This window comes from Amborella trichopoda, chromosome 2 (genome assembly GCF_054954075.1).
Source record: "Amborella trichopoda isolate Santa Cruz 75 chromosome 2, AtrichopodaSantaCruz75HAP2 v2.0, whole genome shotgun sequence".
NCBI lineage: Eukaryota > Viridiplantae > Streptophyta > Magnoliopsida > Amborellales > Amborellaceae > Amborella > Amborella trichopoda.
Window position 1 is genome coordinate 57,460,273 of NC_142337.1, and position 72,089 is coordinate 57,532,361.

The 72,089-nt window shown below is 35.1% G+C and overlaps 2 protein-coding genes across 8 annotated transcripts; one reads left to right on the top strand and one right to left on the bottom strand.

Annotated features, from left to right (window-relative positions):
- Positions 1–20,662: 20,662 nt before the first annotated feature.
- On the top strand, positions 20,663–25,138 carry LOC18431313 (uncharacterized). Of its 5 annotated transcripts, none has more exons than XM_088858807.1 (3): positions 20,663–21,393; positions 22,337–22,373; positions 23,626–25,138. In XM_088858807.1, exon 3 carries the CDS (start codon positions 24,054–24,056, stop codon positions 24,996–24,998), a length of 945 nt encoding a protein of 314 aa, XP_088714933.1. In that variant the 5' UTR covers positions 20,663–21,393; positions 22,337–22,373; positions 23,626–24,053; the 3' UTR covers positions 24,999–25,138. The 5 variants fall into 5 exon arrangements, with proteins under 5 accessions (XP_088714933.1, XP_088714932.1, XP_088714934.1 ...); XM_088858806.1 differs by having other exon boundaries at positions 23,674–25,138; XM_088858808.1 differs by having other exon boundaries at positions 21,068–21,393; positions 22,334–22,373; positions 23,674–25,138.
- Positions 25,139–29,607: 4,469 nt separating this feature from the next.
- Positions 29,608–48,583, bottom strand: RSH1 (RELA/SPOT homolog 1). Of its 3 annotated transcripts, none has more exons than XM_006841436.4 (25): positions 48,136–48,583; positions 47,882–47,954; positions 47,469–47,662; positions 39,947–40,135; positions 39,065–39,130; positions 38,795–38,887; positions 38,518–38,649; positions 38,300–38,401; positions 38,030–38,107; positions 37,845–37,916; positions 36,955–37,062; positions 36,768–36,865; positions 35,296–35,356; positions 34,023–34,085; positions 33,820–33,876; positions 33,635–33,736; positions 32,538–32,696; positions 32,312–32,443; positions 31,947–32,033; positions 31,791–31,862; positions 31,406–31,492; positions 30,874–31,318; positions 30,507–30,568; positions 30,356–30,424; positions 29,608–30,073 (listed from the first exon to the last, which is right to left on the bottom strand). In XM_006841436.4, exons 2-25 carry the CDS (start codon positions 47,904–47,906, stop codon positions 29,966–29,968), a joined length of 2,661 nt encoding a protein of 886 aa, XP_006841499.2. In that variant the 5' UTR covers positions 47,907–47,954; positions 48,136–48,583; the 3' UTR covers positions 29,608–29,965. The 3 variants fall into 3 exon arrangements, with proteins under 3 accessions (XP_006841499.2, XP_020521102.1, XP_020521101.1); XM_020665443.2 differs by having other exon boundaries at positions 29,608–30,262; XM_020665442.2 differs by having other exon boundaries at positions 48,497–48,580.
- Between the last annotated feature and the right edge of the window lie 23,506 nt (positions 48,584–72,089).

The window sequence follows — 72,089 nt, forward strand, 5'->3', positions numbered from 1 at the left end:
AACTTCATCCATCCCTCGGAACACTACTAAACATCGTCGTCTAATCATCAATCGTACGACTGTATCCTCCCCCCAATTGATTCTCCAGTCCACGTGCTCCGTGTTGGACCGTAGATGCGAATGCCAACTATGTTATGAGGACCATAGTGGATGGGTGCCCTCACTTGTACACGATGGTCATTAGAATAACAAGATAGATAACGATAAGGGGTACTAACAATGTCACAACCATAGATTGCCCGTTGAGAAATAACAATATATAGGCAAACTAAAATATCGGTAAAATCGGTTTTGCTCCAAAAAATTAGGCAAAAAATCAGGTAAAGAATATGTATCCTCGTAAATTAGTTAAGTTAGAGAGTCATTAATATTTTGGATATGGCTACAAAAAAGAGTGAAAAAATTGGATATATGAATATAACACAACATACCATCATGAGTTGAGGATGGGCTTGGTTATGGTGGTAGCACTACTTGTGCTCTAGCTAAGGTCTAGACTTCCATTCTCACTTAATACATTAAAAAACAACTAACAATTTAAAAAAACATGTAGGGGCTCGTCATCCCTACGAAATTACCTAAAAAAAGTTCATGAGGGGCTCGTCATCCCCACGGAATTACCTAAAAAAAGTTCATGAGGGGCTCGTCATCCCCACGGAATTACCTCGTCATCCCCACTGAATTACCTAAAAAAAGATCATGAGGGCCTCATTATCCCCACTGAATTACCTAAAAAAAGATCATGAGGGCTCATCATCCCCAATGAATTACCCAAAAAAAGATCATGAGTTGTTGTATGGATACATTAAAGGGCATTGAATTACGCAAAAAAAGATCATGAGTTGTTGTTGTATGGATGCATTAAAGGGTGGGGTTTCTATAAGGTGTTGAAGATAGACCAAGTAAAAAGATACATTAAAGGTCATCCCCACTGAATTACCCAAAAAAGATTATGAGGGGCTCGTCATCCCCATTGAATTACCCAAAAAAAGATCATGAGTTGTAGTATGGATATATTAAAGGGTGGGGTTTGTATAAGAGGTTGAAGATAGACCAAGCAAAAATGATGCATTAAAGGGTGGGGTTTGTATAAGGTATTGAAGATAGACAAAGTAAAAGGATACATTAAAGGGTGGGGTTTGTATAAGGTATTGAAGATAGACCAAGTCAAATCACTTGTTCAAATTGGTTATTGGTGATAAGCCTTATATTATTTTCCCCTCTATCTCCAATGTTGATACGCCTCATATTATTTTTCCCTCTATCTCCAAGATTCATTGTGATTGTCCTCTATATCCTTTATCTCCAAGATTCATTGTGATTGTCTTTTCCCCTCTATCTCCAAGATTCATTGTGATTGTCCTCTATATCCTCTATCTCCAAGATTCATTTTGATTGTCCTCTATATATAGAGGTATGTATTTGTGTAATTTTTTATCCAAAAACAGTGAAGATGTAGATTTTTTATCCAAAAACAGTGAAGATGTAGCTAGTAAGGGCTTTGGATCCGTGGACATAAGGCTTTGACCTGAAATACGTAAATCTATAGAGACACGTATTTGTCTACTTTTTTATACAAAAATAGTGAAGATGTAGCCAGTTAGGGCTTTTGTGTAATTTTTTATCCAAAAATAGTAAAGATGTAACCGGTTAGTGCTTTGCATCCGTGGACATAAATCTATAGAGACACGTATTTGACTACTTTTTTATACAAAAATAGTGAAGATGTAGCCAGTTAGGGCTTTTGTGTAATTTTTTATCCAAAAATAGTGAAGATGTAACCGGTTAGTGCTTTGCATCCGTGGACATAAGGCTTCCGCCTGAACCACGTAAATCTTGTGTTATCGGTTCTCTCTTCTTCTATCTCCATGTATACTTCGACGAATTTTAACATGTATCAGAACAAAAGAAAACCTCCGGCCCCAAGTGCCATGTCGCGCAAAAGAAAACCTCCGGTCCCAAGTGCGTGCTGTGCAAAAGAAAAACCTCCAGCGCCAGTGCAGCGTAAAAGAAAACCTCCTCCCGCCTCAGTGCCATGCAAAAGAAAACCTCCACGGGCCCAATGTCGCGCAAAAGAAAAACCTCCACTGGCCCTCTTGCTGCGCAAATGAAAACATTCGCTCGAAAAAGCCGAGCAAAAAAACCTTCTAGTTCCAATTTCAGTTTCGCAAATGGCGCGCAAAAGAAAACCTCCGCGCAAGAAAACCTCTGCCCTAGTGCCGCGTAAAAGAAGAGCCGAGTAAAAATAACCTTCTAGTTCCAATTTCAGTTTCGCAAGTTGGATTCAGTTTCGTAAGTTGGACACTTAGCTCCACTCAGTGCACGGGAAAGTGTTGAAGATAGACCAAGTCAAATTGTTTAGGCGAGTTGCTTATTGGTGATAAACCTCATATTATTTTTCTCTATCGCGAAGATTCATTGCAATTGTCCTTTCTGTATAGTGGCACATAGGGTGCACCAACTTGAGGGAAAGTGTTGAAGATAGACCAAGTCAAATTGTTTAGACAAGTTGCTTATTGGTGATAAACCTCATATTATTTTTCTCTATCGCCAAGATTCATTGCAATTGTCCTCTATGTATAGAGGCACATATTTCCGTAATTTTTTATGGATCCGTGAATGTACGGCTTCGGCCTGAACCATGTAAATCTTGTGTTATTGGTTCTCTCTTCTTCTATCTGCATGTATACTCCCACGAATTTTAACATAAGGCTTAAGCCCTAAACAATCAAAGTAAAAGGGGATGTGTGGTCCGAACTAACAAAAGGCTTAAGCCCTAAATAATCAAAGTAAAAGGGGATGTGTGGTCCAAACCTAAATACACAGATATCTCTCCTCATCCCATGCCTAGTTCAACTCTTATAAACCACCAATTGGTGCTACTTGAACATTCTGATGCTGGGATTGGATATGAAGCCACCCGGTCAATGATCAAGGTCGGGCTTCTTGGTTCAGTCCCAGAAATCATTCCATCCCATTCCGAAACCAAGAGTGACTTGTTAGAGGAACCAATGAAGATGAAGAGGGAGGGAGCAGTCTCGTAGACTGGAGCTACTTCTTGGCTTGGAAGAATCAAGAGGAACTTTAAGGCGCACCTTCAAATAGTGCCAAAATACGTTGTTTTGGTATCAAAAATATTTATGATGGCCTAAAACTTTATTTTCATCTCTAATTATGAAAGTTAAAGATAAAAAATAGTATAGATCGAGCAGGTCTATGAACGTTTGAAATCTTGAAAATTGACGGTCTAGATAATTTATTACATGATACACTATTTTCAATACTTAAAATCTATTTTTTCTCATGTTCATACATCTTGTGATTAAAATGATCGAGTTGAGGGTTTTTCAATATCTAAACACAAGAACTATATAAGAAAACAACAAGAATGAAAAACCAATGTATGGGAATATTGTAAGAAAAAAAAAACAGACCTTTAGTAAAGGATTGGAATTGACTAAAATAAAAAAATTGAAAAATATATAATAGTGGTCCATCCAAATTGTTCTTTTGTATACACTAATGAAATAGAAAAAAATTGAAAAGCTGAAATTAATCAAACTTCTGCATGCAGAAAGAAAATAGCAAAATGTTTAATCAAATGCAAATATTTGAAGCTCGTCTTAAACTCTTAGCTACCTAAATTTTTAGTTGTCACTGAATCTCTCCTTTGCTCTTTATAATGACACATGACGCTCTATGTTTAGAGGAAGTGAAGACTTTTTATCAAGCTACTTTTCCTCTAACTCTAACTATTTATATATATATATATATATATATATATATATATATATATATATATATATATGGTTTTTTTGATGGATTATTTTTTGAAGAATATATTGCACTTTTTCTAAGGGAACATTTTGATGAAAATTTTTGAAATAATTTTTTTTTAAACCAAGATTCTTAATTTACTTCCAATTGTAATGTATTTATCTTTAAATCAAAATTCATAGCTATTAAATCAATGAAGAGATAAAATTGTCGGGATGAAGTTTTCTTGAAATTTTTTTTAAAAAAGATCAAATACAGATTTATATCAGTGTTTTGGGGTATTGTGTCTCAAAAAACAATTACTAAGGAAAACATCTCAGGGAATGGTAATATGATGAAAGGAAACTCCTTGCCAAAAAATGAGAAAGATTCGACTTATCAAGCCCAAATCAGCGATTGAATGATCCAAAAGGAGGCAGTCAAACTTTAGTCCAAATAGCCCAAAATTGAAAATGACTATTGATCTTTAATCCAAGATACCCCAAGGAAACCCTCCAAAACTCAATCTCAATCTAATATAAGGCTGGACAATCAAGATATAGTCCGGCGAAGCTCAACTGTCCATTTCACAACACTGATTTAAGGCTAATTTACAAAGCTTCCTCAATCTATACAAAGATAAATGACCCGAGAACTTAATGAGTAAAAGGTATTGATATAAAAAGGCTATAATCCAAATTTGAGCCTCATTCAACATCGAATGGAGCAAATGTAACCTCTCGAACATCTTAACCAGTGGTTTAAAAAACGAATCGGTGCCCCAGATCGGGCACCCCAAAAATCCATCCATAGAGGTGAATCGGCGTTTCAGATAGGGAATCGGTTAGATTCAGTATTAAAAAAAATCCAAAAAATTATTAAAAATCATTATAAATATTGTTTTTTAGTAATCCAATAAAAAATAGGGGTACTACATTAAGAACCTTCATTTTTTACATCAATATACGAATATTGAGATGTTCCTTTTCCCTATGAACTACTGTTAATCATTAAATTTACATCACACAAAAAGAGAAGCATAGAATTATCATGCATAAAATATATCATCATAAATGGACTACAATAAAACATAAAATTTATAAAGTACGACCTAATACCAAAATGAAAGACGATATTATTCTTCATCTCTTGCTAACCCTATCCATTGAGCCTTTCTCTTCTCTCTCTCTCAAAAGCTCCCCCATTGCGCTGCGAGCACCAGCGGCTTGTTTCTCTCTCTAGAAATTGCATGAATTCGAGGCATGGTCGAGTTTTTTTTCTCAATGGCTTTTTTTACGAATGAGACTAAGACCTTGATCCAATGATTGAGCTTGAGGTTAACAAGGGCATACTTAATGGAGTTTAAGGTGGGCATGAGTGATGCGAACTCTTTCTCATTTGAAATTTCTCCACTCAATATGATGCTACTGATATTGAGATGGGAGGAATCTGATTCAATAGCTTTTAATCCAGGGAATTGCTAGGGTTTTTGAGTTCTGCAGGCTGTTGATTCTTTCACTGGATACAAAAAGATCCGAGGTTATTGCAGAATTACACAACCCATATAGGATATACGATTTGGGGGCTTGAAAGAAGCACCTTGGTTTTCATGGGAAGTTTCTCATTGTTTTTCAAGAGAGAAAGAACATTCCCCTTTTAACTAATGCTCCTTGCATCATACGAGAAAGCCACTCAAGATCCTGGTTATTTCAAATTTTAAAGAAAAAATGCCAATAAATTTTAATCAAGAATTACATTGAACACTCCATTATTCAAAGTTGCCCCATTTTTTAGAAAATGATAACTCTAAATTGAGGAGACAATCAGGAGGAGATGGAAAAAATAATCACGTTCTTTCTTTATTTTCATAAAATCATCTGATTTTTGTACTTTTTCACTCTTAAAAATTTCAAGTACTTGTGTTCTATGGAAGAAGAGACGGAGGTTCTACGCAGCTGAGCAACAAAGTGTGAGACTAGTGAGGATGAAGAAGAGGAACTTAGCATCCAAATAAACCATTTGTTTTTCTCTTTGAAACAGAGTTTTGAGTTTTTGAAGTGAATTGCAAGAGACCCAATTGGTTTTTAAATGTGCTACCAAGCATATGAAATTATCAGATAAGTCTTAATATAATAGTAACCTAGCTGTTCTCAAGAACTTGTTTAACCCATTGCGTGGAAAATTTACAGGTGGAATTAGATGCAAAGCGTAAGGCTTTTTTTGAGAGAAAATTTGACTATATTAGTGTATTACTGATGAATATCGATTTCACTGATGCAAAATACTAAACAACATAATTATTAACAAATAACAGTAAGTGTCAACAAATTCCCACATTGACAAATAAATATGACTAAATTCAATAAAACTATCAATCCGATAAATGTCAGATTTGTCATTTTCTAATAGATATCATAGTTTTAAATATAAGAAATGTCCATTTTTTCCTAAAATTATTAGTGGAATGCAGGGAAACCAAATTACTGGAATCACAAAGAAACACCAGCTTAGTAATTGAATAAAGAAATTTTTAAAAAACAATTCGCTGAAAAAGGGGAAGAACATGAGCTCAAAAAAATTATGTTAAAAAACAAATTCGGAAAAATAAAATAGAAAATAATAAATAATCATACTTGATTTTGATGAAAGCTTGTTCTACCACAATCATTCAGCAAAAAAAAAGGGATTAAATTGATGAAGAACAACCACAAAAATCGAGATTTGGCAGAAAACCCTAATCTGCTCAAGAAAAACCGAAATTTCAATCAAAAAATTCACAATCCGACATTTTTTTGGCTTCAATCCAACCCAATCGATGTTTTATAGACCTAAATAGTGATTTCTCTCCATTATTCATAAAAAAAGGACCAATTTTGATGAAGTTTTTGGTGAAAATGGGAAAGAACACGAGCTCAAAAAACAAAATTCATAAAATTAAAATATAAAACAACAAATAATCATGCTTGGTTTTAATGAAAGCATGTTCTAACACTATCATTTAGCAAAAAAAAGGGGATCAAATTGATAAAGAACAGCCACAGAAATTGACTTTTGGCGGAAAACCCTAATCCGCTAAAAAATCCTCGAATTCTTCACGGAAATTTGTTTCTTTTGATCCAAGCCCAATCGTTGTTTTATAGACTTCAAAATTTATTCTCTCCATTATTGATAAAAAAAAAATTGGATTTTTACAGCTTTTTTTGGTGGAAAAAATGGCTTTTTCTGTGAAAGCCACTGTAGCAGTCGTGTCACTGTGTCAACTCGCCCGATTCACTATAGCATATCATTGAGAACCAACGCTTCATTCTCTAGACATGCCCGATTACCTGTATTACACTGGAATCAACACAGCCTGCTCGATTTCCATGTCGACTTGGGCGAGTCCGTTACGACTTACCGGTTTTTAAAACACTGGTCTTAATCATAGGTAGAGTCCACATAAATTGGCGCAACTTTACAAAAGGATCCTAAAAAATCAGTTATCAATGAACCCCAAATTTGTGGGAGAAGAAAGTGATAATGAGAAAAGCTATTGGTAAAACTTTCAACTCAATCCGATGTCGATTAATGTCCTTTCCGACATCATATTTGAAGCACCACAGGGGACCACAAAGAGAAACAAATAGATCATACTGTGAGAATAGTTCATCATATTCATGGAAATTACAGCATGCAATAAAATTTTTTGTAAAACTTTGGGGCTATATCTCTCAATTCCTGTTACCAAATAGGCCCAAAATTTAGTACGTTACTCCTTACTATGTGGGCTTTTCATCCATATAATTATCTATGGATTTCTCTGCTCAGATCGAGATCGAATCGAGTAAAAAAGTAGGGTTTCATAATACTTGAATGTATATTAGTCTGCATGACCTCCATTTACTCTCAAGCGATATCTCGTAATCAGTGCAGTGATTCGAGTTAAAATTTTGCAAGGATCTTCCCAACTCAAGGAGGAACGCATCTATATATGGCAATCCCGATCAATAGCTATTCAAGGGTTGAACTTTATAGAGAAGTTACCTAAAAGAATAAGGCTGTAGTTGCCAAAAATAGTAAAAAAGATTATATCACTTCAATTCAGCATCATCTTGAGCCAAAATTTATCATTTATTGGTCTCACGTATTTCACAAGAATCTAGATGCTGACTGTCAAATAGCGGCCAAATTTGAGCGCAATGACGATGTGTAAAAGGGGATATGTAGGTTTTATTGAAAATAGAAAACTGAAACAAAAAATAAGTGAAACTTGACAAATCATGGACGGTTCTTGTTCAAATTTGTTGCAAAGTAATCGTAGTCGATTGTTCCACGATTTCAAAGAAGAAATCTTGGTTGAAAACGGCAGAAAAATAGTACATTTAATCGGATTTGGTGGTGGATGATGAGGGAAGCTTCCTCAAGGGCTAGCCATAAAAAATTCTAGGGTTTAAGCATTCTTTTTGGTTATTTCCAGCCCTAGCATGAATTGACTTTTAATAATCGGGTCCTAATTTTATTTTCATCTACCTACGTTTAATATTCCACCCCTATTTTCTATTAAAGCAAACTTAAACCTCATTTTCAAGGATCGGAGATATTCTTGTCTCCATTCTCTAATCCCCAAATTTCTCTTCAACTTTACCTAAATATCCAAATTACCTCTAGCATCCCAAAATAACACTAATCCAAGAAGAAAATTCCCAAATTTCTCTCCAACCTAAAAATCTATCAAGTACGTAAAATCTCTCATTTTTAGGAACCCAAAACTCCCAAAACCCAAGAAAACTGAGACTACCCACTTCGGAAGCAAAATGTTCTTGACTGCTGGTTGTCGAGAACTCGAAGGGTACACCAGCCTCCCGTGAGTGGTCAGATTTTTCAGTCCTTTGAGGTTCTGCCTTATTCTGAATTGATAGCTCGACCAAATCTCTACGAGAAGGCCTCCCTAAGTACCAAACGGCGATGGTCTAAGAGGGTCCGGGTTCTTCCAGATCCAGAGATCCAGGAGCGAATGCCTCCACCCCTTTGTACTTACTTCTTATAGAGATACTATAAAAGATAGTCGTTTTAATTATGCGCCTCTTGTTACTGTTTTTTTCTCATCCTGGCTATCAAGTCATCCAACACGTACACACGAGCATCTTTTAAAGTGACATTGACAAATTGAAACAATATAGCATTGAATATATTTTCAAAATTTGCATGCCATCATGGGAGCAAGCATAACAACAACAAAGAATGTCTTATAGTTGAATGAATCACCGACGACAACATTATATAAACCAATATATATGTATAAATGTGTGTTTCCTTTTAAAAACCCTCTACTTCCATTGCTTTTACTCTTACGGTTTACCTTTCTCTCTCACTCTCTAGAAAATCATCACTAGCTCTCTCTCTTTCCTAGGTCTCTCTAAAATATTATCCTTCATCTATCAAATATCTCTCCGTTCCAATGGATATTTCATAAATTGACAGAGAAAAACTATTTGTTTTGGAAAAACCAAATGGTGAATTTGATTGAGAGTTATGAACTTTCTGGATTCATTAGTAGTGTTTGCCCTACACTAAGTCAAAAGGATTTCCTTTTCTAATAGTAAGAGTAAAAACCCAGACTACAGATTATGGTTAAAGTCCAATCAATTTCTTAAAGCTTGGATCATAGGAACATTATCAGAAGAGTATCTTAGCCTTGTTGTTGGCTTCAAGACTTCTGCAGAAGTTTGGAAATTCCCTGAAAAATGCGTATGTAGGTAATTCTCAAGCTAAGGAGTTCCAATTTACCTAGCAACTCCAACTCTACAAGAAAGAGAATTCAACTCTATCATAATTCATATTCAAATTCAAAAGTATTTGTGATGATTTAGCTCTTATTGGCAAACTTGTACGAGATGAAAGTTAAGGTATTTTGGTTTTTTAATGGACTTGATCCAAAATATGAGAGTTTTGCTACCACTATGCTTAAGCCTCTGATTCCTTCATATTATGAAATTATACCCTTCTTAAAAATCATGAGATTAGAAATCTGCCTCATTTCTTTGAAGAACACTCATATCCAAATCGGAACATAGCCTTTGTTGGGCAACAAACAAATTTTGCATCCAACAGAGGTAACCAGAAATGCAAAGGTAAAGGGAGAAACAACTTTGGTGGTTAACAGTTCTTCAATTCTCGAGGACGAGGGTTTGTTCAAAATAATCAGGTCAGTAATGTGGGTCGTGCGGTGCCCCAAAAAAATCATGAGATTGGTAGTCATGGCTTCCGACAAGATTCACAGATACAACAATCAACTCAAATACCCCAAGAAAATTGTCAAATTTGTAGGAAATTTAGACATACTGCATTAAAGTGTTGGCATCGATTCAATCATATATACCAAGAAAAGGTTATTCCATAAGCTCTTGCTGTAGTGACTATAGCAAATTCTCAAAACTTGGAATGGTTCCCAGACACTGGTCCCTCAACTCATATGACAAGAGACTCAAGTAAACTACAAAATCTTCGCCTTTATAGTAGTAGATATACAGTAATGGTTAGTAATGGTAAACAATTGACTATTTCACATGTTGGTAATGCAAATATTGATGTTGGGTCTGAAAATTTTAATATTTCTAATATTCTTTTGGTGTCAAAAATGAAAAAGAATTTACTATCTGTCAATTAATTTATAAAAGACTTACCTTGTCTTTTTTAATTCTCATCAAATGGTTTTTGGATTAACGAAATGAGCGTAGAGAGAACTCTAGTTAGCGGAAGTAGAAAGGGTGGACTGTATGCACTTAAGAGTGTGAATGAAGCTTTATTTTCTAATTGAAATAAGAAAACATCAGAAGGTGTATCGCATCAACGACTCGGACATCATCAAAATAAAGTAGTATGATACTTAAAATCGAAACAGTTGATTAATATTGATGCATGGAATAAATCTCATTCTGTTTGTGCTAGTTGTCAGATAGGAAAAGGTTGTAAAATCCCATTTAGTAGTACTGATAAGACCTCTACATAACCTCTTTTTAAGATTCTTTCAGATTTATAGGGTCCTGGTTCAGATTTATCCAATCAGAGTTATGTGGTGTTTGTGGATGATTACACTTGTTTTTCTTGGATTTATCCTTTGAAAAGAGACTTTGACTTTTTTTCTGAATTTATAAAATTTCATCATATGGTTGAAAGGAGATTTGATAAACAAATTCGAATTTTTCAATGTGATGTAAGTGGTGAATTTGCTAATAAATAATTCATTGCTCATCTTCCTGAGAATGGAATTGTGCAACAGATATGATGTATGGGAACTCTAGTAATAAATGGAATAGCATATAGGAAACATATAAATATTGTAGAATTGAGTCTTACAATGATGTTTCATGTAGAAATTCCTAATCGGTTTTGGGTTGAAGTTTTCCATACTGCAATCTTTGTAATAAAAAGGATTCCCTTGGCTAATTTACAAATGGATTCACCATATTTTTTGGTTGCCAATGTTTTCCGTATGCTACAGATAAATTATGTTATTGTTCTCTTACACATGTATTTTTGGGTTATAATGTTCAATATAAGGGTTACAGAGGTCTACATCCACCTACAGGGCGAGTCTATATCTCTAGACATGTCGTACTTGATGAAAATATATATCCTTATACTAACCCCAATTCTTTATTTGATAATTTTCAAGTTCAGGTGGAGTTGTTCACCTATGTAGAATAGTCAAAGTGTTGTGAGTCTAACACACATACTCATTCCTCTTCTGATTTATCACCTTCACATAAACCACTCATATGGTATTCCATTGATGCATTTGGTCCCTCAGGCCTTGCTTTACCCGTCACTAATGAGAGCTCTCAAACTTTTTTTATAGAAAAAGATGTCACTACTGCAACACCAATCCAAGATATCTAGGATGATGCAACACATAATCATGGTGATGAAAATGTTGCCACTCAAGAAACTGACTAATCTAATTCTTTATCTGACTCTAGGTATTCTCGTCATCACAAACTCACAAGGTCTCAAGATGGTGCTCGAAAACCTCGGATTCTCCCATCTGTGATTGCCACCTCAAGCGCTCCTACTTTTGAAGTAATCCCTTCTGAACCTAAATTCATGAAGTCTGTCTTAGGTCATCCTGGTTGGCATCGTACAATGGAAGACGAAATTGAAGCCTTACATGTTAACTCAACTTGGGAGCTAGTTCCACGTCTTTCAGGTATGAATATTGTTGGTTGTCGTTGGGTTTATAAGACTAAGTTAAAGTCTGATGGTAGTCTAGAGGAACTTAAGGCCAGACTAATTACTAAAGGATATAATCAGGTTGCTGGAATTGATTTCTCTGAAATATTTAGTCATGTTATTAAGCCTACTAATGTTTGGATTGTGCTTACCATAACTATTATGCACCACAAGCCTATCATACAACTTGATGTAAAACATACTCTCTTGCATGGCCTTCTTAAAGAACCTGTATTTATGGAACAACCTCTTCGATTTATAAGCACGAAATATCTTAATCATGCATACAACTTAAAAAGAGCTTTATATGGTCTCAAGCAAGCATCACGGGTCTAGTTTGATCGATTTAGTGTTCTATTTATTATCATTGGGGTGTTATTGCAGCATAGTTGATTCATCTCTATTGTTTCTATACTACTAAGGTATTATTATCATTCTCATTTATATTGATAATATTATTGTTACTGGTGATAATTCAAATCTTCTATAATAGCTTATTTTCCAACTTGGAAGGGAATTTATAATGAAAGATCTTGGACCTCTTCACTACTTTCTTGGCAAAGAGGTGTCTTATTTTTCAGGTGGAATTGTTTTATCGCAAAGCTAACATGCTCGGGATCTTCTCAATTGTACTCAGATGCTCGGTGCCAAACCTATTTCTACACCAATGACAATGAAAAATAATATGAGAATTCTAATTCATTTCCTTATCCATCCTTTTTTCAGAGCATTATTGGTGCAGTCCAATACATTACCATAACACCTGATCTTTCCCATAGTGTTAATACATTATGTCAACTTATACATGTGCTTACAATTACACATTTTCTGACAGTGAAACAGATTCTTCGTTATCTCAGTGGTACATAGTCATGTGGTATAAGAATCTTATATAATAATTCTTTTGAGTTATATGTTTTTTTTTATGCAAACTGGGCTGGGTGTCCAAACACTCGCCATTCAACTATTGGTTTCTGCACCTATCTTAATTCCAATTGCATATCTTGGAGTGCCAAGAAACAATCCATTATGGCTGGTTCAAGTGCCGAAGCAGAATATCGATCTATGACATCCACTGCTACAGAATTGACATGGCTTTCTTTTATTCTTCAAGATATTATGGTGCCCCTTCCTCAACCACCAATACTTTTTTTGACAATATTAGTGCTCTGTACATGACAGTTAATCATGTTTTTCATGCCCGGATGAAGCACATTGAGTTAGACTATCATTTTGTTCGTGAAAAGGTAGCTCTTGGATTACTTATCACTCGATTTGTTTCATCTCGCAATCAAGTACTTGATATCTTCACCAAGCCTTTGCCACAAGAAGTTTTTCGTGATCTTTGCTTCAAACTCGAGCTTTAAATGCCTCCTCAGCCGAATTTGAGGGGGAGTAATAGAAATAAAATTCAAACAAGATAGGAAAGTGACTTACTATTTTCTTTTAAGAGGAGAATGTACTAAGATAGGAAAATAGATGGGAACGTGACTTACTATTTCCCTTTGAGAAGAGAATGTAATAGGATACGAAAATGTATATTATAGATAGGAAAGTTACACTATTGTATTATCATTATATATACAATGAAAGAACCACCACAAAAAATGTATGCGGTATAATTATTTTCTCAAAGAATTCCTCTCACTCTAAAATTTCTTTATCGGTATATGTAATAGGACTATTTATGTAACATCTAGATATCTCATTTTAGGAGGTATGACATGTGAATTTTTACATACTAATTGTAGTTTATATCTAAATACCAACATCTTGGTATCTCATTTTGAAAAGCATATTATTTGATTTCTTACATGTTTTTAGAATTTTTTTAAATTATAATTTTTTTAACTATACTTCTGTATATGCCTCGTGATTCTAAAGGGTATGTGTCGAGCACATGCATTTCACTAATTAAAAAAAAATGCATCCAAACCCTAAAATGCTGTAAAAATTGAGCCAGATCACTCATTGGCGATTTGGTCTAAAAGAAAAGAGAAAACCCAAAGTTCAAGCTAACGGGATAGTGGAAGTCCACTTATGTTACTTTTTTGCCTTTCTTATAAGGGTGTGGTTTGTATAGAACCTAGGCTCCAAACAATCAAATTAGAGCCTACCTTCAAATAGTGTTGAAAAATGAAGTTTCAATACTGGAAATTTTATGATAGCATTAAAATATATTTTCATTTTTATTTATGAATTTTAAATATTAACAAATAGTGTAGATCGACATATGTGTGAAAACTTGAAAATCTTGAAAATTGACAGTCCAAAAATGAGTTACAAAATACATTACTTCCAAAACTTGAAATCCAATTTTTTCTCATATCCATTTATCTTGATGTCGAGATGATCAATTTGAGGATAACATCTTCTAGTCAAATTTTTGTGGTAGGCTCCAATTAAAGCCTCAGCTCTATATAAACTTTTCCCATAATGTATAGATGCTTTTTTTCCTATTTTTATTTATTTTTTAATAGTCCGATGGTCCAAATCAAACTTGAGACAGCATTAAGCTAACCACTCAAGTCCAACCCAATTTGTACATACATGCTATGCACATGGATGCATCGACCATAGAGCAGGACAAAACATTAGGAATCTTTGACTTCTGGCCATAGACTTGGCCACGCGTTTTACGTGGTCCCTCTCTCCAGGATTTAAACAGTTGGGTACATTCATATGAAGAACATGCTAATAAATTATAGTTATTGAATGCACATAATTATCATGTGGCTTCAAACCCATTCCCTCTTGCACGTTTTTCTCTTGACAAAGTTTAACTTCTTACCTTTCCATAAACAGCTTCTCAATTTTCTATGTACGCATTGTGGACCACCACATGATCTACCGAATGCACAGCTACAGTATCCCCTAATACAATTTATTTACAGAAATACAACATCAATATCTATAGGGTACGGTTTGTATAGAGCCTAGGCTCTAAACAATCAAATTAGAGCCTACATTCAAATAGTGTCGAGAACTGTGGTTTCAATATTGGAAATATTTGTGAGAGCCTTAAAATATATTATTATATTTATTTATTAAGTTTAAAGCTTCGAAAACACTGTAGATCGACTGATCTATGAAAACTTGAAAACCTTGAAAATTGATTGTTCAAAAATGCGTTACAAAATACACTATTTCCAAAACTTGAAATCCTTTTTTTTCTCATGTCTATGCATCTTGATGTCGAGATGATCAATTTGAACATATTTGGGCATCAAAACAACCTCTTCTAATGAAATGTTTTAGGTAGGCTCAAATTTGATTGTTTAGAACCTCAGCTCTATATAAACTTTTCCCATATCTGTAAGTACTTAAAAGAATTTGGATAATTTGCCACGCCAAAGTGTCTTTTTCCACGTTCTTCTCTCTGTACATATCGTCATCATTGTCAAAACTTTTTTTCAACTAATTGGAGTCGGTTACATGAATCCTGGTCTATTTCTCACTACTTTCAACCAAATATCATAATTCTTGCATGAGTCAATCACCTCTCTCCATAAAAGCATCAATCCGTGGGACACTCGCCTCATGTCTTCTCTCGTCGTAGAGCATAACAACTACTTTTTAGTCCCATTTCCTTTGCAGAAATTACCGCTTGCCTCAAAGCCTTCAATTTGGCCTTGCTGGAATTGCGCACCCTGCAAGCCCGTAAAATTGTAATAGCACTCTATAGGGTTCTTGGAACCACTAGCTTGCAGAATCGGGATTCCCAAATATCGAGATCACCCAAGATCGTGTACATGATTAACTAAATGCGAAATGGATGAATGCAACTATAAATCGAGTGGAATAAATAAAACAAACATAGAAAAACACACCATAATAACAATCTATTTACATGGTTCACCCCATAGAGTTACATCCACGCCATCGGTAAGTATAAATTTATTATCACAACGAAGATTACTATTTTTTATTACAAGATAATACTTCTCTCTAAGCTCAGTAAAAAACCATCGCCGATATTCCCTTCTAAACCTACTCTCACGGCCGAGCAACACCGTCGATCAACATCTTTCCCACCACATAACTGCTATCGGAAAAATAACCTCTAGGGCAACCAAAAGATTTTCTCTCTCTAAAAGTAGAAGCCTTACCAACTCAAAACCCATGGGAATACCGCCGCTCTTGTAGGTCATGTCTCGCTCTCTTAGTAACCCTCAAAAGGATAAATATTATGTCTTCCTTGATTCTCTTATATAGATATTACTTTAAAAAAAAGTCCATTTTTTTTTTACTATAAGTCCCTTAATTTTTGAATGAAATATAGGTGTGGTGATTTTAATCATCATCAAACCTAAAAATCTCCACCTTAATAGCAAAATCACCAAATTCACCTTGCCGACCTTCATTGAAGAGGTTTCTTGATTTCTTCTCACTTGTATTCATTGGGAATTTTCACAAACATTTTGCCTCTATATTTCTCTACCTGTATCCATCAAACTCTACCATTCATTTTTTTCTTAATTCAAAAGTTAGCCCCGTACATGCTTTGTGCTCTATTACCAATTGTAGAATTCTCGTGAACCCCTCGCTTGAGGAACCGGGAATCTCAAATACCGGGATCCTATGCAAGATTATGTAAATGATTGACTAAATGCGAAGTAGATGAATACAATTATAAATCTAATGCAAGAAATAAAATAAACATAAAACAACACACCATAACAACATCCATGGCCTTGGTAAGTATAAATCCATTATGACATTGAAGATTACAATTTTGGGTTACAAGAGATATTGCATCTCTCTAAACATTAGCAAAAAAATCTTCATTGATCTTCCTTTCTAAACCTGCTCTCCCGACCGAGCAACACTACCGATCAACATCTTTCCAACCAATGGTTTAAAAAACGGATAAGTGACCCGGATCGGGCTTCCAAAAAACCGATCCGAATCGACGAATCGGCGATCCGGATCGGGAATCGGGTGAATCGGTCAGAATAAAGTTTAAAAAAAATCCGAAAAAATTATTAAAATTCATTATAAATATTTTTTTTTAGGAATTCAATAAGAAATGAGGGTACTCCATTAAGAATTTTCATGTTTTTGAATGAATATGGGAATATTGATATGTTCTTTCTGCATGAACCGTCATTCAGCATTTAATTTACATCACACAAAAGGATAAACATATAATTATCATGGAATAAGTATATCAACATACATGGACTATAATAAAGCATAAAATTAGTAACATATGATCTAAAAATAAAATGATAGACGAGGTTATTGTTCTTCTTGGTCACGCTGGTGCCATTGATTGAATTCGTTTAATAATTCATTGATTCGATCTAAAAACGAATCATCGATATTAGCAGGCATCTGACTATTCCCAAATCCCTGAGTGTTAGTATTTTGTTGTGTTCCCAATCTAAAATCCCCGAAGATTGTCCCTCCTTCATGCTCACCTGTACTGTGGTGCTCATCCCTACATTGTTGCTGTTGGGACTCGATATGTGAATAATATGGCTGGGATAGGGTGGCCTCAGAATCATCATCTCTCTCATTTTCTCTTTGAATAATATGGATTAAAAAAAAAAAAAAACAAATTATCAAAAAAATCGATCATGGATTAAAAAAAAAAAATCACAAATTTTGAAAAAATTCTATCATGGATTACCAAAAAAAAATCGATCATGGATTAAAAAAAAAAAATTACAAATTTTCAAAAAATTCTATCATGGATTACCAAAAAAAATTCGATCATGGATTAAAAAAAAAAATCACAAATTTTCAAAAAATTCAATCATGGATTACAAAAAATTCGATCATGGATTACATAAAATTCGATCATAGATTACAAAAAAAAACAAACAAAAAAAAACAAAAAATTCAATCGTGGATTACAAAAAAAGAAAAAAACGATTCGATCATGGATTACAAAAAATTCAATCATGGATTACAAAAAACTCTATCATGGGTTACAAAAAAAAAAAAAACAATTCGATCATGGATTACAAAAAAATTGATCAAGTATTACAAAAAAATCTATCATGGATTACAAACAAAAAAAAAAAAAAAAAAACGGGACTCGCCAATTCACTATACGGACTCGCCGATTCCGTACAGTGAATCGGCGGAGTCATGTACAGAATCTTCCGGTTCTCTCTAGAACCAGACAATTCCCGTTTTTTTCGCCGATTCGATCCGTCCATGGCGATTCCCTAGTCGAACCGGGCGCCGGTTCGACTCGGCGTTTTTTTAAACACTGTTTCCAACTGTATAACCTCTACTGGAAAAAATAACCTTGAGAGCAACTATGAGATTTTCTTCATCTAGAAGTAGAAGCATTACCAATCCAAAACTCATGAGAATATTGCCTTTCTCTTGTATGCTATGTCTCTCTCTCTCTCAGAGACCCATTCTATCTTGGAGAGTCCTTCCCATAACCCCGAAAGGGTGACCATCAAAAAGATGAGTATTATGTCTTTTTTGATTATCTTATATGGATATCACTTTCTTGCTTCTAAAAAAAATCCCTTTTTTTTTTTACCATAATACCTTTAATTTTTGAATGAAATATAGTTGTAGTGATTTTGATTATCACCAAACGAAACACACTATTCCCTCGTGGTCCCAAACTAGTGGTCCTATCCCCGCACTCCCTGAATTACCATATGAATTACCTATCAAAATTTTGCATAATATATTCATGCTTGATTGAGTCCACTCCCCAATTCTCTTCTTTGGATCTTAGTACAAACCTCTTTGACTTTGTACATGCAACCTCTCTCTCTCTTTTGCTGTCTCTCATCACGACGCTTCTAACGTGTATTACCTTTTCTTATACACACGTCTACAGGCATGGATGAATTCCTAAAATCACATACTAAAATTTTGGCTGCTGATATGAATTATGAACAATAATCCGTTATTTTTGTGCAAAAGAGACATCTCCACCATGAGGGACCCTATACAATGAGCATAGCTGATTTTTCAAATGAAAAATTCACACCCTTCGTGGGCCATCGGATGTGTAAAGCGACGGCCGAAGTACGTCGCTCACAATGTCAGTTAAATTATTTGACAGACCTTGAGCAAATTACCACAGAATCCGGCCATTCAAGTTCGCATAGTATGGTTGGGAATTTTCCATCCAACGGTTCTCATTGCACATATCTCATTTCGGGAAATTTATCTAAATCTATTTAACATTGCTACTCATGTTTTTCTGTTTGATTTCAAAATATCAAAAGACACATTATTATAAATCAGAATAGTTGCAAATATTAAAATATTAAAAAGTTCATACGAGTATTTTGGTAAAGGACACTGCTTCTATAAGTCCGTGTAGAAATGAGTCACCTCATAAAAATCTATTTTCAAGATGGATTTTTGGGTTTAGTTTTTAAAGACCTATAATCTCCAACATGGAGGTCATGACTATGAAAAAATAAATAATTTTTGAAAATTAAAAATAACAATTTTATTAAAAAAATTTGAACCGTTAGTTTTAATTATTTTGTGAGGTACCGTATATTGTAGAAATGCAGTCCAGCCTGCATAAAACAATTTTCCTTTGATAAATTTTCCTTCGTTTTATATGAAGATATTTTGCCACCACGTCTAAACAAGGTGTTATCCTTTACATACAGTCATACACTCCTAAAGTACCGTTTTGAGAACGGTAGTTGAAGCCATTATTGTATGTCACATGAAAGAAAAACAATTTTATGAGGAATTTGAAAACAAAAACGGTAATCCACACTTAAATAGCCACCATTTTAGGTAGTATTGTCTGCAACTCTCCCAAAAACTCTACCAAAAGACTTGCCCAGATCTTCTTTAAGAAAAAAAAAAAAAAAAGGATAAAAAAATGAGAAAACTTGCCGAGATCACTCTTAAAACCCAAGTTAACTATTATCTCAAAGGTGTTTTGAATTCACATTTATGCGTTTAAAGAGCTCTCTTAGTTCACTAGATTCTCAAAATCATTTAAAACGACTTTTTCTTTTACCACTTCGCCTACATTCTGCTCCTCTCAAGTAGAAATAGAAACAGGACATTTACAAATTGCATGCTTATATTACTAGGTGAAAAACCGAATAAAGATAAAAATGAGACGGAGAATCTTCTACCAATCCATCTCTCCCTCTCTCTCTCTCTCTCTACAACTGCTACGCCTCTCTCTCTCTCCCTCCATATACGACACCTTGGAATCTCTCTCTAGACTTTCACGCCGAAAACCGGCCTTTCTACGCAACTTTTTTTTAAAGGAATCGGTTTTTATGCGGCCAAGCCTCCATATGTAGCAATATGAGCCTATTAATAAATTTATTTTTGAGAAGGATGATTGGACTTAATTTTTAAATACATGTAATCTCTAACATGGAGATCATGAATATTGATAAATAAAATAAATTTTAAAAATTAAAATTAATAATTCTAATAAAAAATACTTAGATCGTTACTTTTCATTGTTTTTAAATGGAGCACCTACTTTCATCCATCTTTAAGATGGATGCTTAATACTTTTTTGGACCGCATGTATAGTCATGTGGTCTAGCCCGCATAAAACATGAAACAATTTTCTTTTTTAAAATGAAAAGAGAAAGAAACTCTCTCTCTCCATATACGGCACATGCCGCCTTGCCCTAGAATCTCTCTCCGGTCTTCACACCAAAAACGCACTTCTTTTTTAAAGAAAACGTTTATATAAGGCTTAGGCTCTAAACAATCAAACTAAGGCGTGTCTCAAAAGTTTACTAGAAGTTGTTTGGATGCTAAAAAAATCTTTAAATCCAATCATCTTTACCTTGAAATACATAGACATTAAAAAACTAAAAATTCAAAGCTTAAAAAATAGTGCATTTTATAATGTATTATCTAAACCATCAGTTTTCAAATATTTATAGATATAATTGACCTACATTATTTTTTGAATTTTAAATTTTATAATTAGAGTTGAAAGTAAATTTTCAGGTATCATAAATATTTTCAGTACTTAAAAGGACATCTTTTAACACTATTTGAAGGTACAGTTTACTTTAACTGTTTAGGACCTCAGACGTATACAATCGACACCCATTCTAAACTGAAAAGAAAATGAAAATCTCTCTCATATAAATAAAACTATTTGTATCTCATCAATGAGTCATGAACTCAAAGTCTGTTGTAGCTCCGAGTGTCATCGAATATGACACAGAGGAACAAACGGCGCTCCGCAGAGAAGCCAACGGCCGTTAAATTTGACCGCTCAGATTCAGGGATGGCGGGGGGTGTTCTCATCTTAGGAGGAATCGTGGCCGTCGGTGCAGTTGCGGGTGCCATCGCTGCCCTCAGACGGAAAACTTCCAATAAAACGGACGATGAGTACGGCAAAAGAGGAGACGGTAATAGTAAAAGGACGCCCCGAGAAAACGGCAACGGAGGAGGACTCCGTTCCCTTCTTCAAATCCATGGAAAACAATTCAGGTACCCAGAAATAACTCTTTTGTTTTTGGTTTAAATGTAAATTACCCGAAACAAAATGTCGTGATTAAATTTCAGTAAATTTATATAGCAATTTAATTTTGATTTCGTGTGATTTTCCTAGGAAATTAGCCGAATTCGGAAGCGAAATCAGTCAAAATTGGGTTTTCTGTAAACTGATGTTTTTCATTGTGTGACCCAATAAAACATCTCTTTTGTTTTTGTAGTATCTAGTCTTGAGAAATATAAAAAAAAGGGGAAGGTTTCTATACTTCCGTACAGATATCTATGTTTCCCTACCATCCGGCCATTCAATTTTGATGAAGAGAGTCCCTTACCGTTTGATATGAGATCCGATGTTTCAAAGTATTTTATTTTTAATATTTTTATATAAATTGTGTGAATATAAAATTCGGTACGAGCATCATTGAAGCGTATTTATAAAAAATATTAAAAATAATTTTCGGATAAAGTATAAATATCAAAATATCCTTTAAAACTTTATGGATATTTTGATTATTTTATTTTATTAAAAATACTGTTTTTATATTTTTTTTATTGGGACGTACAAAGTTTGGTATCAAAATCGTTTATAAATTTTTTTTTTAAAAAAAAAATAACATAATATAGAGACGGGAAATTGTGATTGGGACAATCTTGACATTCTAAACCCCTCCACTAATAATGGAGCCTTGGATAAAAGGAAGTAAATAAGTTTTATGTTGTAGGAAAAACGTGGAGTGAATGGAGGGTTGGATAAAGCGTGGATCATAGTTTAAAACTTTAAATTGGATTTTTATATTGTTTTTAAATGAATGAATTTGATATTTGGGTTGTAAGTTATAATTGTGACCTATAAACTAGTTAGTATGGTTTTTGTTGTGGTTTATTGATATAAGTCGGGATTATTATGTTTGTTAATTAGCATAATTATGCTTTTTAGCAGTCCGGTGCAGTCACCAGATGATGATGCGCCCCACGAGGTATGAGTGACGATGTTCAATTGGCAAAGGCTCACAGTGTTTCTATAAATTTCTAGGGATACCCCTCAAATCAACAGCCTCCTGAGAATGAGGAACACCGCTCACAAATGACCGGGCCGGCCCAAAACTGCTCAACCGGTCGCACTGGAACCGGGACTCTTACCGAGTCACATTGGGACTAAAATTTTTTTCAAGGAATTCAAACCAAAACAGAAACTATGTTTTTTTAAAACTTATGGCAATAATCTATAGCGTCCGCCAAGCCGAACCGACAAAGTCACCGGTTTCGTTCCCCGGGCAGGTTTTCGAAACAACGAAGAATGATTTAGACAACCATACGAGGAATTATGACCTAGTTTTTTATCATTGTCCAATGAATGGAGTTGGACATTGATCGAGAGAAAATACACGAGGAACTACGACCTCGCGTTTTATCACTGTCCAATCAATGGAGTGGGATATTGGTCGAGGGAGAATACACATACATACAATTCATTAATTAAAGGGATTGCATAGAGACTATTTATTTTTGATATAAAGAGGTCTCGATTATTTTTAGTAATTGGATTTAAAACTCAATAGATGTGAAATTAGATGGGAAAGTATACAATGAAATCATTTAGCTTTGTTACAAGGTGGACACAATTAATCTTTGACCATTGGATGTGAAATTGGATGGTTGCTTTTATTCTATTGACCAAGCTCAAACTTCACGAGAAAATTTTAAATTTTGTGCACACAGCTCTCAGATTTCACATTGGATAGTTATAAGTAATTTTGACTTCACAACAGTCGGAAAATTTTAATTATGGATGTTGTGCCTAAACAATAACACATCCTTATTTATCTGATTTCAAATCTAACAGCGATTGAAGAAAAAATGTTTCATGCACTTTAAATGTATACGTGCGGTCCCTGAGGTATAAAACCTCCATTCCATATAAAAACAATTGAAACATGAGAGTTTAAATTTTTTTGAATTAATATTTTTTATTTTTAAAATTTATTTATTTATTCATATTAGAGATTACACCTCCTAAAAATTTAGGTAAAAAAATCCATCTCAAAAATAGATTTTTAAGACGTGAGTTATTTCAGCATAAGACTCCTAGAAACCGTATCCCAGAATGGTGCAGCAGGACCTTTGAGCGGGTTCACGGAGCGCTGATTGCCACGTGGGTCATCTTTGTCATTTCTATTCATTCCAAGGCCTAAAAAGGTCTTAAGGGTGTTTCCAATATTTTATAAACAGATGGGACCTTTCCTGTCATTTCTCAATAACTCAAAACCGCTTGCTCAGGGGGAAGAACCCAGTCCTGAAACAATCGCAGGTAAAGAAATCAACGGCGAAGATCCCGCGATCATTTTCGATTTCCCCAGATTCTCGGACGACTTAGTAACTCATATTTCCTGCAATCACCATGACGGAAAATATTTTCCTTCTGATTCCCGGCGTATGGAAACTGATTCCAACCGGGAGATTTCAGACTCAAGCCCCACTTCTATTGGTAGTACATACCAGAAGAAGACTGAAATTCCCTGCAAAATTCCGGCGATATCGCCGGAATTTGTTTTGCTATTCCTGTTTCTGATAGGACAAGCTCACTCGAAAGTCCTTCCATTAAAGAAATCAAATCAGAAAATGCTGATTTAAATGAAGAAGATGATGTTGATAATTTGATGATTTCTAGAGGAGCAGAGGATCCATTAAAGAGCACTGAATTATCAGAAGGAGAAGAAGAGGACTACGATGATAACATGAATGTCATTAGAGGAGAAGTGGAGCCATTAAAGGAGCCAGGGTATGTTGAAGATATTTCAGAGAGCCTGTTGAGAACCGATGATGCCTGTTCAAATGGGAGCATAAGCTCTTCTGTGGCTACGGAGCACGAAGCTATCTGGCCAGAAGACATTAATGAGTCCAAGATCGATGAATTTTCTCCCAATGTTGCAGATAAACTTCTGGAGGAGATTAACGAGGTCAAAAGTGACGAAATCGATGGAGCTCCTCCAGATGTTGCAGATAAATTTCCAGAGAAGAGTAACGAGTCCAAGATTGAAGAAATTAATGGTGTTCCTCCGCATCTTGTAGATAAACTTTCAGAGGAGATTAACAAGGCCAAGGTCGAAGAAGAAATCCATGGAGACTTTCCCCGTGTTACAGAAAAATTTTCTTATGAAATCGAGCTAAAAACAAAGGATTTCGGGCGAACTTATTCCGACTCTCTGGTTGAAGGGGAGGAGATCAAAGAAAATGCTGGAGACAAGGTGAAGAATCCCCTTTTGAACGAGGAGAAAGAGACGGAGGAAAAAGAAATCGTTGAGTTGGAGGAGAAAGGAACCGCCGTGAGAGAGGAAAGCGAACTCATTCACAGAGAAGAAAGAGATATCATCGTGGATAGAGAGGAGACGGAACAAGACGCTGAAAAATTACAGTTTGTTAACAAGGCAAAAAATGGAGAAAGGGCTGGTTTTATCATGGAGATGAAGAGTTATTTGAAGGAGGAGGGGGTTTGGCAATGGAATTTGGCAACGATTGTATGGGCTTGGGTTTTGGTGGCGGCTGTGGTGTTGGCCATTTCCCTTCTTAAAAGGAGGAATACGGGTTATGGGATTTCAGTTTAGAACCTCATTTCCTTTTCTCCTAAAGCGGATTTAGATTTTGAATTTTGTTCTTTTTCGTAATTCAGTGGGATGATGACGAGCCCCACCCCACCTACCCGCTTTATAAATCTAAATCATTATGATAGCACATATTAAGGTCCTACTCTTCAGTATCTTCGATTACTACTGAGGATCTCAAAACTTCTCTTCAATCGAGTCTCATGTTTGGGTGAAGGAGTTGGGTTGGGTTGTATAAAGTAGGTAGCCAGGGTAAAATTTCGCCAAAATTTATCATGAATCTATTTTTTAAAATCTAGCGAATTCGACTTGGATTTGGCCGAGTAAATTAGAACAATACCTGTGGGTTCCATATGACTCAAATTTTGATGACCCTCGAGTTTTGCTCAACTCCATAAAAAAATGGTGGTTTCTCAACCGTCATTACCGATCAGACTTGCCGATTTATCTCAAACTGGGCCCTGCCGCCCTGTGAGCCGGTTCCAGGTTTTAAAAGACGGATCTGTAACCATTTTTTAGTACTAAAACACTGCATGCAAATTACAATAAAAATTCAAAAACACTTTTTTCATGTTAAAAAAGAAAATTCTAAATTGAAAAGCACTTCTGTAAATACTTTGGTCTAATTTTGGATGAACAAACGTCCCAAGAGTTTCTAGCAGAGCGCACAAACACTTTTGGAAATGGCTTGTGAAAGTGAGGATGGAAATGGCCCGTGAAAATGACGATCTAAAATGGTGCCACAAAAAACAAATGAATTATGGTCTTGATTTAGGGTTGATTTGAGGCAAGAGGTAGAATTTTCATGTGGCCGTCTAGTTCATTTGATGCAAAAACTACACAAAATAAAGAATATATTTCGAGTTAGCTCCTCCTGTGCCATTCATATCGCGATTAAGAGAAGAATCCTAATTAGGTTCGGCTACACCCCCATTCTGCTCTGTTAAGATATAAGAATAATACCATTAAATCATTGGATTTTCTTTGTGCTCTGCGCTCTAATTTTGGGTTTTTCTGTTTCAAGCCGTCTTTGAGCTATCTTTCAAGCCGTCTTTCAAGCCGTTTTTCTGTTTTTCAAGCCGTTTTTCTAGTGAGTTGTTGCAAATAAAGCCCGTCTTTCAAGCCGTTTTTCTGTTTTTCAAGACGTTTTTCTAGTGAGTTGTTGCAAATAAAGCCCGTCTTTCAAGCCGTTTTTCTGTATTTCAAGCCGTTTTTCTAGTGAGTTGTTGCAAATAAAGCCCGTCTTTCAAGCCGTTTTTCTGTTTTTCAAGCTGTTTTTCTAGTGAGTTGTTGCAAATAAAGCCAAATGTAGTGGTAGCACCCCATATCTTAATCACCAAAGTTTTCATTCTCACCACTGACACCACCCTACTAATATCTTTCAAAAAACGAACTCTTATTCTAATAGTTAAGGGGCTTGTCTTTCCGACTGAAATACCCAAAAAAAAAAAAAAATTTCAATATTGGGTAGCTATAACATCCCCATGGAGCAGTTGTCATATATTGCACATTTTAAAGAGGAGACGATGTTATAAAAAAAATTGTTTCAATTGGGCTGGACAGCAACTTTTAAAGAGAAGACAATATTATAAGGAAAATCGTTTCATGAAGGCTGGATCGCATTTCTACAATATGCAGTCCAGAGGTATAAAGCATCCATCTAAAAACAAATGTAACTAACAGTCCAAATATTTTCTTAATATAATTATTATTTTTAGTTTTATTTTTATTTTTCATATTCATGATCTCCATGTTAAAAATTACATATTCTCTGGATCAAATTATATTTAAAAAATATATTTATTACCTAGCCCGCATTTCAACAATATGTCGGCTGGCTGCATAGAAACCGTGTCCATATCATAATGTTGTAGTTTTAAAAAATAAAACTTTCGAATTTATCTTTGCACGAGTTTTAAATCTAATTTTCGAACACATTTGTTTGTGTCAAAAAAATTCAACGAGGCTAAAACGAAATTTTCTTCCAACATGCTATCGCATCGGTCACCGTATTACATACTGTCCTAGTTACCTTATTCCTTCCATAAAATTTAATGAACAGTGCGTAATTTTGTAAGGGAAAGGTTTATATGCTTTTATAGAGCATAGAAATTCTATTCTCTCCCTACCATTCGCCTTCCAATTTTGATCAAGAGAGTCATTCACCATTTGATCTTAAATCCGACGTTTCAAAGTATTTTATTTGTAGTTTTTTTTTATATAAATTGTATGAACATGAAATTTGGTACGTGCCATCTTCTCATTGGGGCGCACCTATAAAAAATATTAAAAATAATTTTTCGATAACATATAATGACCAAAATACCCCTTGAAATTTTCAGACGTATTTGGTCATTTTATTTTATTGAAAATATTTTTTTTATATATTTTTCGCTAATGCGAGTTTAATAAAGGAATGAATGTCCAAAATTTGGTGTCAAAATAGTTTACAGAAAAAAAATTAAAAATAAAATAGTGTAGAGACGTAACATTGTGATTGGGACAATCTTAGCCCTCCATTCAGAATGGATTGTTGGATAAAAGGAGGATAGAACTTCTGTGTCGTAAGGAAAGAATAGAAGGCTTGCCTATTTTTTAAAACGAAAATAGCAATATGCATAAAAATAATGTGAAAGGTTTCTATACTTCCCCTAGAACATAGAGGATCTATGCTTTCCCTACCATACAACTGTCCAATTTTGATCAAGTGAGCCACTCATTATTTAATCTTAGATATGACGCCTCAAAGTATTTTATTTTAAATTTTTTTAATACAAATTTTATGAATTTGAAATTTGGTACATGCCATCTTCTCATTGGGGCCAACCTATAAAACATATTAAAAATAATTTTTCGATAAAATTCAATTACCAAAATACCACTTGATACTTTTAAGGGCATTTTGGTTATTTTATTTTATTGAAAATCTTTGTTTTATATTTTTTACAAATGCGAGTTTAGTAGAGAATTGGATGCTCAAAATTTGGTGTCAAAATAATTTATATAAAAAAATTAAAAATAAAATAGTGTAGAGACGTGACATTGTGATTGAGGCAATCTTTCAGAAGAAAGCTTGCCCAAAACTAATTTCCCCAAAGAATTTGGTTTCATTTTTAGGGAAAGATGCAAGGCATTTTTCTCTTATTTTTTCTTGGGCTCAACTCCCAAATTACCGACCCAAAAGTTAAGAACAGACCGACCTTTTCTCACTGCGTTCAAAGTGCCCACATCCACTCATCCACCCAAAAGTTAGGAAAATTCCATATTCACTTCAATCAAGAATACGAAATCTTCAAATGCTTCAAATAATATTCTCTGCCCCAACTTCCATCCATATTCCCTTTTTCGTACTATGAATCTATATCACAGATTTAAAAAACTGATCGGTGAGCAGGAATTGATTTAGATCGGTGAATCAACGGTCCGGTTGTTTCTTTGTTATTAATGCATGCAAATGGGCCTAAACAAATATGCTTAATTATAAATCCTCCTAGCATCCTTCGTTCATTGTTTCTTCTTCACGGAACCATGACATAATTTTTTTTTAAAATCATCATCTGAATTTTATCCCAACTATTTGATGTCAGCTAAATATTTAAAAATATTTTATTTTATTTTATTATTTTACATGAAAGAACCTTAAAAGTTTCATGAAAAGAACGTTCGTTCTTCTAGCTTTTTAGATTTTAAGAAACGAGGGCCATTTTGATATTTGTTATCCTTTAGGGCAGCACTCTCCCCTTCCGTTCATGCTTGAATTTTAGTATATACAAATCATCGAATTTACTCTACCTTGATTACGTTGAAGAGACCATAACCGGTGGCAACAGGCCCTAGCCCGGCTGTTGTTCCCATAGAGCCGGCCCAAGCCTGGAGCTATTAGGGCCGGTCCAAAAACAAATGAAGAAAAAATAAAACATAAACAAGTAAAAAAAAAAAAAAAGCTGGACCAAATAAGGCCAAACCGGGCTGGCACTGGTCCTTGAGCCACAATTGTGGCCCAGACACTGCTTTTTTAGGGCCGGGCCACCCAGCCCATTGCCAGCACCAACCGTAACACCCTTTCTTCAGCCAAAAAGGCTGACGACACCCAAATCAACCTGAAGCAACTGGTCTCAGCTTAGCTTGGCTACATTTCAGTTTGGTTGTAGAACCCTAAAACTTAGATCCTCTTGGACTGACGGCCAACAAATCTGATCAACAGTGAGTGCATGTGCATGACCATGGATGTGCCTCTCTCTATCTCTTGTGCACACGTATAGCATTCGGCCAGTGTTTCAAAATTCCATGACTCAAGCTTGGACTTGCACCAGTGACTCAGGGTGCCAGACCCAGATGACTAACCCTAGAAACCGAGCCAGTTTGACCTTAGTCAAAATTCCCATGTACATTTTTCTAAAGACAAAAACAAATCAGGGCGTCCAATTTGGCTATGTCGGTCTCTAACTCGGGATCGGGACAATGGCGGGCCGAAGTCCATCTCCGGTTTTCTAAACATTGCTTGCAGTGGGCCTCTCTCTCATAAACAGTGAAACGCCTAGAACGTGAAACAGATAAAAGCGACCCCCAAAATAAAAATAACAACGAAAATAGAAGAGGCCTTGTAGCAATATTTTCAACAAAGTAAAAAGTTCAGATGTAATGCTATTATTAATACTCTTTTATGTACAACCCCCCACAAAAACCGCTCCAGCAGCTGATGTTTTTATTGTGATGTCGCAACAAATAAGGAATCACAAAGACTCATGTTCAGATAAATCCACCATGCATATCTGGTCTTCTCCAACAAAATTGCCTACCCTTACACCTTTCGCTATGCTATGAGAGAGAGAGAGAGAGACTGTAAAAACTATGAAAGAGAGCACGAAGACTGCAAAAACAATGAGAGAGCATCTCAATTTACTATGCTCAGAGGGAGACTAGAGAGAGAGAGAGAGAGATTAATAATAACAGAGAAAGAGGTCACAATATCAGCACTCATAGAGACCATGGCTTGCTTCTTGAGACCAGTGCCAGCTACAACCCATTGACCATCCAAGAACGCCATGAATCAGATCAATGCTCGAACATACACTAGACTGAAACGCAAAAGCACCCTCAAAAGTCAGCCCAATGCATCTAAGGAAACCAAAATTTTACCATACAACGATGGCGCAAGGTTTACAGTACGGCATGGGAACGTTCACCGTCCATTCCCACATCTCCCAGGTGCAGTGAACGTCAACTGTCTGTCATCAAGAATGGATGCAGGATTTCCCTGCAGTGTACTGCATGCCATGCACCACTGGCATATACTTAAAAAGAAAATATCAGAGAAAAAGGACTGAGAAAAAGGATTATAAAACACAACGTAATCATACCAAACTTTCAAAGCTCCCGTCAATGTGAAATAGCATGACACCCATGCCCCTTCTCCGGTCCATCTCAGACTGTTACCAAAACATTCATTAATTGTCAGTATGGTTAGAAACAAAAGAATCAAATCCAAATAAGAGTCATGAGACTACTAACCACTGAAGAACATATCATAATTCCAGCAGCTGTTAATGCAGATGTAACCTCTGCCATCATTCCTGCATTCAGTCCATTAAATTACAGAAATCCCAAACTAAATTTTAGCAGCGCTAAGTCTAGCATGGTGACCTATATTTACACAGGACATGGATCTCATTTATCTATATACATGAAACAAAAGCAAGCTCCAATATGCTGTTAGATCAACCAGACTCATCAACAGAATATGAGTGAGAGAGAGAGAGTAGCACAAAAAATGAAATAAAGAAGATTCAAAACTGTATACAAATTTGCTTACTGAACACCAGCTTAAGGAGAAAGTAGCTATGACAAGAAAAGCACAAAAAGGGAATAACTCATTTACCTCTACGATCAATTGAGACAACACAAAACCACTCAACTGAATGACCTTCAAGGTCATGCCAAAATGCCACTTTACCAGCCCGCCATGACTCCAGACCAGGCAACATTTCCTCGTGTATGCTACTCTGCATAAACAAGTCTACCCCATGAATCACTGTCTCCCCATTGACCTTCAAACTCACTTGTTGCATCCCTTTGTTGTGGTTTCCATTAATTTTTGGTATACCCCCAAATCTTTGTTGTAGAGGAAGTGCATCATCATGACTATGCTTTGTGCCAGTAAATTCAGTGACAGTCATCAAAGTCCTCCACAATGTTTTCCTTTCTCCAAATGAATCTGGAATTTCATTTCTTGATTCAACCTCAGTTTCAATGTCGGCAACAAAGCTATTCACAGTGTCAGCTGTTATTTCGGTGGCAGATAGGGCAGCTTGCTCCCTCAAGAACTGGATAAAGTAGTGAATTCTTGTTCAGTTAGAAAAATAAAGCAAGAGAACATATGATTCGCAGTAGTAAATTCATAGCATGGTTACTTTCATAATCTTGTGTCGAGCACTACGGGTCCTAGCATGTGGCAGCCACTGCTGATGCCGTTGAAAAGCCGATTTGCTGGCTAGTGCCTGAAGAGAAAAACTTTGGCAACTTAGAAAGATGAGAAAGTTCATGACTAGTGAACCATGAAATATGAGACTGAATCAATAATACAAAACTGGTGTTCCAAAATAGGGATTGTGTTCACAAATCACATCCACTTAAGATTCGTGAATCACAGATATGTCAAATCAGAGGATTATATGTGTTATCGATGAAAGAATCAGATTTCATGGAAATAAAAAAAATAAAACAAAATAAAAAAGAATTAGCCTGAAAAGGGGAGAGAACGAAATAAAATATGATAACAATCATAAAGATACGAACATTGTAGGTGATTATCTCCACAACTTCAGCATTTGCAAGCACATGAGTGGGAGAGACAAGATTCCCGTTGACCTAAAAATGGAAAAAGGAGATCAGTCCTTTTTGACTTCATAAACTGTAATGCTGTCAATAGAAAAGTAACAAGAAGACACAAACCTTGGCAGCAACCATTTTGTTTCCAATTTCCGTGTGTATTAGATAAGCATAATCAATCGCAGTAGCCCCCTTGGGTAGGTTTTTTATCTGCATATAGGAAGAAACAGATATAATGCGTCTTAAATTTATTTGCACCATGCCATGTAACATTTGGAAAAGTATATGATAATCCAACAGACTACACAAAGAAGGTCTCATCGCCCAATGAAATTGTGGACAGCAATGGATAGTTAAACCAAAGGGAACGAACCAAATTGTGGGTCCAGCTCTTTCCCTTGCAGCCTATTTCATTACAGGGTGATGCAACCATAGGATTATAGTATATTTTCCCAAAATAATTAAGTAAAGCAGTATCAAGATCTCACCTCTCCTTTTGGGGTAAATACAAATACCCGACTGCCTAACAAATCTCGAGTTACGGTGTCCACAAATTCCCTAGAACTCATGTTCCCAACAAATTCTTCTTGCCATTCTCTAATAGCATTGAGCCAACTAATCTGCAGAAAAAAGAAGATAGCTCAAGTACAGTGGACTGTGCCACTATTTAATGGTACAAACAACCATCCAAAAAATAAAATCATCAATGTATACCCTTAGAGCAATATCAGCGTTGTTGAAGCAGACAGCCTTTCCTCTAGAGTTTCTCCCAGTAGGCTTCCCATTTCCGACTAAACCAGGGAACAAACTCTTCCCACTGTAATGAGCAGCAATTCCTCTTTCAGCTATGAGATCCATATCTTCTGTTCTTATCTGCAAAAAATTCAAACAGAATGAAGAAATTCTATGAAGACTGTAATCTAGCAACTATGTAAAATCAGCATAATCAATGGCAAAGATTGAAGTCTGAAGGATTCAGGCTTGGGCTTGGTCAGTTAATGTATTGACAATTGCAACACTGAATTCCAATTTCAAACCCTCAAACCACCCCCCCTCCCCCCCCAAAAAAAAGAGAGAGCGAGAGAAAGTCTGGACTCAAGAATCAACTGGTTTAATCATATCCATAGAACTTAAGTGCAACATGCATCTGTTACAAAGTGTTTTACTTCAATTTTCTGGAATTTCTTAGTTTCTCCCAATGTTGGTAAAGAAGAGAGGCATCCTCCAGATACGATAGGCATTCATTTTTATTGCATAACCTTTTGAATTCCAACACAATTTGATGGATAGAAAATGGACACTCAATGTATTTTTAATTGTAAATCTACAGATCAACCCATAATTCAAATGTACTTGGTTATATTTAAACATCGACAAACTCAGATATTGGCTTTCTAAAATTATCTAATAGATCATGAATGCGGTCATCCTGATGACCAGATGAAAAGAAAAGATCTAGAAATCTCAGTGTGAAGTGCAAAGATAACAATAGACATGCACATCTTTGTCACTATTGTTTCCTAATAAGGGTACATATGGATTAGTATTCATAATTACTTATAGACTCTAGTGGTCATATCAAGGGTTTGACTATATAATAGTGATTGCAATTTCATAGCTCAATACAAGATTTGTTGTGAAAACAGAAGGGGAGAACCTGCGAACCAATGCAGTACATTAAACAAGAATTATCTAGGAGACATGAATTATGATGGTAGAAGTCAGGAAAAAAGCTCATCGCCCTGTACAACATCATTCCATTAAGACATGTACAGGATCAATAATAAATAAATAAAGAAAATAAAACCCACCTGCACCTCTAATCGAAACATGCTCTCATACAGAAATGGGATCACGATGGTGTGGAGACTTTGGTAGCCATTAGGTTTTGGGGTTGCAATATAATCTTTCATCTGTTACAGTGCCAATCAACTCTTTTGGGTAACCGAGGTGTGGAAGACAAATTTGAAAGTAATGCTAAGTGAGCAATACTCACAGCCCGCGGTATGGGGGTCCAAATTCCATGGACAATCCCAAGAACATGATAACATATCTGCATAGCGTAATCAAATATGAGCAAATACAAATAACTAATCAAAAAATAATTCAGTAGAAAAGAAAGCACTGAATATCAGAATATTATGAAGTAACTGAACAAATAACACAGCCCATGAACCATAACAAGACAAAAGGACCCACCTGCTGTGCACTGCATAATGGCCCAATACCAAGACATGGCTTTGGTTTTACAATGATACGGAGCTGGAAAACACATTCATAAAGACTATTTAGCTGCCAACTTCCATTGTGCTAATCCCAAAATTAACTTCTGCATACTAAAATCCGATCCACTAATTGAGAAATTAACTTAGGAAATTGATTGAGAAGTGTAGGGAAAAGAGAAAAGACCTCCACATGGTCTTTATTAGATTAGAGAAAGCATACCATAAGGTAGCTAGAGAGTTAATTTGGTGGGTGATGGAAAAGAAATGAGTTTCTAGAGAATATATTGACACGGTAACGGATATATACGAGGGAGCACTAATTACAGGAAAAGTTAACCGGGCATCTATAGGAAGAGGTACCATGGTGTATGTCTTATGTGGATGACAACTTTGATTGATGAAGCTAAAGAAGGCATCAACACAAAAGAACTTTGAAGGGATGATCTAGAATCTAAAGGTTTAAAATTAGCCAGACTAAGAATATATGGAATGCAAGTTTAGTAATAATAGAAACATAAACAAGAATTAGTTGAAATTGATAGCCAAGAAGTACCTAAAAGAGATTATTTTTTATATCATGGGTCTACAATCTATGAGAATGGAGTGATTGAGGAAGATGTCACGCATAGAATAAGAGCTAGGAGGATAAGTAAAGATGTATTTTTGGAGTCTTATGTGATCGTCACATATGCATGAAACTAAAGGGGAAGTTCTATAAGACGACTATAAGACTAGTCATGCTTTATGGGAAGGAATATTGGGTGGTCAAGAAACAATATATCCATAGAATGAGTGTGGCAAAGATAAGGATGTTGAGATGGATGAGTGGCAAGATAAGAAATGGCTGAATTCGAAATGATTGCATCCAAATGAACTTAGGGGTAGCTCCAATGGGCGATAAGATAAGGGAAAGTAGACTTAGGTGGTCCAACCATGAGCAGCGTGGACTTAGAATAGCACCACTTTGGAGGGATGATTTGGTTCAAGTGGAAGGCTCTAAAAGGAAAAGAGAAAGAGTCAAAAGGATATGGATGGAAGTAGTGCGAAGGGATATGATGACTTATGGTATGGATGAGGGTATGACCCTTGATAGAGTGCGGAATGGCGGAACATGGTTCATGCAGCTAACCCCAAATGGTTGGGATAAAGCTTAGATGATGATGATGATGATTGTAAAATCTGATCAATTTGAAAAAACAGATGATAAAATGAATGAAAACAGAGAAAGAATTAAAGAAAAACCAAACCTGTGCAATTTGGTTGACCTCGTTTATTGATCCTTTTGATTTTAGAACAGCCTTATAGATACTGCAATAACACAATGTTATACACATATGAAGATAAAAAATAATGCATATCATTAGTGCATATCATACTATACACAGATCAGTAAAGGACACAGATCGATCAGTAAAAGAGTGTACATTATGGAAAATTGTATATTTATAGTTTATTTATGAACACTAGAGTGGAGAATAAACTTATGAATAGGCCAATTCATTCCAAATCAGTCCAAGTGACAATTCATAGGGTCTAACCATAAAATAAATGATTCAAAAATGCCAAATTATACATTAAATGTTAAAAGAATTAAACGTGATTCCCAAAGTTACGTGCATACTGACACTAGCATTGCATCCAGCATGTGTCTGAAGTTTCTAGTTTTCCAGCATAAAAAGCTAGCGAGGCAAGACACATCGGTGTAAGTACTATTTTAAATAAAATAATAGAGCTTTTGATACACACACATACACAATATAATTTATCTTTTATTACATGTAAAATAAAGTGGCGGTTGCTGCTCCCTACACAAGAAATCGTTCAAGCCCACCGTGAGCAACAGCTGACTTGTTATATCACTACCGTATCCCCCCATGTCAAAACGGGTTCAAGCGGTGGCTTGTGTCGACATGCGATGCCATGCCCCACAATAAATGTCAATGTAACACTGATATTCACTGAGAAATCCAAAATATAAAACTAGTAATTTTTTATTTGTAAGATCTTTGAGGAGAAATATAGTAAAAAGAGAAAACCTACAGGTAGGAGATCATTGCTGGCAATTGGAACCATGCATGAGAGAGAGAGAGAGAGAGAGAGAGAGAGAGGATCTATAAAAATCCCAACACAAATGGAAATAAATCTCAAAGGACTGGCAAGAATCCTAGAATTCCTATAATTGAGGGTTGGATTTGATTTCAGAAATGGTCTTTGGCAAAGAAAAGATTTCAAGGAAACATGAGCCAACAATAGAAAGAAGCAGAAAAATCACCAAAAAATGGTTCTAAAAAATATTCAAGATGACGTGTTGGCTCTAAAAATATTGGTGTAAGATAACGTGTTGACTCAATTGGAAACACCAGGTGCCCTGACTGGTTGGACTGGTCAAACACCTATTTCTACCAGTTCTGGACCTACACTAGTTTTGAGACTATACAGGACTGTCAAAGGGCCTGGTCAGCAGTTTGACCAGACTGACCAGCTGGTCCAGTCTGGTCCTAATAACTCTTATTTATGGTGTAACTTGTCATATATGCACCATCATCGAGGACATGCACTAAGCCATAAAACAACCAGCAGATTAAATAATAAAGGACAGAGGCATGATCTTTGTGCGCTTCTTATTTCTTGTTAAGATCTGCAGGTAAGCTACTTGGATTACAAGGCATATCTATTAAAATGCATGTCAAAAAAAGAAAGTAACATTTGTTGTGCTAACCTGTATGGTTCTTTACAAACTGATCGCACTTCTGCTTTCACAGTCATAAGGTCCAAAAACTTGTCTTCTTCCATCTTTTTCACTAAAATTTTCTTTGCCTGAAAGAGTTTAAGATAAATTATTGACGGAACCTACAAAACCAAGAAATCAAAATCATGTAATATGAGATTGACAAGACAAGCATTACCTCTTCCACTTCTTTTTCATGCTCTGTATAAAGCTCCTGAACACGTCTCCCTAGCTTAGCATATTCAAGTGGGTTTGTATACATAAATGACAGATTCTCTAGTTCTGACTGCCAAAAAGGGAATATATGCATATGACATTAGTGCAACAAAATGCATAGCATCTAAAGGGTAGAGAGCAAAAGTTATTTTAAAACAGCAATGCCAGCACACAAGCTCTTAATCTCTAGATTTTTAACATCTCGAATTTAGCAGAAAAGCTGCATGACTTATACAATATATGATAAATAACTTTATTGACCAATATTTTAAAATAAGAATGTGAAATACCTTGTCGCATATCGTAGATAGTTTTGCCACCATCGGAACCATGGCATCTAAGAAATACTTAAAATTAAATATAAGTTATTTCCTTTGACATCTCGTCTATTTAATAGATAATTATAGCATTATAAATTGTAAATGGAGAAAAAACTCAGTAAGGTTGTTGGTTGTTATTCTTATCTGTGGAATGGGAGTTAAGCATGGTCAGGTAGGGAATTAAGAGCTCAAAAAAAACACTTCAGTAGCTAATACGAACTTGCAACATTTTTGCCCCTTAAATGGTCATTTGCTCTATGGTCATTTTTGGCATTCTTAAATGGTTATTTTCTTTTTCTCTGGATATTTCATGAGGGCTCTGAATATCTAAAAATTATGGATTTCAAGGAAACATGCCACTCTTTGCACACATGACAGTGTATTCACAAAATTAAATGTCATAGAAAGCACATCCCATAAATCATGAAAACATGTATGTACGCATTAACATATACTCCATGGACATCACAAAATTTATCTTGAAGATTGATAAGATCATATGCTTCAATGAAATAAACAATTATTTTTATACCTTGATCTGATACATGCCTAGTAGCTTTGCAAGGGGTGCAAAGACCTGCAGTGTCTCCGATGCAATGCTGTACTGCAATGTGAAATAAACGAAAAGGCCGAATTGTAAAATGGTATCACCTTTCATTGTTATAGTAAAATGGCCACAGTATGAAAGGATAAAACATGCTATAAAATCAACTGTACCTGTTTATGCAGAGGCATGTGAGAAAGGGTACGCATATTGTGTAACCTGTCAGCCAATTTGACGATAATAACACGTACCTAGACAATGAACAGGCAACAAATCTCATTCCTCGTAAGAAATCTCATTACGAGGAATACAAATCTCATTCCTCGTAAGAAATACACGTACCTAGACAATGAGCAGGCAACAAATATGCAAAAAAATGAGTGTGCGCATGCATGTGTATGCTTGGCTAGTAACTGTTCATTCAAGTGAAAAAACAATATTACCTCTTCTGTCATAGCTAAAAACATTTGTCTCAGATCCTCAGCCTTAACATCTTGCACAGACCTTTTTGTCTTTGTACACTGTAATTTACCCAGCTTGGATACCTACAGAATATCAACAGGGCATTGTGTATCTAGGTCAGATCAAATGGTTCTCCACATAATTATCAAGAAAGAAAAGTTATTTCATTTTAATCCATTAAATTTATGTACAAGTATACCTTTGTCTCTCCTTCCACAATATGACGTACAGTAAAGCCAAATTCCTCTTCAATTCTTTCAAATGTAACAACATTTGTATCTTCAACAGTGTCGTGTAACAAACCTGCCACGATAGACTCCCAATCCAATTCCTAGCCCCAGGAAAAAATAATAATCGGAGTTAGCAAGTATTATGCCAACAAGCAAAAGGACAAGACCAATCAACCCAGAGGGCCTTCATTCTTTGGTTTGCTATTTCAAAATAAAAATCATGTTTCCTGGAACATCACCACATACAAGTTCTCCAAGAATCCGAGCAACTTCAACTGGATGAATGATAAAGGGCTCTCCACTCCGCCTTTTCTGTCCATTATGAGCTTCAAAAGCCAGCTACATATACCCAAAATGCAAATTCAGAAGTGAAGCTTCCATGAGTACATTGACCTTAGTCATTTGTCATTCCATAAGCAAATTTATAGCCAAAACTTTAAGGAATTAAATAAATGAACACTCTTGAAAAGAAAACATGCCTAAGCCAAGCACCACACAATCCTGAAGACATCATACCTTCAGAGCACTATAGACCAATGCCAACTCAGCTGGAGGAAGATATGAAATAGTTGGTTTCAAATCCTGATATTACAAGCAAAGTGAATCCCAGACATACATGAATTCGTAAACAACAATGCCTCAGAAAATAGCATATTCATTTGAATAGAATAGTCATAATCATAAGGGATTCATGCATATAAGAAGTTAAATCCATAAATAAAGAAGTATAATGAACAGACATGAACACCTTAGTCTTGCATATGGTGTGTTTATTGAAATGATAAGTTTCAGCCAACTCAATAAGTTTTGCGCAATTAACGACGCGTTAGCATAATTTGGAATAACTAAAAAGTATATGCCTGCCTAAACGGAAAATCATCCTTAGGGCCTAGTGGGCGTTTCAACTGTAATAAAAAATCACAAATGGACTTATAACCTCCATGAAATGCGAGAAGTCCCAAAGTAATTCAGTCTGGTAAAAGTTATTTTTTAACTTTAATTGCCACAGCTTGATGTAACAGATGGATGGGTGCATCAGCCTGGATGGTGCCAGGGGGATTGGCCTGCTTAGTGAGGAACACCCTGCTCTTTATGACTGCAAAATTATTAAACAAAGCTAGAAGATGTTCCATTAAGTTAAGGAAGATACTACTTAGAATCGATAGTCAACATGAATTCATCAAATATCACAAATAGAAAGCTCAGTTTGCCGGGGGTCACATAAGCTTAAGCATCCATATTTAGTAATAAAAATAATATGCTTCAGGCAAGGAAGCTGAAAGTATTAAGAGCATTAAAGTAACAACTGCAACATGTAAATAAGTTTAAAAACATCCTATGTTACAGACAGAAGTTAAAACAAGGAGAAGATGAAGTTTGGTTGAAAACGGATCATACCTCCCACAATGAATCTGGAGAACTAGCATCGCAAGATTCTGAAGAAATAGAAGCCACACAGTTCAGTTTCCATCTTTTATTGACACTTGATTGTACACTTGATTTAAGAAACTCTTCAATGTAGGCCGAATGAACAACTCCCAAGTTCTCTTCACCACCCAAACAAGGGCCATCACAAGTCCAACCAGGCTACATTCACAAAAGAGCGAAAAAATTAAATGCATAATTTAGTTTAATATTAGAAGAGGCTGTAGCTGAGACAGGGTTAGATGCTAGGTGGATGGCACATTGATCTAACAAAAAAGAGTGCATAGCTATGGCATGGCCTATTTAATAAGGCCAATGTTCAAGCCAGTGAATAACAGTTTACTAATAGATTCACACTAAATAAAAAACACTGCATCATCCATATATTCAATGAGAATAGAAATCACAGCCCAGTGAATACAAGATGGCTGTCCAACATCAAAAATTCCACTACCTAACTAAACTTAGCAAATTGAGCTCCCATATCTTATGTATTCCATAGTTAGCCTTTAAAGATGGAAATGTCAAGGAAGCGGCTTCTCAGTTGGATTAATGAAGGACAGGTGGAAGTGTGGATGAGTCCTAACAGCACTAATTCAGGAGACATCCATGACGAGAAGTGCTATCTATATCCATCATTCCATTGTAACATGCTTTTATGGCAGTTACAGATAAAATGCACCTTGTTGAAGCAACTTGGGAAACCACCACAAAGGTCTATTCATGGTTTCCACAATATTCCTACAAAGCCTTGCCTTTGTAGTGTCAACCAAGAACTTGACCTTCCAATTAAATTCGCCCAAAGCACTTGTCCTATTCATGGAACAAGCACCCACATGAAGTTCTCAAGAGAGATAACCTCAGGCATAGTTTTTTGCCAACATGGATGAAAAAGATTTCGTAGAAATTACTTGAAGTTCCTATGCAGAATGTGATTTCGTAAATAGGCACACAAATCTTATGGGGCTCATCAAGTTGGTCGGGGAGGTATATTTGCCCCTCTCAATGAGCAGCACTCTAAGTTCACATTACATAAAGCTAATGTAGAAGGACCATTATGAAGTACAAAACCACACAACCAGTTTCTATAAAGCTGCCTTAAATTTCCCATATTCAGAAATGGGATCCATCTACTTAGTGGACTCCGAGGCGATAAAGCGAATTGATTGAGCCAAGAGTGACATAGATAAGCTTCTGCAAGCTATGGGATTTGAGTTTGATGGCCTGAAAGTGATATTAGGGAGCTATTTAGAAGAATGGCAGTTAGAAGAAGAGTTGCGGAGAGCTCATAAATATCTCTTGCGATGTCTTACAATAAGCATGAGAGCTCCTCTCAGCCTTCCCCTCCCCACTACCTCTTCTATCTCGGGTCTTCTATCCTAGATAAACCCCCAAAGCTATCACATAGCCCCCCACCCTCCCACAACATAAGTGTTCTGGTCTGGAATGTCAGGGGTCATGGTGACCCAAATAAGAAAATGGTGGTTCTTTGTCTGTCAAATTTATAGTCCAGATGTTTTGTGTATTATAGAAACAAAGCTAAACCTCTAAGCTTGTCATTGACCCACTGTGTCTAGGGCAGAAGGCTCTGCTAGTGGGGAGTCTTGCCGGCCCAGTGGACCTCAGGTGGTATCTCGGTCATCTGAGACCCAACCACCTTTGCAAAGGTACTGACCCACTGGGGGTCTTTTCTGCTACATGTTGGCTTTCCCCACCTATTAGACGACTTGGAATGGAAATGCGCCAAAATCTATTGCCTCAACTATCGGTCAGAGATGATTTTTACCTAGATCCAGACATAGTGTCTTCCTTGCATCCTGCTTCATAGTGCATAGGAGGTGACTTTAATGTCACTAGATGCTTCCGAGACAATCGTTAACCAGGTCTAATCATGCTCCAAGCCCCACCTCACAAAACTTGGTAGATTTCTCATCCCCCTAGAGTGGGAATACCTTTTTGATGGTGCCCTAGACCTCTGCACAAGACCATCTTAAATTATAGCCTTATCTCTTTAGAAACTGAGTCTGCCCCTAGGGCCAGCACACAGACCCTTGTGATTTGAGCAAATGTGGCTTGAGGAGGCAGAGCTGCGTCTACTTGTACCCCAGGGCCGGGGAGTTTTCAGACTCGTGAAAAAGCTAAAACTGTTAAAATCCAAGCTTCACAGTGGATTTACCATCAGTTTTCATAATCATGTAGAGGAGGACCTTCTTTGCAAATTTCATAATTTGGACCCGAATGAGGAAGCGAAAGATCTTACTCCAGGAGAAAGGACAAGAAGAATGGTGGCTAAGGTCAAGTTTATAAGATCCTTATGCAAAAAGAGTTCTACTGGTTACAGCACTCAAGGGTCGAATAGTTGAAAGAGGGGCATTGAAACACGACGTTCTTCCATAAGATAGCCAACTATCATAGGAGATCAAATTCAATTCAAAATTATTGGTGGAGACTGTATGTTCATTGAACCAATACAAGTTATCAGAATCACCATGCAGTTCTTCCAGAAATTGTTATCCGCCCAAAATCATACCAGTCCTAGACTCAGAAATATCAAATTTAGGACATTGACCAGAAAGCAGGCAGCCTCTTTGATGTGGCTAACAGAAACTAGTGAGGTAATTGTTGAATCTGAACAGGATAAGACCCCTGGCCCTGATTTGCTCCGGGTGGCCTATTTAAATAAATTCTGTGATATATTTATCCCCAACTGTGTTGCCTTTTTTCTCAGAATTCTACCATAAGGGGGTCATGAACTGTGGAGTGAACTTCACTTGCGTATTACTGTTGCCAAAGATAAAAGAAGCAGTAGAGTGAAAGATTTCATACCTATTAACCTGCTTAATAGTGTATTAAATATCGTGTTTAAAGCGTTTGCTACCACGTTCACGGAGGTGCCAAATAGTGCCATCTCTCCTAATCAAGGTGTTTTCTTTAAGGAGCACAAATTCTCGATGGCGCACTAATTACACATGAATGAATTCATTCTAGGAATCAGTAAAGGTCTCCGGTCTGGTATTTAAATTAGTCTGGGAGAAAGACTACAAGCATGTTGATTGGAGTATCTTAGACCAAGTCCTAGATTTAACAGACTTTTGGCAAAAGTGGAGGGACTAGATCTCAGGTTGCATCTCATCTGTGTACTTCTCAATCTTGGTTAATGGGAGCCCCAAGGCCTTTTGCCCCTGACTCAAGGGGTCTCCATCAATATGACCCCTTATCCCCTTTCTGTTTGCCATAATAACTGAGGTCTTCAGCAGATCCATCTTGAACATGTACACCAAAATTTTGCTCAAGGATTCAAGGATTCAAGACATCAAAAAGGGGTCTCTGCGTTTCACACTTACAATATGCCGGTGGCACATGTGTTTTGTGATATCCATCCCCAGCAGGTGCACAACCTTTGGTTGTTCCTACGACGTTTTGAATTTCCACAGGATGGCAAAGACTAAACTATTGGGCATTGGGGTTAATGGAGCTATAGCATCTAATTTGGTAAAGAGGTCGGGATATAGTGTTAACACCTTGCTCAGAAAGTACCATTGCCTTCCTTTTTGCTTGGTAAACCGAGGAAACATCAACGTGGCAGACTGTTGGAAAGATTCAAACAAAGACTGCCTCTTGGAAAAGCCACGTCCTATCCTAGGGGAAGTAACACCGAATTAAAGCAACCCTCTCGAATATTAATCTGCCAGCTATCTCTCTTTAGGATGACAATGTCAATAGTCAACAGGCTGCAGTGCTTAAAAAGAAATTTTCTTTGGTTGGGGGAAAGTGGTGAGCATAAATCCCACCTAGGGAAATGGACAAGCCCTTGAGGTCTAGGGGTCTAAACATCAAGCCCCCAAGGAATATTAGTGTAACATGGATATTGACACGAGCCTCCATGTATATAAATGTCAAAAGCGTCTTGTACTTTAGTCTAAAAAGTTGATACATCCAGACATGTTCGTACCATTATTACTTATCAATAGAATATCATGTTTTTTAGTTTACATATACAATAATCTCCCTAACCATACCACATAAGAAGTGGATCAGAAGGAGGTAGGGTAGACAATGTTATTCCCAATGACATGAGTTTAAACCCTGCAACCCCTCCACAATTTTTTATTGTTGTTTATATAGCTAGAAGTCCACAAATGTCAACATATGTCGAGGTGTTGACATGTGGCAAGTGGCTACAAACAGCACCAATCAAAGGTGAAGTGTCACAGCAATACCGAGGACACGAATAGTTTTCGATGGGGAAAAGGGTTGTGGCACTTTGCCACCCAGAAGAGTCACCAATGGAGGCAGGTGATCCTACATCAACACGGCCTCAATTAGGCTGGTTGCCTAAGGGCTCAGTAATGCAAGGATACCAGGACATGGAAAGCCCTTCTCTCAACCTACCCCCTCTTTCCAGTCATATCTGTTTCTAGGCAAAATTTGGGAATTAAATCCGATCGCGAAAGGACCATTGGCGGGGAGCGACCAGCTTGGATCTCTAGTTATCAAGTCTTGTCATGGTGGCAGTCGATCAAAGATGTTGCATTTCAATGCTTAAGAACCCTTAGGTGGTTTTATGGTATGGGCTCCAAGATTTAGTAAAGACTTTACCGACGTTGAAATCCCTAAGCTCGAGGGTTTGCTTTAGAGTTGCCGTGATACTCCTTTTGGTTGGTGCCCAATGTCAACACTTTGTGATGCGTCGTCACATGAGGACACCTGGCTATATAAAGAATAGTTAATAACTACGAAGGGGCTCTTTCGAGGTTTGAACTCTACTCAATTTGGAATATCGTCATCTACTCTATGACCTCCATATCCACTTCTTATGTGTACAAAAGAAAAATTATGTTATATAAACAAAAAAAACATAAAGGTTTATTTATAAAAGAATCATATGGATATGTCTAACCGTATCGGCTTTTCAGAACAAAGTACAAGACACCTTTGACATTTGTAGACACCTATACGTGTGCCAGCTACCATGTAACATTGTTTTACTAACCTCCCTTAACACCCAGTTTATTCCTGGCCATGGTAGGGACAGATTGGTGTGGCTTCCAACTACTTCGGGGCTCTTCAATGTAGCATCCATCTATGATGAGCTCTGACAAAATGGCTCAACCCTGGTGATTTTCAAAAAAGCCCACATAACCCCTGCACCCCCAAAGGTTCAAGTTTCCAATTTGTCAGTGGTTAACAAAAAGATCCACATCGTTGACTAGCTCCAAACGAGAGTTTTAGAGATCCCTAAACATTGTTTAATGTGCGAGGTTAGCAAGGAACCAATTGACTAGCTTTTACTAAACGGTTCAGTGGTTGGGAAATCTTAGAGCTCTATAGCTCTTTACACGTCCCATAAATTGCGTGAGGAAGATGATATATCGGTTTTCCTTGCCAAAAAGGGGAGGCAGGTCCCGTTGCATCTCTGGTCCAAAACCCACCACAAATTTTGACTATGAACACCTTATGTTTCTTATAGACCATTGTATTTTGGTCATCTTTGTACTCATAAATCTGTATATCTTTATTCATTAATATACTACAGGTAATTCCATCTTAAACCACCCGTTGGGGGGGGAAGGGGGGGAGAGGGAAGTGGGGAAGGCAGACAGTGAAAGAAGAAGAATTGAAAGGACAAAAGAGAAAGTTTGCATCACAGTGATCTCAAGGGCGTGGAGCGTATCAAGGAGGGGTTTCAGGGATATTCAGTGGTGGACCTCGAAACAAATTGAACTCTTGGGCATATAAGCCAAGACCAAGCAACTCGGACAAGTAGATCCATCCTCCTGAAGTTACAATGAAGATTAACTTTTATGGCAGTTCTCATGGAAATCCAGGGGGCCTGCAGTGATAGGTGGTCTACAGAGAAATTAGGAGGCGGGTGCAATCTCAACAATTCTCTGGCCCCATCCAAGCATGTGGCTTGAATGAGGCTGAAGCCAGGTCCGCATTACAAGGGCTTAAGATGTGTATCTCTTTTTAGTAAAGTCATCAACACTTATCAAAAATGGAAGATTTTAATCTTAGATTTAAAGTTCATGTTATTTATATCTCTTTTGTTTAAGCCATCAATCCTTTTCAAGATAAGAAAGTAAGGATGGCTTAAATGCAAATTATCAATACCTATCAAAATTTTAGTAATTGTTTGATTTCCATATTTGAAAGTCAAATACTTGCATCAAATTGCATTCCAAATATTATTTCCATGATTATCGACCACATCCGCAATGAGAACGAAGGCCTTGAAAGCCCATGTAAAATTCAAATTATTGAGATTGTACCATAGTTTCTAGCGATTGTACATATTATCATGAGCAAAACCCAGAATGCATATTATCAGCGATATTTTTTACCAAGTCAGTGCCTAAGCTAGGCTAGACCTTTTCTTACAATACATTAGCTCATACCAATAAAAGTACCCAAGCAACGTAGACTTAAGATCTGTACCAAACAAAACCATGAATTTGAGTCAAAAACAATTCGAGGATAGGAAACACAAGAAATAGACAAATAAATGATAGTACACTCCAAAGAAAGACTGGTAACAGAATCAATAGAGGGATAATCAGAAACATATGAGGTGCTTATAGAGGCATCACCATTAATTGAAGCATCCCATGAAAGTATGAAAAAACAGAGGTGGTACAAATGATAGAGGACGTAAAATGCTATTTCAGCAAAAATTATTTTACACGTATAGCGTATTGCAGAACATGCAAATCCTGATGATATACCGAAGGAACAGCAAATGATACAAGGCTTGAAGGGCAAGTTCACTTGAAAATCCTTTTCAATGTTGAACAGGAAAAAATTCTTCGAATCAAAGAAGCGAGAAAACTGAACGAGCACTGTATAGTAACAGTAACTTAAGACAACAAAAAAGTTTCGACTCTCAATGTCATCAGCATATTGGTCAAAACCCAAATTCTTGCCGCACAGCACAAGTACAGTATGGATTTCTCATATTTCAGCTGCCGCGAGAGCATCTCCTTGTTTATCATCCATTTATTTCCCTAATCTCCTTGTTTTATCATCCATTGTATTCCCCAACAACAATCACAGACAATCTCCCAGTCAATTGAACCATTTATGATCCCCAACAACATATTCAATATAGATTCCCAAAATTCTGACCAATCCCAGTAGACTGTATCCAACTTCATTTAAGCAATCAAATACATAGAAATGGCAGTCATAATGCAAAAAGCCAGAGGCAGCAATCTATCAACGGCATCAGACCCTATCAGTATCTTCGCCAAAAACTATGATCAATTATTCAAAAGCAGCACTTTTTTTTTGTCGCAAAATGATTAAAAAAATTAAAATAACAACTTCATATGTGCTTAATTGAAAAACATAAATAATTATTATTACAAAACACATTCGCCTGAATAATTTTTCGAAAAATAAAGTTGCATAAGAAATTACTTAAAAACACAATCCATTCATGAGAACGGCAATTCATGAGGCAATTCATGAGAACGGCAAAAGGATACGAGCTTACTGGTCTTGCATGTTGCATTGCTTTCCTTCTTGCCCTATGCCGATCATGCAATGAGCATTGAGGTTGGGTTGTACTAGCAAAAAACCCACTCAAAACCCTTGTAGCTTTCCATGAACAAGACAACACACTGCACTCAAATCTCCCATTCCCATCAGCTCGTACGAGTTTGCACAGATTCACACATTCCACAGGGACTACATTTGAGCAAGAATTCACCCAATTAATAAACCAAACTCATGACAGCAGCAAATTTGAGGCTGGAGAGAAGAACCCAAGAAAACTTAAAACTAATAAAGAAGAACCGAAGAAAACTTAAAACTAATAAAGAAGACCCAAAAAGAAAATGAACAAAAGAGGGAGAAAATAGTTTCCAAATACTGGATAATAGAATGCTCTGGTTTTGTATTGCTCACCTGACATGGAGAATGTCGAGGCCATACCTTATCCAAGAATTCGACATACCTTACAATCCGTAACATAATATAGCTGAAGCCGAACAGAGAAAAAATAACAAAATTAATAAGAATGCTTTCCGCCAAAGATTCAGTAGAGTTCTTATCGTTTCAACAAAAAAACAATCAGATAATTCAACAGAATCTGAATAAAGTCAGCAAATGCTTCAAAGAATTTATAAAAGAACAAATAAATATGAAATGATCAGACCCACCATTGGAGCAGTCATTGACTGGATTAAAACCTTTATAAAACGTTGAATTTACAGAATCAGTACCACTTTTTTTCTTTTTTGCTTTTTTTCACTAGAAACCGATAAAGTGGGAATTTCCAGGAGTTCAGCACAATGAAATACCCAGGTTACATAAATAAATGAAACTGAGAGTGAGACAGAAGAGAGACAGAGAGAGAGAGATAGAGAGAGAGAGATAGAGAGAGTGAGTGAGAGAGAGAGAGAGAGAGGGAGAGAGAGAGGATTAAGGGATTATCTTTTAATTGTAAAAATAAAACAAGGGTGAGGAGAAAAGATAACGAGGAAGGGGGGAGAGAGCAGGGGTCGAGCGCAGGCCACACACCAATGGTAGATATTTTCCTTTTTGGGGTGAAATGTCTATAATTAAGCCATTTGAAATTGTATTTTATGCATAAGAAAGATACCCAAGTTATTCCCAATGGATCTACCCTAAAAAAAAAAAAAACCCAAGTATCAACAATTAATTTCACTTTTTTATTATTTTTCAATATTTGTTTTTCTCAAAAATTTTAAATTTTTTTTCCAGTTCTCCCAGCTGGATTACCGATCCATTTGTCTTGGACCGGTTTTTTCGACATCTCAAAATATTTTATTTTTAATTTTTTATATACAAATTGTACGACGATGAAATTTGGTACATGTCATCTTCTCATTGAAGCATGCATATAACAAATATTAAAAATAATTTTTTGATAAAATATAATGACCATAATACTTCTTGAATCTTTTAAAAGTATTTTAGTCATTTTATTTTATTAAAAATATTTTTTTTATTTTTCGTTAATACGAGTTTAATAGAGGATTGAACGTACAAAATTTAGTGTCAAAATAATTTATAGAAAAAATTAAAAATAACATAATGTAGAGACATGGCATTGTGATTTGGAACAATCTTAGCCGTCCATTCAGAATGGACAGTCGGATAAAAACATGTATATAAGTTTTATGTTATGAGGGAAACAAAGAAAGTTTTCCTATATACAAAAGTTTGCGCAAACATACTAAAAAAACAAAAAAAAATCAAATGTACCCAACCTATGAACTATTTAATATTTTATTATTTTTCAGAATTCAAACTCATAAATATTTTGATGGGATTTTTAAAATTAAATTAAAAATATAAAATGCGAAATGGTTCACGTATTTTTTTGTACATTTCTCAAGAAACTATTTGTAACACTAAAATCTTATTTGGTAACTGAGAAAACAAGAGAAAAATATTTGTTTTATCAAGGACCATGTTATCCCGTGATTCATAATAGAGGCGCATGGAAACTACAAGGTCACCATGCATTTCTCCACATTTCTACGATTTTCTTTTAGTTTGGGGAAAATTGCCGTCTCCCTTTTTAATCTTTCTTTGCCGAGGCTCTAGAGCGAAAAAGAAAAGTTTGACCCCTGCATTCCTCTTTTATTTCTCTACCCTCACGATCTCTCTCCCTTTTTAATCTTTTTTAGCTCAAGCTCTATACCGCAGTTTTTCGATTTTAACAGGCTAGCTTCTAGCCACAATTTTCTAATTCGACCTTTTTCTCACACTTGTAGCTTCTCATAAATTCTCGAAAAAAACAACTTTCTCAGTTACTAAACAGGTCAAAGTTCGCCCCTCCATGTGTATCCGCTTATGCATTAGTAGTGACTTTGTATCTCAAGTTGCTCCAGGATATCATCTAAAACTTTGCACAATTGCACACTTCTCATGAGCATGAGCACAAGAGAGTGGCCTCTTAAGGCACTTGAGAAGTCCTCCATCCTTCCCTGTCCATGATTGCCTCTTGAACTGTCATAAAAAATGGCAGAGGTACATCTAGGAGGCTTACTCTTGATTAAGACGTGTGGTAGGGCTATTTTGGCAGCCCTACCCTTGCATGAGAAGTGTGATAGGGATATTTCTTCGAACTGAACCTAAAATTCTGCCACCACAAATTCGAAAAGTCCTTCCTGTACTTTGCCCGAGAGATGATAGTAGTCATACCGTGAGAGTGAGAGTCGGTTCGGGTATCTCAAAAAGTCACATTGCATTGTAACCATACAGGCCACGAAGCGTAGAGAAGGATTGGCATTCTTCAGAGTATGAGCCTATTTTTAGGAGTGGTGGGATTGGCACTGAGAGATGAGAGAGCCCCGGATGGGGCATTACCCCTTGTAGGTCAAAGAAACGTAACGCAACAAACCAAGTACTAGAAGGGCAATCCAAAAAGAGTTGATCGATTTGATTCTGTATCCTGCTTACAAGTAATGCAACTATTCATGATAAGTCTACATTTAAGATAACCAATAGTCAGAATTGCAAAGGACTGTCAAGAGAAAGGCTCAAGTTTTTTGAGACCTGTAAAGATCCATACAATATGAACCATAAAGTTTTTGAGGTACCATTGCCAAGGTCCAGTTATTAGACGTCGCTAATAAGTCAGTGATAGAACTTGAGTAAATCATACTTAATATCTGTCCTGGTCTCTCGGTTAACGTCATCGGATATGTCCATTCTGGGCCATCCTCTAACGCTACTACTAAGAAATTTGGTAAGGCCACAATTGCAAATAGCTTGAAGTGCATCAAACTGAGAAGACAGTCCAGTAAATGTCCTGCAATTTCCTACAAACATCCTCCTATAGCTAATGAACATGCAATTTCCTACAAGCATCCTCCTATAGCTAATGAACATGCAATTTCCTACAAACATCCTCCTATAGCTAATGAACATGGGCCAACATCTGTGTAATGCTCTCCACACCCCATCGACCTTTGCGGTACCGGCGTGTTATCGTACAAGTACGCTTTTGTCATCAATCCGCAAGTAGGATGGCTCTAGGATAGACATCCACCACAACATGGCAATTAGTAGCAGATTCATATCCCTTGACTTTCTAACATGATGTGATTCCTTTGGTCTGCAAATATCCTCCCATTTGACTAGGTGATACTTCATGTTCTCATCTAAATCCTCCCCACTAAAAGCGCTTCATAGGACCTTCAAAAGCCCCAAGAGACACTTGTCGGGCTGGGGAAATTCTACATAAAATAGATTGGGAAGTGTGTGAGGAAGACTTAATTAAGGTAAAAGACATTTACGCTTCCAATAATCAAGCTCCCTTTAGGAATGGACTCAAGGCCAAGTGGTCAGCATGTCAATGTGCCACAACACGACTTCTTAAATTCAATTCCTATCACGGGTAGGAGACCCATCCCGACTGAACTACCCAAAAGAAAAAAGATGAGGATTCCTTTAAAAGTTATCAATGAGACATGCTGAAAAATACCGGTAGCCCCAAATGCTTTAAAGCCCTTGTGTCGAACAGTTGACTAGTTGGTTATGCAGAAACAAGATGATGGGTTTGAAAACTAAAAAAGAAAAATGCCCAAGCCCTTTTTTTTTATTTTTTTCATTTATTAGGTCATTCAAGAGCTTGAGCTTTTTTCTTTCTTTCTTTTTCTTTCTTTTTTTTTTTTTTTTGGGAATGATAACTTGGACGTTGTCGAAATGGAATTCAAGATGTCACATTGTGGAATTTTAGCTTTGTGATAATTTTGAAAGCCACTACAAGAAATGTAGCCAAATAAATATGCAGAAACATCACATAAGTTTTAAATTTTCAATTATGAAATGGAAAAATTGGTTCTAAAATTTATGTCAGTTTATTATCAGTCATTTATTGGAGCGTCAAATTTCTAGCTGTAGAGCCCATACTTGCTGAATTTACAAAAAAAAAGCATTATAAAAATGGAAAAATTGTTTCTAAAATTTAAGTCAGTTTATTATCAGTCATGTATTTGGGCCTCGAATTTCTATGCTGTACAACCTATACTTGCTGAATTTACAAAAAAGTGCATCCAAGGCTGTGTTTATCTCGTCAAAACATTTAAGAATTAATATTAATTTATGAGCATCATCATAATTTTATGTAAAATCATCACCTCTTCGTGTTCCACTAAAAAATAGATTTGGAAATGGATGGCCAAAACAAGCTGCACATTCCTCCTGTTTGTTCAAATCTGATTTTTTTTTTGGGTAAGTTTGTTCAAATCTGTTGACTAAGAAAAAGGAGTGCTCTTTTTTCCTCTTACCTGTATCACGTGATGTGCACCTAAATCTGAAGTGTATAAATATTGAATGGACGGCTCACATGATTTCAATGAAAGAGTTGGATAACTTTATTGAAGATTGAAAAATCAAAGGCAAAAATTCAAAACTCATACGTAAGTTGGATGTTGCCTAAAACAAATGAAGCACATGAGATAGGCATCAGTGATTCAATGGCATTCTTTAGGACGATGCAGTAAATACGTTCTATAAGTGTTACTGTCTAAACAAAAATAAAAAATACGTTCTATAAGTGTCTGACTCACGTTCTATAAGCGTTCCTTTCAAAAAAGAAAAAAACAAAAATGTTATGTAAGGGTTTGACTCGGCCGAATCCACTCGGACTTAGTGAGGCAAGTTGGGGCCAAGTAAAACTAAAACATTAAAAAATCTAAGAAAAATAGAAATGACCAGCATATTGTTTATAAATGATTTTTTAGATTATTTTGATAGTTTTTAGGATGATTTGGTATCTTTTATATATTTTTTTTCTTTATTTTTTTGAAATTTTACTGATACAAATCAAAATTTTCAATAATCCATGATTTTATAGTTTTTTCCAACTTCCGTAGCCTTCTAACGATTTCTATAACTCTAAATACTTTTCCTATTTTAATTTTTTAATAATTTTTTGTATTTTTTGCATTCTAAAGGCATGTGCATAACTTGTCAAGTCCACTCGGATTCGGCCGAGTACCTTGGCCGAGGCAATTTCCATAACACTTAGTTCTATTTTAAAAAAGAAAAAATAGTGACATCAAGATTTAGGTTTTAATCCCAATTTTGTACATGCAATATCATTATAATTTAAGTTTTGGGAAAGCTTTCTATGTTCTCCTACTACATAGAAGTTCTATGTTCCCTTTATCCAACCGTCCATTTTTTAATGGAGGGCTAAGATTGCCCCAATCACAATGTCACGTCTCTATATTGTTTTATTTTTAATTTTTTTTCTATAAACTGTTTTGACACCAAAATTTAGATGTCCATTCCTATATTAAACTAGCACTAACAAAAAATATTTTCAATAAAATAAAATAACCAAAATACCACTAAAAGTTTCAAGGGGTATTTTAGTCATTATTTTTTATCATTATTTTTTATCATTATTTTTTATCAAAAAATTACTGTTAATATTTTTTATAGGTGTGTGCGTCCCAATGAGAAGATGGCATATACCAAATTTCATATTCAAAAAAATTGTATTAAACAAGACTAAAAATAAAATACTTTGAGATGTCGGATCTAAGATCAAACGGTAAGTGGCTCTCTTGACAAAAAATGAATGGCTGGATGGTAGGAGGAACATAAAACTTCTATGGTGTAGGGGGAACATACAAAGCTTTGCCATGAGTTATTATTAGATTACGTCCAACGATCATGATACAGATAGCCTTTGTCCATCTAGTTCAAAGAAACTAGGGTTTTTTTCAAAAAAAAAATCATGGGCTTTTTCAAAAAACTTTCATGGGCTTTTTCATCCATTCAAGAGATTTGCTTGCTTGGGGATAAGCAACTGACCCTATGGCCTCCAAATGGGGAAGGGCGAACTATTGTAGCAATCTGAGCGGGCAAAATGATTTCCCTTTGTATTGGGCCGAGGCTCTAAACCATCAAAGTAAGACGCACCTTTAAATAGTATCGAAAAGATATTGTTTTAATATTGGAACTCTTTGTGATGATCGGAAAATTTATTTTTATCTCTAATTATAAAATTTAAAGCTTCAAAAATAGTGTAGATCGAGCAGATCTATGAACACTTGTACATCTTGAAAATTAACGGTCCAAAAATGCATTACAAGATGCACTATTTCCAAAACTTGAAATCTTTTTTTTTTCAAATCCATACATCTTGAGGTTAGATAATCAATTTGAGAATTTTTTAGCATGGAAACAACCTCTTCTAGTGAACCTCTTCTAGTGAATGTTTGAGGTGCGCCTTAATATGATGGTTTAGAGCGTCGCCCTTACATAAATTTTTCCTTTAGGTAAATTTGCTTTGGGCTTTAAATATTTCTTGTACTTTTGAAAGTTTAAGCCTGCAATAAAAGCATAAATTATAGGGCAATGATTTCGTGCAACGGTTGTATCATAGTATAATATAAAGACACTTCTGAAAAACCATGTTTGTCGTATTTGTGTGACCCAAAATTTTACACACACACTCTCTTCATTACAATAATCAATCCCAAAAAAAAAAGGTTCAATTTGAACCCTAGATATAGTCAAAATGAGTCTCCTCCAAAGAAGAATCTAGACCATTCATTTGGTGAATTTCAAAATCTTAGCCTTTATAAACTCAAAATCATTTTTTTATTTTTTTGCACATTGTTCATCTAATGGTAATCAAGCCATCCAAAAAATTGGAAATAAAAAAATCTTTCTAAGGCATAGATCTAAGCATCTCATAAAAATTAACGGCCTATGTTAATTGGGCTAAAAAAAATACATTCTAGGTTATGTTTTCAATTTTTTCTTTTTTGTGATTGTTCATTAGAATGAAAAGAGCCTATATTTTTAAATTTGGATCAAACAAATGGCCATAACATGGTTTTTAAACGTTGTTGTATCATATTACTGTACAACCATTGCATGAAATCATTGCCCTAAATTATATATAGTTATCTATGTAAGGGAGAAAAAAATGGGTGTGATTTATTAATTTCTCTCTTGTCTTATATTTTCCCCCAAATTTCTTAGGGCCTATAGTTTTCTTTTTCTTTTCTTTTTTAATGCTCATCTCTATGTATTTTGATAAGGGTGTAGTTTCCATATGGACGCCTCCATAGGTGTAGAGGTACGGTGCCCTTCAAATTTTATCATGGTAAAAAATTTTGATGTAAAATGTTATTAGGATTACCTCAAATTTTATTTTTATATCTAATTATAAAATTTTAAATTTCAAAAATGGTTAAAATCAAGTAGATCTATAAACATATGAAAATCTTTAAAATTGATGGTGTAGATAATATGTTGTAAAATGCACTATTTCTAAGACTTAAAATCTTTTTATTTTTCATAGTCATACATCTCGATGTCGAGATAATCAATCAAAGGATTTTTCAACATAAAAACTACATTTTTCGATGGAATTTTTAGGGGCATCCGTAGTTCTACATTATAAGGTAGCATCCTTATATAAACTTTTTCCTTTTGATAATGGGGGTAGCACAAAGAAATCATATTTTACATTCAAAAATTTAAAATTGTCTTATATATGTCATATTTTATACTCAAGTCCCAGCTTGTGAGGACAAAAAGTGTATTTTTTTTTTTTTTTTTTTTTTTTTATACATTAGATTGAGCTCAAATTTAATATGTTCATACTTTTCAACATCATACACATATACAAATATTTAAAAATAACTCAAAAATAATAAATAACCAAAATATTTCTACAATACTCAGGGCTATCTTGGTAATTTTATTTATTTTATTTTATTTTTAATATTTTTACAAGTATGCGATGATAATAAGTATCATACCAAATTTGAGTTTAATCAGATGTATAGACAAAAAAATAAACTTAAAGTACACTATATGCTTTACAAAAGTTGGAATTAAATATAAAATATGAAATGTATAACAATATTTTTTAATTTTAAAAACAAAACGAGACTTTTTATGTAAATTTCCCTTCGATAATTTGGCCCCACTTCAATCACCCTAAGCAATACCCTTACTTGTGTTGGGTTAGAAACCAGGATCAAGAGTTTTTAAAGACAATACCATGTTGGGTTTGGAAGCTTAAACAAGCACTATTTTAGGAATTTTTTTATTGGAGTAACTTGTGTAACAAAAATACTAAGAACTCCCTTAATAGTATGTCCAAACCAGAAGAGGGGCACTTTTGGGCATTTTCCAATAAACTAGTTGAAAATACATAAAATGAAATACGTTTCAAGACAGTAACCATTATGTTAAATTAGTTGATTTAAACAACTTCATTGGTTTTTTTGGGGGTGATTTGAAAATTTTGATGATATTTTCCAACGTTTAGTATTCAGCTTATATGAAAAAAAGAGAAGATAAAAATTCAAAAAACTATAATAATAATATGGAAGGAATTTAAATAAAAACAAAAAGGCCATTTTATTGAAATTAAATAAACACTAACTATTAACTAATCTTAATTACACAATGTCAAATCAATAGCTATTTTGTTATAAGTTACTTAATATAAGTTTATAAATGAAAATTTTATGAAATTACTTATGAAAGATGCACTATTTAACATTTTTATAGGTTTGCAAATATTCCAACCCATACTCATGCATCTTTTCATGAGTATTTTAAAATAAAATCAACTAATATAAATAAAATATTAAATAGTTCATTTTTCATGAGTATTTTGATAAGGACCCGGTTTCTATGCGGACAAGCCCGCATATGTAGAAATGCGGGCCTCAAAATAAAACTACATTGGGACCGTTAGTTTCTATTGTTTTTAGATGAAATACCTATTTGCATCCATCTTTAAGAGGGATGCTTTACACTTTTTGGACCACATATGTAGAAATGCGGTCTAGCCCGTTAGGTTACAGCCTCCTAGATAAGGTAGCTTTAATGTTGAAAAACCTTGAATAAAAAATCCATCGAAAAACTCACGTTTTGGACCGCATATGTAAAAACCCTCTTTAAAACTATCAATCAAATGTAGTTTTATGTAGTTTTAAAGAGGGTTTTTACATATACGGTCCAAAAAGTGTACTTTTAATGTTGAAAAAATCCATTAAAGGTGTAAACTACCTTGTATGGAAACTAACAGCCCTTCTCCTTAAGCCAAGCAATTTTTAAACGAAAAGGTTTATAGCCTCCTAGACAAACTTTAGAAGTAAGCAGCATCGGAGTACGGTCCGAAGAGAGTATGAGAATGGCTCTAATCGAAGCAAGAGGGAAACAATCACTCCATTCAAGCGCCACTAAGAATCTATCAATTTTAACCGTTAGTTTCTATTGTTTTTAGATGAAATACCTACTTGCATTTGTCTTTAAAAGGGATGCTTTACACATTTTGGACGGCATGTATAGAAATATGGTCCAGCCCGCATCAAACAATTGTCCTTTTGATAAATTTCTCCTCATTTGAAAATATAGAAAAAATAGAGTTCTACTTTTTCTACCATCTGTCCCCAACCGTCTTAGAGAACTTGCACCAAAATTTATTATGCCGTCGGGGTTTGTCAAGTTGCGTGTGAGAAGATGCAAACGGGTGGCCAATCACACGCTGTGATTGTAATGCTAAATTCCAAGCACTCTCTCACCGCACTTTCGCACCTCAATTTCTGTAATTTACTTTTTCTCTTGGCAAAAGGAAAATGTCCAATTCTTTTGAGAAATTTAAGTGGAGATCCTTTTCAGACCTTTTTTTATTCCAACTTTGCTGTTGGTTAGATGTTGTAAATGTTGCACTAGTTTTTATTTATTTATTTATTGTATTTTTTTTCTTTAGGGCAATCTGAAGCCTCAAATATTCACTCACTCATTTTTAGGGCATTCAGATAATTTTTTGACAAGTTTAGAGCATTATGATATTAGAAACATCAAAGTGACTACTTTGTATTTTTTATTTTTTGAAATATATCAGTCCAAACTTAAAAAAAATGAGCTGGTCCGAAATCTCTAACATCATACCGCCCCTTTTTTTTTTAAGTGTGGACTAAGGTTGGAGACATTGGACCAGTATAAAAAAAAATACAAAATATGGGATGATCCGATGGATATCTGACCACCTTAAAAATGATTCGGTCCAATATTTGAGGCATCATACTTCCTTTGAAACATAAATAAATAAAAGTAGTATGATATTTGCTACATTGAACTAGTGACAAAATTAGAATAAAAAAGATGAAAAAGTGGGACCTCCCCATAAAATTCTTAAAAATTTGTACCGTAATAAAGCTATTAAGTTCCCAAGGGAACATTCCCTTCATTTTTAAAAAAATTTCTAGCCTGTCAGATTGGCCAGCACATACCCAAAATTGGTGCTTGTATTGTCCTTTATATAGAAATTTTTAAAAAGAGAGGAACTCTTTTAAGAAAAATAAATGTGCCCACACTATTTTGTGTTGGTTCGTTCATTGTATATATATATAATGGTAATACAATTGTATAATACACCATTTCTTATCTTGTTACATGTAATATATATTTTCTTATCTTGTTACATTATCATCTGAAAAGGAAATGACAATATTTCTATTGTGGCCTTTCCAACAACTGGAATTGGATATTGTTTCTATTACTCCCCCACAAACTCGGCTAAGGTGGCATTTGAAGCCCGAGTTTGAAGCAAATATATCGAAAAATCTCTCGTGACAAATGCTTGGTGAAGATATCGACTACTTGATTGCAAGAGGAAACAAAACGAGTGATAAGTAATCCAAGAGCAACATTTTCACACGCAAAATGATAGTCTAACTCAATGGGTTTTATCTGTACATGAAAACATGATTAACTGTCATATAAAAAACACTTATATTGTCACAAAAAAGTGTTGGAAGCTGAGAAAGAGGCAACCCAAATTATTATTTCTAGTTTTTTAAATTTATTTATATTCATGATCTCCATGCTAGAGATTATATGTCCTTAAAAATTAAGTCTTAAAATCCCTTTCAAAAATCTCGACATATGGGGATTTGGCCGCATAGAAACCGGGTATATATATATATATATAGGTTTTGTTAGCCTACACCACTTGGTGGTGTAGACCCTTAAAGTCTTCAACATTTTTTGACACTAAAATACCCTTGAAGTGGAATACAAAATTTTTCAAGTAAGACTATTTTTGGTTATTTAGAATGGTAGAATGAATATTTTTATAAGCAAATAGTGGTATTCATTAGTAGTTAAAAATAATTAATGCATCTTGTGGGTGATGTTACACATCATATCGGTGATATCATTATCCACTATTGTTAATAAATGCTTTTATTTTAATTAAAAAAATTTAATTTACCTTTGGCTAATTATTTAAAATACCCCTAAACAAAACGTTACTATACTATAGGATAAGAGTATCTAAATGTCTAAAAATGTTGAACACTTTAAAGGTCTATACCACAAGTGATATAGCCTAATATATATATATATATATATATATATATATATATATATATATATATATATATATATATATATATATATATATATATATATATATATATATATATATATGATCTTATGAGACCCTCTCACACCTATGTATGTAGGACCTCAAGGGATCACTATTAAATTTGACACAGATCTCTTAAAACGTCAAGTCCTACACCCATGTGATAATTCTTTTAGAGATCTGTGCCAAATTTAATAGTGATATTTTAGAGTTTTACATACATGGGTGTGAGACCCTCACACACTCATATATGTAGGACCCCAAAAAATCATCATTAATGATTAATGATCGTATAAAGCTCTCCCACATTTATGTATGTAAGATCTCAAATGATCATCATCAAATTTGAAATAAAATTTATGGTTGAATGGAAAGTTGTAAAGTTAAATGTTTGAAGACTTGCACCGAAAAGTTAGCGGAAAACATGTATGGAAACTTAGAACCTTTTTTCCAAGGAAAAAGGATAATCATGCACAAACCAATCATACCATCCTCAAATATTAATATCTTTTTCCTTTTTTAGATTTGACAAAGGGATATTCGTGCTTCAATAAATGGCACTTCGTATATTCTTCTTCTTTTCTATGTTTACACTAGCATCCCATGTGAATTCTTAATGCCAAACAATCTTGTACTCAAGTCGTGGAGGATCTCATCACCGTGTAATTGTGGTGAAGCCCCGGACTCACTGCTTGATCAATGGACACCAGGATCCCACCATCATCAAATTTGGGTCCCCTTGTCCCTTGCTCCACTGGTGGGCCGGCAGCCTCACCACCATAACACGGTTTAAATCAGCACGTTTCTATTGGAAATTTTTAGACGTTAGACATTAAATTAAATGAGCACATGCATATGCACATGAAACAAAATGAAGGAAAAACAAACTCAACCCACCAAATATCTTTTTTTCTTTTTCTTTTTTTTACAAGTATTCATGAAACTTTTTATTCCTCATCAATGGGTTTACAACAATTTACTTACAATATGGGAAATTCTAATTTCGGGAAAAGAAACACCACTTTTTGCCAATAAATCAGCGTTAAAAGAGATAATCGAGAACCAACCAAATCCATCACTTCCAACTAAAGAAATCCCAACAACCATAGCACTCGTTCTTTATTACACCACTGAATATCTTTAACGTCCGGTAACTATGATTATGGAGTTAAAGGTTTGGCTTTTTTGGAGCGCTGGTTTAGCAGTAGATATATCGGTTCAAGAGGATAAAGGGTCGGAACTCTGTAAGGGTTTTTCGAAAAGCTCAAACAAGTTGAGCGAGTCTTTTTTCCTTTCGGCTTAGCTATAGATATTTCAGTTTGAGAGAGAAATAAGGGGTTCATACCAGTATCTCAAAATTTGATCGGGCGAGCACATCATTTGCCCACTTATTTATATTGGATCACTCGATTGGAAATTTTAATCAAGTTTAGATTGGTTTGAATCAGTGTCTTAAGAAAATATAAGAAAATAACTAAAAGAAATATAAAATTAAAATAGACGCTTATGCGATGGAGCTTTAGAAGGGACTTAAAAAACATTATATCAGTTTAAAAAAGACAAAAACAAAAGTATAAGAGAGATTTTTTTGGAGGAAGTGGCCTAAGAATCGTACTATCTTAGAACTGGTTTAAAGTCAATCAGTCAACATTTAGGTCAATAATTTGGATTGAAATAGCCAAATTTTAAAGCCCTGAAATTGGTCTCAAACCGCGCCACGGTCATTTCACTCTGAGCCGTCCGTTGCCAGCCCTACTACCACGCGCACTACCATTATTATCATTTTGAGTAGGTTCAACTAGTCCCTTTTCACTTCATTCAGCCGCTCACTTATACTCATCGACCTTCTTATTATCTATTAGTATCAAAGGACGAAAAATATCATCTTGAGATAGCGCTCAAGCGTACCCGAAAACAAAAAAGAATCGAGCCATATATTTCAGAATTTGTAGTATCTTTTTGCCCTGTTTTCACCCAAACAATTTTCCAACAATTCATAGCCTCTTTGGCCCAGTCCAGGCCTATGCATAAGCTAGCCTTTTGTGAACTACGGCCACTGCAGGGCTGGGCCCGTTGCCAGCCCTACAACATTTCTTAATTATATTTGATGCTAAAATTTCAAGAAACCATCCTTGTATAACTCTATTTAAAGGACCCGGTTTCTATGTAGCCATGCCCACATATGTCGAAATACGGGCCTATTAATAAATTTATTCTTGAGATGGATTTTTGTACTTAATTTTTAAGGACATGTAATCTCTAACATGAAGATCATGAATATGAAAAAATAAATAAATTTTTAAAATTAAAAATAATAATTCTAATAAAAAAATATTTAAACAGTTAATTTTCCATTATTTTTAGATGAAACACCCACTTGCATCTATATTGTTTAAGAGGGGTGCTTTACGCTTTTCAGACCGCATAATCATGCGATCCAGCCCGCATAAAACAAATTTCCCTATTTAAATGCACGAGTCACCGGTGCAAAGTGCCACGAATGATGTAATTTAACCGACCATGCACCCAACTCAATTTGTTTTCGTTTTGGTTGGCCTCATACCCTTTCTTATCTTTCATTTTATTTACTGCACTTGAGCGCCATATGTGCGATTTATCGATTAACACCAAGAAAGCATAGGTTTAAAGGCATTTGACTCAATATATTTTTTTGAAAATTGGAGTTGACTAAATATAAAAGAGTCATGCAAAGAGTGTCCACCAACGTTAGTGGCTCTTATTTTCGAGAGCTTCACGTTTTATTTTAGGAGGAGGTTTGTATAAGGGTGAGGTTTTAAACAATCAAATTAAGACAACACCTCAAAAATTGACTAGAAGAGATCGTTTTGATACTAAAAAACCCCGAATTCGACTATCTTGACCTTAAGTTGTATGGATATGTGAGAAACTAGATTTTAAGCATTGAAAATAATACATCTTGCAGTGTATTATTTAGCTCATCAATTTTCAAGATTTTTAAGTGTTCATAGATTTGGTCGATCTACATTATTTTTTAATCTTTAAATTCTATAATTGAAAATAAAATAAAATTTCGAGCTATCTTAGAGATTTATAATACTGAAACAATGTTCTTCTGCACTATTTGAAGGTGCGTCACATTTATTGTTTAGAGTCTCAACCTCGTAGAAACCGCACCCTTTATTCAATGGTAAATGGAAGTAGGGGTAAGTCATGACTCCAATAGTCATACACGTGTTGTAGGCCGGCATTTGGTCCACAATGAAGATAAGGTGTATCGTTGAAATGGCCTCCCTCTTTTTTTATGGATCATGAATCTCTCTTGCGTTGAAGAGGCTAGGCAGGATTTACATTTGGGTTACTCTTTTTAGGGGAATTATAAGACCGAATTTGAACAATGGACTTTCTTTTCTTTCTTTGTTTTTGTTTTTCTTTTTTTTTTTTTGACAAAGTTGCATAGGAATGAAACTTGAGACCCGAGCCCAATTCCGCAATAGACTATGGACGATTTTTTAGCCTTACTTATTCTTATTTCAAAGAAAAGAAAGACCAAACCCATATTCTCATAACATAAAGAAATAATAATTTACTCTTCTTTCCTTCTTGTTTTTACTTTTATATAGGGGATTACGGGGATGTATTTTGACTGAAGATAAATACGAAGAAACCTAAACTTTCTGGAGTAGGCTGTGAATAGGAGAGGATCTGGCTAAATTTGTAGGAAATGAGGTCGACTCCTTGCCATGCAAGTACTTTCACAGACCTTTTGTAGAAAATAGGGTGCCATAGTTTTGCCTGGTTTCTAGCGGTTTCACATTTATGACGTAAGTTTGATCTTTCATCATCATTATCAAAGTTTTTTTTCCAACTATTTGAGGTCAGTGTGGGTTGGATTTTATGTTTTTTTTTCCAAACTGGTAACATTTAACGTAAGTTGGACCTTTAGAAGGCAAAATTTCTTGTTTTGGGAAGAAAGATTATTTTGATATTATCCATATTATCAAGTCTTCTTGTTTGCTTCAAAATTTCTTCATCCGTCAATAAATTTGAATAGATTTTTTAGGGGAGAGCTTTGAAGTTGAGAAAAAAAAAAGTACTACTTAACAAACTGGGAAAAGATTTTGCCACGAGAAGCAAAGGGGTATTGGAATGAGGAAATTAAATGTCATGAAGCACTCCTAGTGAAATGGTGGTAGAGATCCTCGAATGGAAAAGCACCTATGGAGAGGGTAATTGCAAGTAAATATGGGACCTTAAGTAAGTGAACATGGACTTAGTAGCCCAAGCTTTAAGACCCAAGACCATAATTTGGAAGGGGAATGATCAGCGCAAGCCCTTGTTTATTAGGGCATGATTGGTAAGTGTGAAAATATATTTATGAAAGTATTTCCATATGTAAGAACTCCTCTATGTGGTTAATTATGTAAGTCTTTTCACATCAATTGTTCCCAATGCATTTTTTCAAACTAATTGGTGTGAAAAAAGTTACACACCTAATGAAAGATTCGCAAGGACAACAAACCCCTGAGCCAGGATTAATGAAATGTTGTTGAAGAGGGGAGAGAGCTAACCCACAATCCAAACACACATAAATCCCACATAAAAGTTACCAAATATTTGAAATGAAAGTGGGCAAACATTTGTCCATTCCTCACAACACTGAGGGAGAAATATACAAAGAAAGCTTCTCTCAATGTAGCCTAAGATGTGAAGATTACCTCTATCACATCTGGTAATGCATCTTATCTACAAAAAAAAAAAACTTGAAAACAATTTTCTTGTTAAGATTGTACCTAGTTAATAGAAACAAAATTCAAGTTTTTGGAAAGGCCACAGTAGAAATATTAATTTTTTTTTTAAAAGAGAATGTAACAAAATAGAAAAATGTATATTGTATGTAATAAGATAGAAAAGTGTACATCACACAATTGTATTACCATCATATATACAATGCAAGAACCATCACAAGAAAAATAAGAGAGGGAACAATTATTTTTTCAAAAAATTCATCTCTCCAAAGAAAAATTTATGGTATCAGAGCAGCCAACAACCTCCTCTTTCTTATGGTGCTTCAAACAGTAATTTTAACTCACGGTGACTTTCATCCCTCCCGTTTTTTTTTTCTAACTATGAGGAAAAAATTGATCGGAGCAGTTGGATTTTTTCGAAACCAATCGTGAAAAGGATCCTTGCTTTCCTTCCCATATAAACGAAAACATTAGGATGTTCAAACATTTTATGAGTCCTTTTTGTTTCTTTTCCTTCACCTTTCTCTATAGTAGTAAGCAATGCAAGTCAGCAGGTTTAAAATGTTTTAAGTTAAGAGTTCAGTTATTGATTTTTACTCATAATATCTTTTTGAATAAACGATGATTAAATGTTTCCTATAGAATATTAATGATCATAAAGGATGTTACTTGCATAGTGAAAAGACTGATGGAATAGGCAGGTTCTAACTTTAAGTTTGGCAACATTCTAAACATTTGTGTTATTTTGATACCAAAAATGTTAAATCTATCTTGATTTTTTAAAGAGTAATGATCCTATGAAACCCTCTCATGCTTATGTGTGTAGGACACCAAAGGATCACCATTAAATGTGATACATATCTCTAGAAAAATTATCATATGGGTGTGGACTTGGCTTTTCTAAAGATCTGTACCAAATTTAATGGTGATCCTTTGGGGTCTTCCACACATGGGTGTAAGAGGGTCTCACAAGGTCATTTCCTTTTTTAAGTATATTTTGGTGGAAATTAAATTTGGTTTTCATGAGAGAGTTCATTTGGTAGTCATTGTGCGTTTTTGTAATTAAGGACGATAAAAAGCTTGGAAAGTTCTTTTGCAATTGGGATAGATTTAGAAGATGGAGTTTGGATAGGATAGAAATGTCCTTCTCTATATCTACAAAAGATCTAGGGTGTGGTTTGTATAAGGTTGAGGCCTTAACAATCAACGTAAGCTGCACCTTTTATAATATGTTGTTTCAGTATTAGAAATCTTTATAATGGCTTTAAAATTTATTTTCATCTTGAACTACAAAATTTAAAGATTAAAAAATAGCGTAGATCGAGCACATCTATGAACAATTGAAAATCTAGATAATGTATTACGCAATGCATTATTTCTAAAATTTGAAATCTATTTTTTCTCATGTCTATACATCTAGAGGTTGAGATGATCTAATTGATAGATTTTCATAATTGAAATAACCTCTTGTAATGAATTTTTGCACCTTAATTTAATTGTTTAAGGCCTCACCCTTATATAAACACTTTCCATTTATAAATGCATATACTATAATATTATTTTCAGGGCTAGACTTCTCTCTTTAAAATAGGAAAATGGTTTGATAGGTCTGCAGCTCTATTAAAATAAGTAAAACGTATCCTCATAACTCATTGAAAATTGCAATTCAAGCATTAGAAAACTTTTATATTAATCGTCTTGGCTTGAACATTATGGTTATATAAAAAAAAGGACTTCAAGCTCTAAATATAGTGTATATTGTAACAAATTACCTAAATCATTAATTTCGCCCTAAATATAAGTGTTCATAGATTCACCCATTTTTTGAGTTTTGAATTTCATTGTCGCTGTTGAAAATTGATTTTAGAGCCATCATAAAGATTTCCATTACTGAAAGTGCTTTCCGAATGAGGATTTGAAGTGAAGCTTTATTTTGTTTTCATAAAACTTAGGCCTTATAGAAACCTCATCCTTAAAATATTTTTTTTCTCAACTAGAGGGTGGCCCCATATCATATCAAGGGGGCTTATTTTAGGCTATTTAAGCATATTCGGAGGTATCCAAAGCTCTACCCTTAGGTATTGTAGCATTTGCAATTATTTATTTAGTTACGAGATAAATATAAGGTAGTTATTATTTATATAGTTATGAGATAAATATAAGGTAGTTTTACTTTCCACGGCATGATTTTCATAGTACCAGAGCTCAGAATTGATCATGGGCCACCAAACATGAGCACAAGTGTTGGCACTTGGTGGACCCAGACACCCGGTTGATATTTTTAAAAATACATATGACACTTCTAGGGCGTATCTAATGGTGTGTCCCATTTTTGGGCACATTTCCTTTTGAAATTTGATATTTCTTTGCATAGAAATACCATTCTTCAACGAATAATATATTATTTTAAAATAATAAAGTAGTTTAGAATAAAATAAGGATATTTTTATTTTCTATTGAATGTGCGAGTGGTGTGGCCATATGATTTTGGATGAATACATCTATGCAATAAAAGTGCTATATTTTGAATTAAGAAACATCTACTTTTTTTTTAGTTCTTTTCCATATTGTCGTGACATAACGTTTCATTGCACTATGAGAAATTTTTATGAATAAAATTCTAATTCACAAAGTAACATTTTTTAAACTATTAGTTTTTTTTTTTTTTTTGATGCCTTACTATTGTTCTGATATATGAATAGTTGAATACATAAATACAGATATAAACTATCCATAAATTTTAAAACACACACATACACTCACACACACACATGCTCATATTTGTAGACTTCCCATATAATGCATTGACATGTCATGTCTAGATATCATTTTTAAGGTTCCCGTTTCTAATACTCACATCATGTCATAAATTGACATGTGTGTCCCTTTCTACATAAAATAAATCATGGAACTCGCGGTTGGCCAAGACAATAAAGGGAAAAAAAATATTTTTCTCTAAGATTAAATAGTAGAAATCCACTTTTTATGTTTATAAACCTCGTCCACACCCTTTCCCCTCAGTTTCGAGTTATAACAGCATTTAAAATGCCGTATAAAATGGGGTAGTCATTACGTTACTTAAAGTACCATAATGCTAGGGCTTCACAATAGTACGACTACTGTGAAGGTTATTTTGGTACAAAAAAAAAAAAAGCCATAAAAAAAGTGTGGATGAGGTTATGAAAGTTGATGATTTTTCTCCAATTAAGCAAAAATAAAAATATATTTCTGATAATTTCCCTTATATTTATAGGTCCATTACTTATTTTTCCTTCCCTATGCATCCAAATTACATATAGATATATGTGTCACTTACATACACATAATTTGGATGAAAAGGTAGGGGGCATTTGGTGTCAGACGTTTAAACTATGTATGGGGTTTATATAGACCGAGGGTCTATATGGACCATGATTCTAGAGAAGGAGATTAGGGTATATATGGACCATGATTGATTTTAGGGTACCAAATAAATTGGTTGAAACCCCGTACAAAATCATCATCGAAAGGACCACAAGAGCACAAATTACATTGATTTTGAATTTCAATTTTAATCGTCTTAAATAAAAAAAAAGTAAAAATTTTCCAAATTACCCTTATATATTTTAGGCAGCCTGAGCAAATTAGGAGAACTTCAAGAATTTACCTCAAAGAGGCATTAACATAGAAATAATGAACATGTTTGATATTTCATATAAGGAAAAATAAAAGGTATTTGTATCATTTGACATAGAGCTGTCTCAAATGATCTAAATAACCCTTATGTTCCTCATTCCAAATATCACATTACTAATAACTTAAATACCCTTTAATTTCCTCATTTGAAATACCAAATAAACTAATTGTTTTTTATAACTCCAAACAAATAGAGTATTTCTATCATTCTGTTAAAGATTCTTTGGAGATAAGACTACCAAATTACTCCTAATATTCGGGTTCTCAACCCCATGTAAGGGTAACATTGAAAAATAATAATAATTTATGACATACCTGATTGAAATGAAAATTGAAAAACAAACCCTCCAATGCAATTTTTTTATCTTTTGACCACTTTAATAATTCCATAATTCTGTAACGGGTTTCAATCCCTGAATTTATATTTTCTCTCTACTTTATGGCTTTTAGAGCATTTTAGTCTCTTTGCAATATAAAAAACAAACAAGGATTTCTTTAATTTCCTCGAAAATAACGTGTCTTTTGGAAGACAGCTATTTTATAGGTGAATACAACATTCTCGAGCACCTAGTAAATTACTCCCTCCGGTAAAAGACATAAGCGCATTGTCTTAGTATAAAATTTGGCTAAAATAAAAAATAAATAAAAATTCGTGGGAAGCCATTGAGCAGCTTAAAAAAGCCTGGGCCCACTTACAAAAAAGTGAAAATTGAAGCAGATGAGTTTCGAGTGAATGAGTTTCAAGTGAATAGATACACTCTTCTTTTTAATTATTTTTAACAAATCAACAGTTTTTTTTTCTCTTTTTAGCAAATCAACATTTTTTTTTCTCTTTCAACATATCAACAGGGTAGAAATGGAGCTTTTTGTCCACTAAGACCCATCCTTCCATAGAATGAGCGCTCTTCTTGATCTTAGGATGTACTTAGGACGCTATTTTATCAAGAAAAAAGCGCCTGCGAAACCACTGAGCAAATGCTCAACACACATTCAGGTACGTAGAGTGCATGTGTGTTTTTTTTTAAGGGAAAGGTTTCTATACATATCCTATAATATATATATATATATATATAGATAAAAAAAGCTCGGGTGAGCCTATTAGCTCATTGAACAGTATAAACCCAACGATCCAGATAGAATCTAGACTGATCTGACGAACACGGATGTCTGGTAGTGTTTGAATTTTTTCTTTACAAATCCAAATTACTTTAAATTTTAGACATGTGTTATTCTCATCAAGCTGCACCTAATAAAAATATAAAAAATTAATAATTCATGAAAAATAAATTGATCAAAATACCCCCGAAACTTTTTAAGGGTATTTTGGTCGATTTATTTCATGTAAAATATTTTTTTGATATTTTTCGAAGATTTACCTATTTTTTATATACACATACTCCAAATTTCAAGTGATTTGGATTTGTAGAAAAACAATTAAAATACAGACACTACCGAACATCGGTGATCGTCATATCGGCCCATATTCAATCTGAGTTGTTGGGCTCATTTTTTTTCCTATGAGCTAGTAGGCTCACCCTAGCATCTTCCTATATATATATTCCCCAATCAGCCATCTAATTTAAATCAAGTGAGCCACTAACCATTTGATCTAATTAAACGCCTCATAGTATTTTATTTTTAGTTTTTGGTAAGCCACTGACCATTTGATCAGATTCAACGCCTCAGAGTATTTTATTTTTAGTTTTTTTTTACAAATTGTATGAATATAAAATTTGGTATGTGCCATATTCTCGCACCTAAAAACAATATTAAAAATAAATTTTCAATAAAATATAATAACCAAAATACACCTTAAAATTTTCAGGGGTATTTTGGTTATTTTATTTTATTGAGAATTTTTTTATATATTTTTTATAAGTGCAAATTTAATAGAGGAGTGGACGTCCAAAATTTGGTATCAAAATATTTTGTATAAAAAAATTAAAAATAAAATAATGTAAAGACATAACATTGTAAATGACACCATCTCGACAATCCATTCAGCATGATCGGATGGTTAGAGGGAAGTATACAAATTTTATACAGTAGTGGAAGTATAGAAAGCTTGCGCTATGAATAGATAAGAGATATCATGAAAAACTTGCACCATATCATATCAAAACCACATTACATGATCATCGTCAGAGCCTTTTCCCAATTATTATCATCAGAACCACATTTCGTCTCTAAAATATGGATAATTCCCAAATCCATAATTTGTCGTTTTTTTGCTATTGAAATTTAGATTTTGATGAAATCGGATGCGAAGCATGACAATTCCTTTGGACGCCAGGTCTAAACTGATCTTAGGGGTTTTCTTCCACAAGGCAGCAACTAGTCATATTCTCAAAACCCAATCAAGGGGCTCCACTTCTAAACCAAATCTTTGGTTGCATCTTCTTTATTTTCTTGCTTTTTTAAATTTAAAAAAAAAACCAGTAAAAATGTAACTCTAGGGCTTAAATTGTGGCACCCACCATCCTGACCATCGCCACATCCTCTCCTCTCATAAAATTCTTTTACTCTTTTATTTATACCCTAAATCAGACAGTCCAAATCCATATATATTCCCGTTCCAGTCTCCCATAACTCCGAAACCTCAGATTCCCCTTTTCATCTCTTAAACTTCAGCTACTCGCTCTCTCTCCTAAACTTCTCCGTGACAAATTGTAGTGAAAAAGATTTTTTCTACATGAGAGATGAAGCACATGTCTCCTCAACCTACCTTTACTGTTTAAGGTCCCCACTTCTCAATTGAGAGAGGCTATATAAAATCTCAAACAACCTTCTCATACCTGGTTTACAAAGTTCACCACGAAAAATTGGATGCACTGGATATTGCTCCCCCTCTTGTATAAGTTAATTATGTCGTTGTTACTTACTGGAGGTGACGGTGAAAAACTCTCATGCCTGAAATTTGCTTTAGAGAAAATTTTAACAATAAGGATGCATTGAAGTTGCAACATCAGAGAACGGAAATTCCCTGTCGCAATATATGTTTCTGATGATTTATCTGAAGTTATAGCAACAAGGAGAAAATGACGTGAGAATATGATGGGCCTGACTAGTGACTAACAAAGCAGTCTACTGCAGTTCAATTGGCCATACAACCTGCGGAACGATTAGTTTTCTTTACCATCATTCATCTAAATACTGCTAGGCAGTAGGAGAGGTAAGTTCAACGGAAAAGCTAATTAGTGAAGGAGCATCTGAGGGATATAAAATTTTGCGGCATTATTAAATCTTGCCCTCAAAAAGGGATTGTGCTGACCACAACTGGGTCATTCTTGATTACGATATCACTAGAGAGTGAATGGGATGGTTCAAAAATTCAAATACGAGAACTACTGCTTATTGTATATTCCTGGGGAATAACTTAATTTCATGCTAATGAAAGAAACCACTAATTGCCTCCAAATCCAGAGATGAAGCAAAATATCAATTCTTGTTTAACAACCCGTTCAGATTAAATATTTGCTTCCCAAAGGTCGACCTAATGTAACATGTCCAGCAACAACCACAGTTCCATAAATATCGCCGTCAATCTGGTACCAATCAGAAAACCATTCATCTAAAAAATGACTATCACTTCTTGAGAGAAAGGTGCTTTTCGGAATCACCAAGACTCCATACTGCAAGAGGGAAGAATTGGTAGATAAGATTCTCAACAAGGCCGTAGAAAGAAATCATTTCACCTCCTCAACAGTAATCTGGGAATTGGGGATCTTTAGTCCTAGCATGTGGTAAGTGTTGGTAGAGACGGGGGGGGGGGGGGAACCTTTTTGTTTCAAGATAATTGTATTTTCATCAAAGTTCAACAATTCGGGCGCCCGGCTACCTAGGCAGCCTGAGGCCAAAATGCCTAGGGACTTCTTAGTTAGGCTTCCTAGGAGTCTTGCATCTAGGCGCCCAAAGAAGGGGAGAAAGGGTTTTGGGAGGCATTCTAGCCCCTGAAAACCCTTTTGTGTGTTTTAGAATGAAAAACTCACAAAAATCCAACATTTGTAGATTTCTATCAAGATCAAAAAAAAATTCAAAAATGGCCGGATACGTTCTTCTGCCATAAGTAAAGGTAAATGGAACTAGCAGATGGGATGGTAGCGATAGAGATTGTCATTGGCTCACGATATTGTAATAGGGTTCAGTGGGCCTTATATGTTTTTCAGCCATTAGTAAAGGTACTCAAGATGATTGATGCTGAGACGAACCAGAAATGGCACATTTATAAAACTATAGAAGATGCTAAGGAAGAAATCAATAAATGTTTTGGGAATAATGAAGCTAAGTATGGAACTCCACCATGGCCGGTCCCAAGCCC

Coding starts and splice junctions, on each gene's coding strand:
- LOC18431313 (XM_088858807.1), top strand. CDS start 24,054: ATGATTTCTAGAGGAGCAGAGGATCCATTAAAGAGCACTGAATTATCA.
- RSH1 (XM_006841436.4), bottom strand. CDS start 47,906: ATGGCCTCGACATTCTCCATGTCAG. Junction 38,650..38,794: donor CTCGGATTCTTGGAGAACTT/GTATGTGGTGAT, acceptor TCCTGGGGCTAG/GAATTGGATTGGGAGTCTAT. Junction 31,319..31,405: donor CTCGACACAAGATTATGAAA/GTAACCATGCTA, acceptor TACTTTATCCAG/TTCTTGAGGGAGCAAGCTGC.